Source organism: Plutella xylostella, chromosome 22 (genome assembly GCF_932276165.1).
Source record: "Plutella xylostella chromosome 22, ilPluXylo3.1, whole genome shotgun sequence".
Lineage (NCBI taxonomy): Eukaryota > Metazoa > Arthropoda > Insecta > Lepidoptera > Plutellidae > Plutella > Plutella xylostella.
In genome coordinates this window covers 307,123-379,211 of record NC_064002.1, presented here as the reverse complement: position 1 = coordinate 379,211, position 72,089 = coordinate 307,123, and the positions used below count along the sequence as shown (strand labels likewise).

At 38.1% G+C, this 72,089-nt stretch overlaps 1 long non-coding RNA gene and 1 other non-coding gene across 2 annotated transcripts; one reads left to right on the top strand and one right to left on the bottom strand.

The window, feature by feature from the left end:
- Nucleotides 1-24,586: 24,586 nt before the first annotated feature.
- LOC119694909 lies at nucleotides 24,587-61,652 on the bottom strand. The gene is made up of 3 exons (XR_005255010.2): nucleotides 61,141-61,652; nucleotides 43,061-43,194; nucleotides 24,587-24,712 (listed from the first exon to the last, which is right to left on the bottom strand). It is a non-coding gene; the product is annotated as an uncharacterized LOC119694909 (long non-coding RNA).
- On the top strand, nucleotides 58,521-58,592 carry Trnam-cau. The gene has a single exon. It is a non-coding gene; the product is annotated as a tRNA-Met (tRNA).
- Nucleotides 61,653-72,089: the final 10,437 nt, after the last annotated feature.

Below are 72,089 nucleotides of genomic sequence, written 5' to 3'. Positions count from 1 at the left end.
GATCGAGGCCGACGTTTACAGGATGGTGATGATGATGATTATCTTAATAACATTTCAAAGATAACATTATTTTTTCTGAGATAATTCGTTATAAGTTTTTTTTCAGTTATTGTCAAACTAAACAAACTAAACTTTTATAACTTTAAAAATATTATTATAGCTTCCCCTTAACAAAGTATAACGGGTTTAAGGGGCGGGAGTCGTTTGATACCTTCATGGCGTGAGAAAAAAGGGCAGGTGGAGGTATATTAAAATGTTTCATGTAAATTTCAGTCGTTCGGAGGCTGTACTTTAGGACTTCTGATGTCTGTTAGCAGTTCGTATTCATGGGCCGCGCTTAGTTTTAATATTGGACGTTTTCGTCGTCGGACGAAAATATATCACTGGAACTTTTTGGTAGGTAACTAGTTAAGAGTACTAATATTGTGTACAATGTAGGTATTATTTGTGTATCATCTAAATATTGAAACCGATTTCAATGGGCAAGTAAATGATTTTGAATGAATTTATAGCAATATTTATAAAAAAAAAATACAACCAGTATTTACGTTTTACCAACTATTCATTTGGCCCATACGTTACTATGTACCACACCACAGCCAAATATTTATATATGTATACATAAGTACTTACTGAATCTTACAACACTATTATATTTACCTAGAAGTTTAAAAAGAAACCTAACAAGAGAACAGTGATTAAATTACAAGGTAATATTTAACCGGTGTAGTCTTTATTAAAATGTTTGGTGGTTAATGAAAGCCGGTGATAGCTGGATGCCCTGGGGACAGCCGGCGCAGGGCCGGATCTAGGAACACTATCTTACTGAATATCCCAATGATTATTCAAGTTTTCCGTAATCCTATTTTCCATAGCAGTTACAGTTAGTTCATCAACTGAACTGAACTTCGTATACTTCGCAAGAACTTGTTAAAATTTAATAAAGTTATTAAGTACGACCTACATTATTATTAAGGTGAACTTTAAGAGCCACTTTAGGAACTACAAATCCTCCCACGGAGACATAATTATAATTACTCACTTAATTTTGAAACCTTCACTTAATATTTGAAATTTGACTTGAATCCGGTCCAGTAAAGTTGAAGCCTCAAAGCCCCTGTTTGTTTTGATTGTATTAATTAAAACTAGAATCCTCAAGTTTTATTAAGATTAACACCTCTCTTTTCTTTCATTACGCAAAATATTGCATATTCATGTTTCGCAATTTCCTCGAGGGTCACGCTTTCATGAGGTCCTCTGTTTTTGCTTTAATTTTGAAGGGCCTAAATACTTTCGGAAGGGTTAATTATGCAGATTCGTATTCTAAAGCTTGTAATCTTTGATTTATTTACAAAAAATATTGAGTATCAACCTAATGAAGAATTCAGAGTACTGTTTTTATTTAATTTACTTATATAATTATAATAATATTAGCTAAAGCTACCTATCTAAAGATATAAACACTCCAATTATTCAAATGTGATATTTCCGCCGCACCCCACTCGAGCGAACATGATCATATTCAATGAAAGGAGATGAACACATAAACTCCGCAATAAAACCGTATTACACTTCTTTTGTATCCAATTAAATGCGATACGCACTCGCCCGCTGAGAGAGAAGACGCAGGATGGTGCCTTCGAGGCTTCAGATGGGAATGTAAGTCTTTTTATGCTTCTCAAAATGCGTTGCGATTTTAAAATATAATATAATTGAGCCAAAATTCCAAGACAATCTTTAACCAAAAAGTGAAACTGAGAAAGGTCCCACGTAGATGAAACAAGTTGCCAAACTACCTAATAAACAACTTTAAAATCCCATCCTCACGCCTCATTGAGGAATGTGCGGAATCGCAGGCTGCGACCATAAACAAGCACCACAGAAAAACATATTAAACTTCCAAATATCAAACAAACATTCAGACTGTCCGATTAAAAAATCCAATTTAAAAAACATCTGTCTGCTTCCATCCTGGCTACTTTTATTTTCGCTGACTTTTACCTCCGTATTTCGGGTTAAAGCGGAATGAAAAAAGTGCACACTTAAGGCGCTCAAAAGGAGTCGAGACTGCAAATATCACTCAATGCTTGGGATATTTTTCAAAGCTTTCGTTGCGCGTCCTGTTTTTATCCTACTTGACTCCTAATGTGGTGAATTCATACATGAACAATCGCGATCTGGAGTGTTCTCAGCGAGGGGGGTGGCGGGGTGTGGTGGGAGGGGAGGGGAAGAGGATATTTTCCTTACTTTTATAACATTTTGCTCGGAGGTGGAGAGGTCCGCTCTGTCTTCCCTCCCCACAGTTTTGTTGGCTCGGCGGGCGCAGGGATGCCACAATTATTCTTATATTAATTAAATAATTTATTATATAGATCTACTTCTTCCTAGACTTTTCCTTATTTAGGCTTTGTGCGTCATGTCACGCCATTTTACCGTATCATCTGTCATATCCTCATTCACTCCACACTCTCATGCAGATAAACTTATTATTAAACCAACCTGGAAAAGTTTCAAGAATTACCTAATTTTATTTAATAGAATCACTAACAGAATTTAAAAAAATATTAAAAATCTGAGAAACGCCATACATGAAGAGTAGGTATTTGTTAAAATATGAAACGTTATCGTTAATTACGAACTTTCCTACGAGGTACTTACTGATTTGACATAATATGAACATTGTTACAATTTCCATTGCCTTTCAAATTAGAAAAAAACTGAACAAAATATTGCTTTATAAAACATGAGATGAGCGGCACCCCTGTGTCCCACATTCTGTTGCTACATTGGCGGAGTCGCCGTCCTATTTACGTCAGTACATAACCAGACCCAAGCGCTATGTACTACCTTATGTACTACAATCACCGCCTACACTGTGAACAAAACTGTTTTCAGCGTTTGTTAAGAATGGATTTTGAATTTTATTTTGTTTGGTTACCTTTGAAGAAGACGTGGAAAATTGGCAAAGGAAAGTTTTAATGGCCTTGTCTTTTAAAAAGCATTTGCCGTTAAGTTAAATAAAAACTGAAGTTTCTGCTACGTCAACTTTTTAACTCCCATAGTATTTCGATACTTAAATACTTTATCTGGCAGTATTGGCGATTTAGTAATTCAACGTACTAACATGATTTGAATGCCACATGGACAGAAAGTACCTACCTTTTATACTGTAGTTTAAAAGAAAATTATGCTGAAACAGTACTGAAGTAAAACGGCAACCAAAGACTTTGACATAATCACATGTAATACCCAGAAATCCAACAGCATTTTGAGTTTTGAGTACTTAAAGGTAAATATCCATCAACAGCTTTGACTAAAAACGGGGCAATTCTGAGACAAGAAAACTTGTAGTTTACGACACCGAGAATGGCCCTCTCCGAGCCTCCGCTGCCGCCGCCGCCCCTCATCACGATGCAGTGACCTCCCGAATCACAGTCCACTCCACCCACATTATTATTCCACTTTTATACCTTCTTCCTGGCGTCTACTATACGCTATTAGCGTAATTGCTAGCTCCGCTCCGCTCAGCAACGCTCTGGCGCCTTAGTTTCGAATCCTATCGTGATTACAGCAATCAGAGAGATTGAAATAAAATATTTGTAATTGGATTTTTTTTACCGATGATTTATAAAAAAGTTTCAGTCAGATTCAGCGAAGCTGATGAAGGTAGGTAAAGGTACATAGGACCCAAAACGGTGTAGATCTCAGTTATATCAGAAATTACATGAATAGCACTGAGAATAAAAGAGATAAGATAGAAAAATAAAAATAAGGACCCCCTCTTTGCTGCAGTGATTTACGACGGTTATCTGTGTAAGTGCATTGTTTATGTGATAATTAATTTTGTCTTTGCGGTGTTCAGTCGAGCTGAAATAAATAGTGGTTTATTTGATAGGTTAGTTACATAACAAAAACGTGCGATTTCATTGTGCTCCTGACTGAACTCTGTAAAACTCCATTGAAAGCAAACCATAAATAAAAGAGTAGTGTCCAAACTATTTTTTATTCATTTTATTCCATCAAACTTTCAACAGAATACAGAATCGGATTAGTCAAATCAGACAATAAATCAACGACATCTTATGCTAATGATGACACCAAACAGATTCCTCACAACACATTCATCAATCACGCTTTCCTTCAAAAGAACACATACAACACACACACTTACACAATAAATAACGAGCAGGACTTTTGCAATTTATTCCCCCAATCATTGATACCGAGTGACCGACTCAACTTACTACAAACTAACTCAGAACTAACTCTAACTGACCGAGTGACACAGCAGTTGGTGAATACTCGGAAACGTATTCAAATACAGGGTGCCACTTTTGTTTGACCATTACGATATGTCAATACGATACTGCTCAAATCACGACTCTAATCCACAGTATATTAGAGGCAGGGATAGCATATTGCATTCGACTAGTCAGAGTGGCCCTACAGTCGGTCCTAACCCCTGAAGGTATTCAAATAGTTCAGAAAGAGGAGCAAAAACACCCGCCGTCATTATCATACAGTCCCGCACTTGCTACTCGAGAAAAGGCTGAGTTTTCAGGGATGGAAAAGGTACAAAATGTACCTGACAACTTAATTTTGTACCTTTAGGATTTTCAGTATAATAATAATCTTGCGTTTTTTTTGCCTGAAAAATATACAAATAGACGAGCAGTCTCTGGTCACCAAAACAATAGACTATCGCTCTGAGGAATTTCTGATGTAAAGTATCTCTTTGGTCATGCAGTGAGCCAACGCTGCCTCGCTGATGTCATGGAGACCTTTGGATCGGGTCGGGAAAGTCCCGGGCGGTTTATTTACTTGATAATTAAGGTTTTATAAGGATAATATGTATTTTCTGGATGCAATTCAAATACAGTTGAACAGCTACTATTAATTATAGGTAGAAATTGTACATAATGTTGCGGTCGCTACCATGTCTTTAGTACCTATTTCATGCTGGACAGAAAGTTTCATAGATACCTAAGCTTCATACACCGTTCCACGGACATTTTCCTAGTAGCTATGTTTGACTCACCAAAAAATCGGCTTAGCAGACATTATGAAGAACAAATGTCTGAAGTCCATATAATTACTTCAGGCACAAGGAAAACAAATCCTATTTCATTAAACACACCATTCATCCGTCTCGAATTTGCCGCCATCAATCAATCACGCGCCAGAAGCACATCGTTCGAGTTCCGCCACTCGCCGCGCGATGGCGCTGTTCCCTAATTTATTATGCATACTGATGACTTCGCCTAATGAACGGGGGTCCCTTTTATTTTTGGTCTGTTTCTTGCGAAAATTTGGCAAGCACTGCCGAGATTACGGGAAAGAAAGATAAAGCTGGTGGTTTCGGAATGGCTTTTGGCGTCTTCGGCAATATTGCGAGGGGAATGTGGGCTGTATGACTAAGTAATTAAGCGTTTAGTGAATTCTATTAGCTGATGCTTGTTTGTTATTGTTTGTCCATGTTCAAACTACGTTAGGTTCAATGTCCATTGGTTTAATCTTGAATCTATTTTTTTACGTAAAATAAAAAAGTCACTAAATTCCGATAAAAGCCGGAACATTTCCATCGTTTTCCTCACAAACACCGGGCGGCTATAAAAATAAAAGTCCGGCATGAAAGCAGAGGTTGTTATTGATAGAATTGGAAATGAAAAGGCCGTTACTGTAGGTATTAGCGAGTCCCTTTGACAACCGGCACAGATGATGGCTGTCCAAAGAAAACACATCGATGCCCGAATCCCCGGGGTGAATAAATAATGCTGTGAAAAAACTGACGATCCCGGTTAAGTGTGGTTACTATTTATTTGGAAAATGGTTTTTAGCTTAGGAAGAATAGTAACAAAGATAAATCGATGACCCTTTTTCCATACCATGGGAAACTGTAATTTTGGGAATCTAAACGATATACTACTTTATTACTTAAATTCGCAAAATTTTGGCTTAGGGGCCGTCTCCATCTCCACAGGCGATGAAATTGCGACGATACTGTCGTTGTGCCACGTATTTCTATATACTCCCAAAGAAAATGTCTCCACACGGCGACTTCTCGCCTGTGGAGACGTTACGGCTTCTTAGAGCAGAGAATGTTGCTTGACGGCAGGATGCACAATTTACCAACGCAGGTTGAGATACTCACAGTATCTTCACAATAAGAAATTGAACCTTTATGGTGGTAAATAAACTGATATTCCGAATCAATCGTTGCCCACCGGCCAGTCGATCCATCTCGTTCCAATTTTGAAAAGTAACGTTTCCCCCCGAGGCCGCATTATGCACCCCGCTCCTCCGCCGAAAGGAAAATAAACGGAATTTATAGATCCCACCGCTTCGCAGTTATATTTTATTGTTACGGTCATCTTTTCATTATTTTATTTTTTATCAATACCCCACTTTTGGGCTGCCCGCTCCTTATTGATACAATGGTCAGGGGATCCGATGGGTATTTCAGGTTATTTATTTGAAGTTGAATTTCTTTAATATCAATAAGTGTGGATGGAATATGTTATGGTTATGGCGATTGCTGAGTGGCTTTTGTTTTACTGGAGTCTACGGTATTTTTAGGAGAATATTGAAATTTTATAACCGTCGACGTTGTTACCGGAATGGAATCAATAAACTCACTTAATAAAATGATATCTGCTTTAGGCATACCTATGAAAGTTAGACACTAAAACATCCAGAACGTAAATAGGCAGTAGCCACGTCTTAAAAAAATCTACAATAGGTAAAGACGACGGTAGACAATATTAAAGACAAAAAACAATGAACTTAACATCATGTGTGCATGAATTAAAGATGAAAAACATTCTAGCTTCTGAAACTGACTCCTGCTAAGTTACAGAAGACTTACAGCCATGACATAACAATTATAAGCAATTTGGACAAAAACAAGCAATTGTGAGCGTCGGTGAGTTAGCGCGGCGATCGCTGTATCTGCAAGTTATTACTCGCTAATTAACATACGCCACCCCGGGGCCTGTACAATAAGTAACTTAATCCTATTTCTTATCTTTTACACGCTAATGTTCGGAAATTTGCATTTTGTTACTTACAAAAAGCTTCGGAAGACTTGAGAAGCTCGCTCTCCGTGCGGCGGGGCTGCCAGCTGCGAATATTTAAATTTGGCACACAATTTGGTAAAGGAATGCTAAACGGCAGACGAAATGTTACTTTTACCTATGGTTTTAAAGATCTCACATTTTTTTGGCGTTCTGGTGCCGTCTTTTGTTGTATTTCAAATCTTCCTTCTTAATTAGGTACATTTTCTTCTTATTTGTGAGTAAAAACTGAGCTGGACCCTGTCCATTCCGTAGCTAATGGACTAGCCAATTTATAAAATTTGAAAAATTGGCTTCAGCTGGTGACTATCCTACTCCCTTAAAAATTAAGTGCATTATAATATAGTTAGTCAAATAATTGACCAAACAATTAAAAATAATAATAAATTTAAAATACTACATAGGTACTAGCAAATCGTAATAGCAAGCGATGATAAGCATAGTCCGTTCTGCTAATAAAATATTGATTTATCATTGCAATTATAGCTGCATTTATTTGAAACACGCAAACAGAACCAAATGATCGTGTAATCATAGCAATTTATAAGATTGATGATAATACAAATTGCTACTTAAAAGCACCCAACGAGGTAATCATTTTATACTGACGACTGATATCATCGTATCACATCACTTGGACGATACGGCTGAAATATACGTACAATTACCTACTGGAACATTGGTATAATTATAATCATAAAAAAGTAGATAACATTTATTGAAGAACTGTAATTTCACAGTCTTAATTATATCTCTTTTCTGCAGCGTAACTATCGGTGACAAAACACGTGTGCTAGACTAGCATTTGTCACCGTGATGTTCAGTCTTTCGCTGACTCCTGAGGGTAGGTACGTTATAGCTGTGTGATTCGTCATTCTGAAAAGCTCTTCTCGTGCACCCCGTAAAACATTTTTTTTGCTGTGCTAGTGGAAGTCTAATCCTAATCCTAACTAATATTATAAATGCGAAAGTAACTGTGTCTGTCTGTCTGTCTGTCTGTTACTCTTTCACGCCAAAACTACGGAACGGATTTGAATGAAATTTGGCATACATATAGTCTAGACCCTGAGAAAGAACATAGACAAATTTTTATCCCGGAATTTCCACGAGAAAACTTTTTAAGTTGAAGCGAAGCTCGTGGAAACAGCAAGTTTATTATAAAGTAAAGTAAATATGGAGGCCTAGCCCTCTGTCGGCGAGTAGAAGAACTAGCATCAAACAGAGCATGCAAAATTAAAACGTTGCACCCGTTTAAAATTTAAAATATTCATAAATTATGTGTCCTAAGAATTAAGTAAGTAACTACCTAATTAAAAATATACGTATTCATTAATTATAAACTTTTTTAAGTTTAGCAGACAGGGGGAAAAACGGACGTAAATAATTAGTTACTTAATATAACAGAAAATATTAATAAACTTTTGGTTTGTCCAGCTCTCCCTGCTGTCATTTTTTCCATTTATTAAGTTTCATCGTGATTCCGTAATATATTCCAATTATTCGCCGGAAAATTGAAAAGTTTTGAGGGTTTTGCAAATTGAGATATAGATACGCTGATTTGAATAATGGCAAAGACAATGCGAATATTCAGATTTAAAATTTAAATTACGCTTTTTTGTGTTGCGTTGAAGTTCTGTTGTTGATCGGAGGACAGGTGGATGGAAATTGATGTCCCTTCACTAATAAATTAAGTTTGATTTATGAAATCTTCAGTTCCTGATACCATAGACAAATTCTATGCTGATACTTTAACTACGAAGTGTTATATCTTTTCAGCATACTTGGAGACCTGATGGTCTACTAAGACTTTAAAGACAGCGTAATATTGTATGACGCCATGGTTTCTTACCAGATAAGACCCGTTAACTTCTTCACGGTTGGGCAACAACAGCATTCTTGGAACATCAATTCAAAACAAAACTTTAATACTAACGTAAGTGCAACCTTACCTTAATTGAAATAACATGAAAAAATGCATTAATCGCAAATCACAACCACGAAACTTCGATGCTACTAACTGCCATTTTGATGATGTTATGAAAGTAACTAACAGTCATATCAAACTGATCGGTCGATATTAAACTGATAAATACTTACGTGATGTAAATATGAACACTAAAGCCTAATTGTATAAAAAAGCCTACCTATAGCGGTTTGCTAGCGAAGAATCGTCATGCCAACATTATCGCAACATTATAGGTACCTACCATGCATATTGTCCTTACTTGAATCGCTCATAGCAGTGGGCTGTATGTTTCATCAAAATTAATTCTGTGTCCCAAAACATTCCTTATGTTCAGGGTTAACTGAGGATAATTCACTAACAACATTTAACTTCATACAATATAGGTAGATAGGTACATTAAAAATCTGCCATCACCTATGACAGTTATAAAAGTAGCTCAAAACAGCGTAGGTTTTGAAAACCCCCGCACAATATATCGTATCGTCCCACATCGCCGATGGGTCCCGATAAACTCACGCACAGACAGCACTGTATATATTTGCATTAATTTCATAACCAGTGAACATGGGAATAAAATTAACCACACATGGGTCGCTTTTTTGAGCCGTTGCGTTGTTTTTACTTTTTTTTCCCGCGTTTCGCTTTCCAACGGTCGCGAACCAAATTGGTTCCTTAGGGTTAATGATATCTTCACCCGGCTAATAGGAAGGCAGATTAGGTTAGTGCTAGTAGCAGAATGAGATGGTTGTTGATTCACCATGTACAAACTATTATACCTTGTAACTAATATTTCAGTTGTAGGTAGTACGTAGGTACGTAGCTAAGAACATTATGTAGAAGTTAATGATTTTCAAAGTTAAAACTATCTCAAACATTATCTGCCCCAGTCGAATCTAACGGATCATCCGGCGCTGCACCAAGACTTATAATAGATGAATAAATAAAATTATAGAATTAACCATTGGCATTTTTTGGCTATAAATGAAGGAATCACTTCATCTTTAAAATTATAGTATTACAATGTAAAATATTGAGGCTGTCCTACTCGTACTACGAATATAACTAAGACTTAGTTCAGCTACTCGCTCACAGATGGCGGTAGTAAGAAGCTTTGAAATTAATACGGTACACTTTTATTATTTTTATGTGGGTAGATTGAAATCAATCTACTCCTTTTTGTACGGTAGGTTAATTTTACTTTGACAAGATGTCAGTCGTTGTCAGTCTTCGTTGTGTTGTTCTATTATCGGATTATTTTCGTGAATTTTGGAAATACCGGTTAAAAATAGGCCACTAGGAATTGAGTTTGTGTGATGATGATGATTGATGATTATTTCCTCTAACTCCACGAGGAGCATAGGGCCTCCACAGTTCTTCTCCAGACGTTCCTGTCCTGGGCTCTTTCCTTGGCTTCGTCCAGGAGATTCCGACGGCATTGAGGTCGCTGAGGGTGTTTGTATAATTGTTTAGTACCTATATTATTATTATAAAAAGACTAAGGGCCAGTTTTTTGATCCGTGGTCAACTTTAACCATTAGTCAAGTCACTTGTCAAGTGTGACAGCTGCATACGAATTTTGTTGGTTTTTAACTAATGGTTGCCATTTTTGACCAATGGTTGGGTTAACTAGGGATCAAAAAACTGGCCCTAAGTGAAGTTTGTATACCTAGCATATTTATCTATTTCTTATTTCTAACTTTATAAATGATATCTGTGTTATAGTAGGTATATAGTGATAGCTGCAGCTATTAAGTTTTTATAATTAATTATAAAGAAATATATATTTCATGAGATATTTTTTTTTGCCGGAACAAGCTACAAGCTCGCGGCCAATAGATAGAAAATAAAGTAAGTTCAAGACAATTTTTATTTATATATCTTGTTGTTTTTTTTGTTTTATGTAATGTTGCATATTAAGCTATGTTATATTCTACAATCAAATCGTTAATTGATAGCTCTTAACCTGTGGTGTACCTTCACACAAGCGTGGTTGTCCAGGCACCAGGCAGTTAGAAGCATGCATATGTATGAGTCAACGAAATGCCCATATGCCCGCGCGCCACTGACTCGACGCTCGATGTGGGGACTTACAGTGCCATTACTTGCTATTTTGTTTATGTCCAAATGTAAACTAAATATTATACTACTATATTAGACTACCATACGTAGTCAGTCAATCTTAAAAACCGATGTCTTCCAATAAAATCTAGACAAACATAAAAGAACTGCGCTATCAAATATAAGTAAGGTTTTTGTGATAATTTAGCACCTAAGTTTTGAAAGAGATTTGTAAAAGATATCTAATCATATTTATGTTGAGTACTACAGTTACCTATACATGGTGAAAGTGAAAACACAATGTTAGTATTTCGGTTCCGTTGCATGAGTAATATAACATACCAAACGTAGCTTTTAGAAACGAGCCTCTATATACTACATATTATACACTCACGGGCAATGAAAAGGTTCCACTGATAAAAACACCAAATCACTCCTAAACGGAAAAATCTAGCTTAATGACGCCTTCTGCAACATTGAAGTATATTTAACAGAGCATCAGGATATTACCAACTAAAAACGGTAACATTTTGTTCAAAATTTAAATTAAATTGTTGTTAAAATCGGGGTTATTTGGTGTCGGCATTTCGTGAGTGGAACTATTTCATTGCCCGTGAGTGTAGTAAGGTACGAGTTACATACAATTTCCAAATACGAGTACCTACTCAGAAACCTGTAAGTAGGTCATTGCCTATTCCAGATCAAAGTTACTCTGCGGGAGTTAGCAATACCGCATTCAAATCATAGTCAAGTTTCCATAAGTTTTGCCTAGTCGTAGACACGTACAATATGTTTATAAAGTCCCATTTAGCGGTATTTCCTAATCTACAGCCTACCTGAAACATTCTTTTCAGTTCTGTCAACATTGACGTTATCAAAAAATATTTGTGACCAACAAAATGGGTCCCCAGTAATTAAGTTTTAATAGGCGTAGTATTAAAACAGCGCTAATCTCATAATAGGATCTGCCATGTCCCGCAAAACAAGGGTTATTATGGGCCATTACAAAAATACAACTTTAAGTAAATATATTCCTTGGCGTGGAACGTGGGATTTTTACAATTGATTTATAATATAAACAGAAAGAACAAAATTTACTGAGAAGAACACCATAATAATATATATTATGATAATGGGATGTTAATCAACATTTAAATTCTGTTTCTGATACAAATCACCTATTTATTACAATGTGATCTATTTGCACTTCGTAAATATTATAACTATTAACTCCAATAATCTATTAATTATAATACAGAACAAAAAAAGTTTATCGTTATAGATGTAGAAACCGCTAATATACTAATTATATCTATAAACTTTAATAAGAAACCGTTCCTGCTGAAACATGAAGCCCGCCCTGATAATTTTGTTTGTCACGCGTGATAACGAGGTAATAGGGCCCTCACGTAATGGCGGTAGTGCTATTATATCGTTAGCCCGTGAAATACCACACAGGGTGAGTCCTATATAGGTACCTACAAGTCCTACGCATTAGCTATCCTTACTAATATTATAAATGCGAAAGTAACTGTGTCTGTCTGTTACTCTTTCACGCCAAAACTACTGAACGGATTTGAATGAAATTTGGTATACATATGGTCTAGACCCTGAGAAAGAACATAGGCTACTTTTTATCCCGGAATTCCCACGGGAAAACTTTTTAAGGCGAAGCGAAGCTCGCGGGAACAGCTAGTTCAATATATTTCAGTTGTACGTACATAAATGTTTGTTATATTAAAAGAAACCAAAACTAAATACTTACTTACCTACATATTATGCATGCAGAAAATCTTGTTAAACTTTTACAGTTATCTGTTAATCACTACGCTAATGTTTTAATTAACAATTAAATAGTTTTTTTTGTTAGGAAACAATTAACGTCGTGAGATAGTAATAAATATTTATGACAACTAAAACATGATACTTGTGAAGAAAGTAGAAAAAACCGTTTAGTAGCTCTATGCTTTCTTCTTTGTAATGTAATAGACATTAATATTTATATTCTTAATTAATTGGCTTACTGTAAACATGGTTATTAAAATTATGTGATATGTGATGTTGTTGAGGCTAAGTATGTTTGACGAGATAATCAATTTCGAGATCTTAATTCAATTACAATGATAATCATGCAAATTATTCAGATAACATTGATATTGTATTCTATTCATAATTCATTGAGATTTTCACTTAACTGGATATAAGTATCTAACTATCACTGCTAACATAGGAACAGTTTGTTATTAGTTAGTTGCTTATAACTACTAATTACTAGGAGCGTCTATCAAAAACCAGCTACATCTATATACTTGATATAACCGATATAACTCAACCTGACAGTTGCCAACGAGCCGACATTTTGATAAGCTGAAAGAATGGTTACGCACAAATTGACTGGCAGGTTGCGCTTGCGACGCAGAGCTGGAGGGTTACTCTACACTGACGAAAAACGAACGAACGAGAGCTGTCGTACAATCAGCACATTTAATACAACAAGATAGAGTCGTGGCTCACGCAATGACGCTCCGAAACTTAGGTTTTCGTCATACAGAGTGACTGAACTTGGTTTTTAAACGTTTTTCCACATTGTACCACTTATACCTATGTAACCGGCCTGCCAGTAATATTTATAGTGTAGGTGTGAACGCCGGAGTGACATGCAGACTTGTCGATCGAAAAACTAGTAGCCAATACCAATTATATCCGACCTAGCCGGTTCCGAGCAACGCAATGTGTACGTACACTCACAAACATTCTTTGTTACAGCTATAGTTTTAATATAGTCCCTAAAAGCACTAGATAAGGCTTATCAAGAGTACGAGTAGTATAAGATGTGTTCTTGATTGTATTATGGAGGTATCGACAGCCATGACGGCTGCAGGTTGCGAAGGCACTGTAAAAAGTATAAGCCTAGGCATTTGTAGTGCTATATACGTATTATACATATGTATGTATTTATATAAGTAAGTATAGGGAGAACATATTTCTTTTAAAATTCCGCCCAGAGATTCTCAGTGTAATTCTATGTAAATACATATATATACAAATACATATGTAACTACATGTAAATACATAGAATTACACTGAGAATCCCTGGGCGGTTGAGTAATTCTGATCAAGAAACACTTTGAGTTTTAGACATATTATTATTAGAATGTATTGTTATTATATATTAAGATAATTATTAAGTGACTAAGTTGCACCTCTTGTAGGTTGGCTGGTAGAAAATGCTCTTAGCATTAAGCCCACCTTTTGCACATATATTTTTTTTTATATTTGTGCAATAAAGAATTAAATAATAATAACATACAATACAATAATTAGGGAAAACACTGTAGTGTAGTTTCATATGCAAGTAACGAATTAGCAAGTGAAAACTTTACTTATTTACGAGTCCCTACAGCGCGTCTAGGGTTTGTTTGCCATCATGGAACCGTAACACTATATTAGTCCCCACAAAGGTCTCCGAAACGTTTTTAAAACACTGCACATGTAATTGTAGAGTAGGTAAATAAATTTATATTTTTCAGTTCTCAAAATCGTAAATAAAACTCAGATTAAAAAAAACGCAATGTAGGTAAGTATTAAAATCTATACTATACTTTCCAACATCAACTACTCAATGCATTTGATTCCATACAAAACGTTTTTTTAACGGACCTTCGAAAACGACGCGTATGTTTGTGGTCTAAATGGATGCATGGTTTAAATACATAGATGTCGGGATTGTCTTTTAAGGATGAGAATAGATACCCAGTTGGTTCACTTATCTTATGCGACAAATAGATACAAATAGTACGTGAAATACGACAAATAGACACATTTGTAGCCTACTTCGTACTACTACGAGTACTACTATAGAACCACCAGCCCCGCCGCCGCCGCCGCCGCCGCCGCGCCGCGGGTATAATTACCTGCGGAAGGAAATGCGGTCCCCTCTCGATGGTATTCGAGATACATGCATTTGCATCTATTTACATAAATATGCCGCGGCTGTGACGTCACGCTGGGGTCAACCGTCACAATCGCCTTAAACGGTGTCTTTCACAGATACTACTAGCGTGTTATTATGTGCAGTAAACTAACGTAATCGACGTTAAAAACCGTCGAGAATGACAGGGAAAGAAGTAAAGTTGTGGAAGGATAAAATTATTTTCATTAGGCATGGCTAAGTAAAGTGAACTGATCAAATTCGATCGCTTGAAGTACTGTGGTTGTGAAAAATAGATTCTACTTGCCTCTTCTAGAGTTCAGTAGCGGAACTAAATAATTCAAACGTTTGACTTTAGTTCGTTCTCAATCGAAATTATTGTCAAATTGCTTTTCTGGATCAGACAATTACATTTTCTAATACTGAAAATAAATTAAATACCTACTTGTTTATTGTTTTCTTAAATACATTTAAATACCTATAAGTTTTTAATTTCAATAATGACGCTGCGTTTTGATTGTTGATTGCTAATGTGCCGTGGCAGTAAAGTAGCTGGGCAAATGGCTATTAATTAATTATGATATCCTAATAGCGTCCGAATCTGTCGGCGGGGTGGCCCCCCGGAGCCCACTTCCGGTCCGCGCCAGCGCCATTGGCCACAGTTGGCTAACCGCACTTCCGGTGGTGGCACATTGGGGTAGGGGTAAGAGTTATCACGGCAATAAAGAGTAAATCTTGATCAATTTAAACTAAAAACTTTCACGGTCATATTTTTTTAAATATAGTGTCTGTCCAAAAGTTTATGTTTCATCCAACACCTGTTTAGTTCTGGATATTCTTATATCCCTCTCCCAAAGAGCGCTTTAATCTCTTTTTTCGAACTTCCTCATCCAACCACTACAAGCTGGCTGAATTTTCTATTTAACATTGTCTGCCGATTTTCTTAGTTATCTTATCTAGTTACTTCTTAGCGTGTCGTAGACAAATGTGGCACAGGCAACTTCCACCCATTCACCAAAACTAATCATACCCCCTGCCTACCTACTATATCTCCATATCTCTCCCTGCACTGGCTGCTCGTCGGCAGAAACCTTCGTAAATGATTGTTGCAGTTGCATAAACTAATAGTTATGGAGGTATGTTATCGCCGTGGTTGTTATTTCACGTGCCGCGCGCAAACAGTCCGACTGCCGGAGATATCCACACCGATGGGTATGTGCAGAGGAGGTGATGACGGAGATGTGACAGTCCTTTTATAATGTTAGAGAATAGATATGTTTATGATTTTATTATAATTATTCAGATAACTAAGATCCATTTGTTTATACATTGGGCAGTCAAATCGGTCAACTATATTGTACCAATGATGGTGTTGGCGCTGTCGCGGGTCCTACGCGGTATCTACCGATTGAGGCGATTCTTTTACGCACAATTGCATAAAAGTCGTCTGTATGCGCTTCTGCGAACATCGTTGACGCACCACAGTACCGCGGCAGCCCCAACAGCGTTTAAGCGTTACAGAAGCATGTTTGTCGCTGAAAGAGTGTATTTCATACAATAGATTTCATACGTAGAGGAAAGGTGCTTTCGGTCTCATTTCCAAACTTCCAGCCGTCAGAACATTCTGTTTTATGGTCATGGGACGTCATCGCAGCTGAAAATGATAGTGCTAGTGGTCCTCAAACCACATAAAAAAAATCTTGAATCGATCCCTTTGTCGTATCGAGCGAGGACCTATGGTAGGTCATACATGTTTTGTAGGATTTAATTTAGGATATTTTTTTTATAAATTTCCCTACTAGTAGAACTGTACCCTGCCGTCACATCTGCATCAGCTGCTCTGGCAGGCTCCAGCGGCTATGATTCGGCAGCCTCATGCGATTACGGCGCCACCTGGCGACTTTCCCACAGAATTCATAATTCCGCAGCGCCCGGATTGTCCGGATCGGTTTAATTGTATCTCTCTGTCCGGATTTATTTATCTATGTACAGGCTGTTGCGAAATTGCTAGTGTTATCCGAAATATAGCTACGTAATTCAAAATCTGATATTTACTTTAACTAAATCCATACGAACTTCGGTAAAAAAAACAAGGGTAATATTCATAAAGTTGTTTATAATAATGTAATGAGTTGTCGGTACTTAGCATCAGCATCACCATGTATATTATGCAAGCCGGTTAACAGAGTGATCTATTATTTATGCGGAGAGGGATGTAGTTTTGTAACAGACACTTTTAATTAAAACATTTATCAGTTGGATTTTTTTTATTTTGAACTGATGATTACTGTTTTATAACATTACCACCTTAACCAACCGTTTATACTAGCCCATTCTAATGTCATAAACTAAATATACAAATTATCCTAACCCTAAAAGTAAAAACCTAGAGTACCTATAGGTACTTATTTATACAACATGTATTACAGTACCTACCTATTTGTTTTGGTGCCGAGGATGTGACATAAATATTATTGTGATTTTTTGTCAAATAAAGCTATACATAGATTGATAAGCCGATACAACTCAAAACTTAAAAACATTGAAGTAAGTACCTAGATACTTCCCCTATGTGACACTGTTGCATGTGCACCGTCTTTATCAGTATGTACTTTCAGGTAACAGTAACTGCGGTGACAGTGGCAGGCCCACAGCACGCCCTATCAGTGCCCGGGCGACGATGCGGTTCCCTGCACTTAGATTACACCAAGTTTGTTATATTATATACTTAACAAAGATGTTCAGTCATGGATAAGCACAAGATACTTACAGCCTGGAAACTGATACTCTCAGATCTTTGTCTAATACCTTATTTTCGGGAGTCCATACATATAACCCGATTTCAATAGCAATAAATTGTACCTTATATCCCGTGTGCAATCCGTGGGCCAACAGTTCTGTGCTTTTAGGTATATCCTCCCATAATTTTAGATTTACTGAAAACATACAATGTGACATACTTAGATAAATATGTGTTAGTTAAGACGGTACCTAAGGTGACAATGGGTGACAACCCCTCAGTGCGTGATCACCGCGCGTGACGCGGTTAGTTTCACGCATCGCAGTAGTAGTAAATAGCTCTCGACGTGTGTGCAAGGTATGTGCTGTGCGCCATGCGTGAGGTACCTACGAAGAATATGCGGAGGGTTACTCTATACTGAAGAAAAATTAGTGTACGAGAGCTGTCGTGCAATCGGCACGGTTAATATAACGAGATATAGGTAGTCGTGGATCACGCAGCACCGCTCTGAAACTTAGTTTTACGTCGTATAAAGTGACCCCGTGTCTATTGGGAGTGGAAGGTATTGCTTTGAGCAATAACTTGTACTTCCCATTACGTCTGGAAGAATCACTAACCAGATGGAGAAGGATTATGATCGATGTGTGTGATTGTGGGCATGAGTTTAGTGATGGAAAGGTCTGATTTCTGCAGCGCTATGGATCACGAGTGATTAAACTTCCATGAGTGACTTCTAAAGTTCTCTCTTACGCTCTTAGCTAAAGTGCATGGTAAAATTATGTACTTCTGTATTATGCTAAGTATGATTGCTGTCATTGTCAAATAAAGTTTTATCTTTTATCTTTCTTACATCTCTTTGAGCCTGTTATTTTATGTCCTACTAGTTTATGTTCTAAAAATACTAACCACTAATACCACAATGTATGTATAGATAACAATCTATCTACACTGTCTGTATGTGTGTCTGTCACACCGCTGGGTTCGTTATGTGAACGTGTTATTTTTGTTCATTTCACGGTTGAGGCGATGCGCAAATCGCCGCTCACACAATAGCGGGCGACGCCGCGGGCTCAGCTTGTATGTGGGGAGGGAGCATTCTGCTATATTTTGTTCGTCACAAGAAGTCTATAATAAAAGATTCAGGTTCAGCTTATGTCATCACAATCCAGTATAATCATACTACATAATTTCACACATTCTCAAGTGACTTTCTCAGGTGTAAAATAGACAGAGTGTACATTTAGGTATTATAATAGATTGGTATTTTTCATTTATGTTTAATATAACGAGATACAAGAGTGAACTCTACAACCCCCTTCAGAGTAGGTATCCTTTTGCTAAATTAATGTCGTATGACACCATCTTTTTATATACCTTTCATTTATAAAAATAAATTTATAATTTATCTAACAGTCAACCGAGATCAGGACAGTGGATTTTGGTATTTTCCCAAGAATTTATAAACGGAATTCACATTTGTCCTATTTTATTAAGTTTCAGAATAAAGTGCCAAAAAATTGCAAAATATAATTATATTATGTAGTTTGGTTTGTTAGCTCTAACAACTTGGCATTATTCTTGTGATGGATAAAATAAATTTCAAAAGACACATTACAAAATATACAGGTACAATATCAATGGAACTAAAGTTGCTTAGTGGAATAATGCTCCGTACCTATATCGGGTTCATGCTGATATTGGGGTAACGGTTTGTTAGGTCTCATTACGGTCTATACAAGCATACAGGCTACTTAGTGCAGGATGTCACTGTAGGTACTGCAATAGGTATTATCTGCAGTATGTCTGCGTAATGTGGACTGCAATCACTTATGTGAACCCTTAGCCTTGTGTGTGCCTGAAACACTGATTTTTAGTATCCAAGTGAATAACACTTCAACATTTTTATTTCATATCATATATTTTTAAGACATCATTTTCACATAGGTATTGTTTAAAATGCGAAAATACTTCAGTAAGTCCAGTAACATAATAATAACGCCATAAAATAGATCTAAGTACTTACAAATATTTTATTCAGCTGAAACTTTCAACGTCTTAACTGAAAGAAACCAGGGAACTCGAGTCTCATAATTCTTGTCTAAACTTTGCTGAAAGATTCAGTATTCCAACTTGGGCCTCAACTTTTTACCTTAACTTTAATAAGTATCTTAAGCATGAGCTAAGTTAAAGTTATGGTTGCGTGGAGTTAGGTGGGATTGGTGGTGGAAAAATAAACCTGCATGATTTTGGTGGCTGTAAAAGTATGTACTATAATTTTTGATCATAAATATCCACCCTAAATGAAAAGATTGTTTTGAAGAAAATAGCTTTTACTGATACGACCGACATTTTTGTGACCTACCTATAGATATGTTTGTTTGTATAATGATGTTGTTGTGTGTTTACAAAATTAAGAATATTTTATCTATCTACGGGCCTTCTTTCGTATCAGTGAGAATCCCTACTTATTGTCACCGAAAAATACCGGTTCCCGGTTACCGGTCCCGGGTTCGATTCCCGGCTGGGGCAGATATTTGTTTAAACACAGATATTTGCTCTCGGGTCTTGGATGTGCCCGTAAAATGGCAATAGGCCCGCCCCCTATTACATTGGGACTAACATAACACTCTGGCGAAAAGTGGGTGCAGCAATGCACCTCTGCCTACCCCGCAAGGGAGTACATTACTAGGTACAAGGCGTGAGTGCGTGTTTTTTTTGTTTCTATAATGTAGCATTAGTACCATGTAACACTAAAATAACAACCTGCCACATAAAAAATACCAACTTGCTCAAACAAAAATCTAACTCCCGTTATAACAACTAACGTAATGTAGCATAAACTAAATATTTACATTTAATAACTATATCAAGATCATTACAAGTTTTTTCTAAGCAATAACAATTGAAAAAAAACTAAATCCTATGAGTAATGTTTAATTCATAAAAATGTAAATTGAAACGAAGCCGACGGGAGGCATGTTGTACTAAATGTAATGAAGCAAGGTCGTCCGCATTTCATTCATAGTAGGTATATTGTTACTTTAAATAATTGAAAAATAATTAAAATAAATCTATTATTCTGTTTTAGCACTTCGAAAAAAATAATAACAGTTTATATGACTTTGGTTCTGCTACTCGATACTAGATGGCGCTACATGTTTCAAAAGAAGTTTTCTAATATGAATAAATTTCCTGAATGAAAATGTAGTGATTTTAATGAAATTATAGTACTCTTGAAAATATATAACGCCATGAAATTTAATAAAGAATAAAAAAATAACAGAATAATAACATTGTTTTGAGTTTTATGCGAATGTTATTTTTATTTCTACTTCGTTAGATAATAAGTTATGTTTTTATTTTCTAATTATCATTATTAGGATATTATTAACCATTTTAGTATAAATAACTGTAACTTTAATAAATAATTAATAGTTCAGTCCGTAGTTTTTTACATTTAAGTAAATAAAACGTGCACGTACCCAGTAATTATTACGTAGGTTTATTTATTATAAATCTTGCTTAAACATAAATTTCAATAATAAGTCATAGTTACGATAGTATGCATACCTAAGCACTCTACCAGCTTACACCACTAGTAAATTTTGTTAAGTACCTACTTACATACATCTATGGTTTTATAACAATTACCTATAACTGATAATTTAATCAACTAACAATCTCCAAAAAACAAAGTAAGCTTTAACCGTGAAACCACATTGTATATTTCCTTTCTATTCAAGTAGGTACTTACCAGACTTACCTATTTATTTTCCGTGAAATCTCAACCCTTCGTCTGCCGGCAGTTAACTCTGTTATACGCATATCTGAGGTATTACAATCACTATCAACAGCGATGTCAAATACCTATACATAGAGAACGTATAAAAGGTATTTCCCGTACACGATATACAAGGGTTGTGCGAGTGTGTGCGTGTTTTCCCCGAGAGCTTGCATGTGTGCGTGATGTCTCTGTGTGCGCACGGCCTATGTCTATCCTTCTTGCACATTCTACTACAGTGTCTATACATTATTTGTCTCTATCTAGAGGTGTATTTTGTCGATGTCCACTATTTGCAATGTAATATTTGTTTTAGAGTTTATTTTGCTCCTAAATGCGTGTTTTTGTCTATCTGCATATTCATTGGATTCTAAATAGAAATAATAAATAAACACACGACGACGGTTGATTGGATCCCATTCGTTCGAATTTGAAAGGCATTTTCCTATTTTAGTAATTTTCAGAATAAAATGCTGTACATACTTAGTACATAGTTTACTGTAAACTTCAATGATACATCCAGCGAGTGCTAAGACATTATTTTGAAGACAGTTAAGATATACATAATCAGTACAAATTCTATTATCAACTGATAAAATTCATGAAAACTTTAATCCAGAGCATTGAATCCAACAAAAACCCTCCCTCGACGGTTTAGGCAGTATCTGCAACTCACATCTTCAAGTAATACTTACTTACTTACATCCGAACCCTCCACAAGTCGGCAAACACCGCTCCCATCTTCACGGATTTATCAGCGACACTGTCTCCTATTTCATGTTACCTTTCAATGACCAATCATACAAAATAGATTTACTTAGCAGTTGACAGTCGGGCCGCGGCAGGTGTGGGAGGGGGGCGGCGGGGCGGGGGCGGGCCGCGCATGCGCCGCGTTGCCTAGACGACGGCACGTAGTCATGTCTATGTGTGCGTCGGTATGACCCGGTCGACAAGAGATAGGTGTTAAATAGGGTTGAATAAACTCTGGTGTTTTGGTTTTTTACGGAACTGTGAGATTTTAGGTTTTGCGTTTTGCATGGACATTGGTATAGAAAGTACCTTAGTTATGTTAGTATTGAATCACATAAGTAATGGATGTTGGCATGGTATTATCATCTCTTCTACATTTCATAAAAGCAAACGCACTCTCATCTTAAAAGAGTTTAGTTCCTCCTAGTATTAATATATAATTTAGATTACTGATTTGCGTCGCAAATAGATGGAGTTATACAATACATACAAGGCAACATAGGCCTCACCCAGACCACAATACTAGTTCATTATTGTCATTCCAGCAAAAGATGTCTTATCCACTTACGAATTTGCCAATGCGAACAATTATGGTATTTTGGGAAGATCGGACTATACAGCATCTCTACCAATAGCTATGTTTGATTAACATCACAAACGTAGTATAATCATACCTCATACCTGATTCAATAAGATACATAAGTAACAATAAGAAATCAATCGAACAATAAAACCTGAACTATTCCTCAAAACTTTCCCAATAAAATTGATACGCGACTTTGCAGCCACAGCGAGTCCATAAACAAACTTCTTTGTTATCACAACTCCATACATTATTCAAATAATGTCACATGCTGGTGACGTCACGCGGGCAAGCTCCCCACAGACGTAGAGTACTCTGTGTACTGCATTCCACTCACACACGCGCGCCGCGAGTCTATGTCACACACACACACACACACACACACACACACAGGCGCAAGTCATACGCCCAGCTCTCCAACTATAGGTATTCATATTATACTTAACACTGTCTTGTAAGTGTACTTGAAAATTCCTCGGAGACTGAAAAGGAATTTCACAAGGGCCCCTTTTGAAGGTAAACCTTAGCTGTAAAACTGGGCCTTTTAACCATACCATAGCAACAAAGGCTGTAGGTATCGATAGGTTTGCTTTGTGTTCAGCAATCTTTTGTAGTTTATATCTCGAGGGAGGCTTCATAATCGTAAAACTGAGGGGTCACCTTTGTGTAAGAAGAGGTGCTGAATTTGAACCTCCGTCAGTGGTTATGAAAATTTTATAGGCATTCTAACTACAGCTCCAAAGGTTTGATAGTGTAACTTAGTCTGCCACCACATACATTGTACTTACTTATTTTAAATTAAGTTAAGAGATGACTGAAAGTTCTTAATAAGTCGTAATCCCAGAAATATTGTTAAGCTGTTGAGTTTCAATTACATTCTCTACATAACTTCAGCTATTAATCCTCACTAGGTACTTAAATTTTTCACCTTCCTCCATATCATACACTTTTATAAGCTAAATTTGATCCCAAAACTTAAAATTCAATCATCAAAAAAGTGTTTAAGTATCAAACAAAATAACTCAGAATATAGAATTTCCATATATTCAACTGCCAATACCAACGCAACAACTGCCGCACCCGCCGCGCCGTACCGTAGGCCTCCAAAGACGCGTCCAAAAATCTCCAAATTTTTTTTTTCTAAAAAAGTATTTTATTCCCTGAAAACCGCCAGCGTTGCGAAGGTCACGGCCCCATCGATCCCGGTAGAAAGTGAGTGCTGCCACTACTAACACCGAGCCCGCTGGCTATGCAGGCTGAATTAATCGCGCATATATTTGAATACATTTCCAGCGCAGTTCGGGAGCGGTGTCGTCGCCCTCTTAAGTTTTAGCTGTTTTGTCTGGCGGCCGTGTCTTGTCGGGGGCTCGGCTAGTGGAGACTGGTCGCGGCTCCGGCGCGGCCGGGCGGCTGGCGGGGCCGACGGTGCAGGCTGTGGCCTCGCTGGTGGGTGGATGGATGTGTATGTGGATGGGAGGTTAAGAGCTGGAAATAAAGAGATGCTTGTTTTTGTGGATGGGTGTTTTTAGAGGTTTGAAGTATATAATAAGGTCTCGTACAGATTATTAGATAGTCTTTGAGAATTATTGCATGTGTTTCAGTCAGATTGCTTACATTTAAATGTTTAATAAACGTAATAAATTAGGTACAATATAGGATCAGTGTGTGATGACATGATTTCATTTTGGTATTTTGTTATTTTAAATTTTATTGTTGTATCTTAAATTTCATTGCTTTTCAAAGGTTTTCAGGTAAGTAGGTGTACTAATGTAAGCCTCCAATAATCTTGAGTAAATTTGATCCGAAGCCTCTTTCATCAGCGACGACAACCTGAAAACAGAAAACATTAACGTTAACAAAGCCAAGACACAGAGGGTCGGGACGAAGCCTCCGAATCGTCTCGTCATAATACGAATATTATTAGAAACAAAACACCCTGTTCTGGCGGCACGTCGGGCCCCTATTCTACAGTCGGGGGCCGTGTCGAATGCGTAACGAATCTCTCTCGGTGGAAAGTCGAGCGATTGTCACAAGAGGCCTATTATTATTCCGAGCCCGTCACACGCAGGCAGATGGCCGCACACACTCGTCCGAACATTAGTGAATGTACAGTTTCAGTTACTGGAATTGTGCTTGGGAATCTGGGTTGCGTTATTGCCTATAAGTAACAGTAACGGTTGTTTTGTAAATACCGTTTGGCTTATATGTGAATCTTGATACACAAAATCGATACTGCGAAAGGCTTCCTTACTTGCTATAGTAGGCTATAGTGTATGCTTTGTATTTTACCGATTGGGTTTCAAAATACCCACCAAGGGTCATTTTAATTGAGTTACGTAAGTACTACTTTCTGATCGTCAGTCTATCTACCTATCCTTTACCTATGAAAATGTAAATGACATCATATTATACGATGAAATCTTACTCATACTCATAGCTAAAGCTCAAGAGTCTTTAGCAAACTGAGCACACAACATCCGCGTGTGCACACACGACATCACTCGGCGGCCATTCTCTACGTGCCGAGAACTGGCGGGGACTGGCAAGGACTGGCGATGGCGGGGACGAGCAGAATCGATGCTATCTCCAGAATATTACCGTTCTTGGCGCCACACACCTGGCATTAGGGGAAATTAGGACGCATTAAACGAAAATGCCGACATCGTTGCATGATACTGTTCTGGCAGAAGGAATATTGGGACAAAAAAGCTCCTTAAAGTTATAAATATTGGTACAAATTATATTGGTTAGCTGTTTCCAAGTACATTGGCAGGTACACATGATTTTACTTATGAAAGCCTGGTAGGTTTTGTGATAATTTGCATAAAAGAATTATACAAGTACTTAAACTTTTTTGCATGAAAAGTGGCACGTACCGATAACTATCACAATCACAATATACTTATGAAAACAAAACATATAAACGTCTTAGTACATAGTAACATAAGTATAAATTCTTTACAAAACGATAAAACGTGTACCAAGTGTGATGTGCAATAAGATAGTAGTGAAGCTAGAGCAACTATGTGGAAAATCCTTCAGCGAACACATTTTCAGTCCAGCTGCATACCATTCAGTCGACAACGATTTCACAGCACGCATCTATCTAGGTCAAGACCTAGATTCCACAAAAACATGAGATCAAACCATTTCATTGTGAAATAACTTCGCTATTCTATACTATTGTTGGCATGTCAGAGCTATTAAATATGGGTATAATAAACCCATAGTATTTGTAACTATATTTAAATAATGTGACATACAACGCCTTCGATTTCTTTCGGTATAATGCGATGGGATTTTATGTGTGATCTGATGAACCCAGGTAGGTCAATGACCCCGCATGTATTAGGGAGTTGTGTTGTTTCCAGGACCTTGACAGTGCGCGCCAGGAGATACTTACTATTCTCCTCGCGACCGCTCCACCTTCTTACACGAGGTCAGATATATCTTGTTAAGGGAGAATAATGGTGAGAACGAATCTAAACATTTCATGTGAGTAGGTATTTACGTGTCACATGGCTTCCTATACTCAGCTAAAACTATGGTTTTCATTATCACTAAAATCGAATTCAAAACAACGCCAAAACAATCCAGCACAGAAAAACTTTACACAGTAAAAAGGTTTTCACAAACAAACCTCATTCCGGACCTATTCTGAAACTCCCAACTTACTCAAAATATGCAAAACGCACTTTGAGAGCCCTTGACACCGCCGGAGTACCACCAAACACGAGCGGCTCTGCACTCTGTCGTTCTATTCTGGCCTTTTTCTCTATGACTGTAAGAGCTACAAATTTTTAATGTTTACAGGACTTCATTATACCGAAACAATACGCGCTAAAAGTTGCACCCACACACGCGCAGTTCGTCGACATAGTGTTTACAAACAAGTAATTAGAACGTTGTGCAAGTGTGCGTGTTGGATGTGCGGACAGGGGCCGTGCGTGTGTGTGCGTGTGTGGGCAGGACTCGGGAGAAGGAGTGATGCAGAGTACAGAGAGTACTCAACATTATGAATGTGTGTAGACTTAAACACCAAACACGGCCATTGGAGCGATGAAGTAAATGATTAGAATGAAGGAGAAACCTTTAAAACTGCACTGAGAACTGAAATTTATGAAAAAAATATTTCAAATACTACCAAACAAAATGCAGTTAAGTAGTTTGCAAATATAAATGAAATTTTAAATGAGCTACCCTTAAGTATTTATCATATCAATAATACACCCAAAAACCACACACACACGCACTCACGCCTTGTACTAATGTACTCCCTTGCGGGGTAGGCAGAGGTGCATTGCTGCACCCACTTTTCGCCAGAGTGTTATGTTAGTCCCAATGTAATAGGGGGCGGGCCTATTGCCATTTTTACGGGCACATCCAAGACCTGAGAACAAATATCTGTGTTTATACAAATATCTGCCCCAGCCGGGAATCGAACCCGGGACCATCGGCTCAGTAGTCAGGGTCACTAACCACTACGCCATTCGGTCGTCCCAAAAACCCAAAAACCAGTGATTTCTCAAGTTTGTCTCCGCTCATTCACACTCGGTGTCTGCAAGGAACGTTAAGGCAGTGCGGCCGCATCGCCTCATGTAAAATGCATAAGCTACGGCGACGCACCTCGCCCGAATCCAAGCCGCTGTGTCAAGGTTCCACCACTCTCATATTTAGACACACAATATGTTATGGGATTATCGAGGTGTTATGAAAAAGTGGCAAAGTGAATCATTGATCATTGGATGTATTATCTATGGAAAAGGCAAAAGCAAGGATAGGCAATCTACGTGCAATAAAATTGCCAAAGGTAGGAGGTATGCTATCAAAAATTCTGCGCCGTATGTTAATGTATCTCAAAATCGTTTTGTAAATTCATAATTTAAGAATTGAAAAGTGTCAGGTGATTTAAATGTTCTTAGGATAGGTACTGAAATAGATTTATACACTTTATCAGATAAAAAGTATCAAATGACAATAATTTTCTCGTTTTTATAAGATTATAAGAAGCTGTATTATGTGCTACTAAACAATAATTAGGGACCTATATTCCATTGATAACGACAGGTTATTATCGAGCTTTAGATTAAGAACTTTGTAATCGATAACTTCAAACCAATCTTAGATCTGTTTTTTGCTCGCAATTTCCAATCTAGTACGAAACCTTCATAAAATGGTAACACTGTGGGAGGTTTAATATAGGAGGGAGGGCTGTGAGGGGGGCGGGACGGGGCGGTTAATGAACTTTCAGGATGCACGTTCGCGGACATTCTGAAATAATATTAGTATTGTTCTACCATGGAAACTTGCAAAATTAAATGCTATTTCTCTATGAAATTGTAGAGAAATTATTGCAGTTTCGGTTGTTTATTTGAGTTTCAAATTGTAATTTTAAGGTAGAGCAGATAGAATAGCAATGGCGGAGTCTGAAATACCATTTGTACATTTGAATTTCGACAAAGGTTCCAATTCGTATGTACCTATATTCCGTAAATTGCCATATAATTATTACATACTTGATCAAAAATTCTAACAGTTTCTACACGGTCTGATGGGATATTTTTGTAAGATTTCACCCAACTAACCTGTAGTTCAATCTATAATTAAGCTTCAACGTCCGAAAAACAATATAATTAACATCGGCCCAAAGCAAAGTTTCTCAACTTCAAAAGAAGGTAGAAAAAGTAAGTAGAGAACCGAGTATTCTTCTACAGCGGCGAGACGGCCGCACAATACTCGCCCGGTGACGTTTCAATGGCCACGGATACTTTGAAAATTTGTTTGGCCATCCCCAGCAGAGTGAATCGACTCTTGCGCAGCCATTTTGTCAATACTGTCTGCGAGTGTACTGTTTAATCAGTTCTGCATTCAAGTGTACCGCCTTTGACGAGTAATTGCTGCCGATTGAAATGTTATGCTGCTAAAGAGAGGATAAGTTTATGGCTTTTAAAAAGGCTTTATTGATGCATTGAAAGTATTGAAACTTTTGTGTAGTTCCGTTTAAAGTATTGGCTGTTTCTGACAAATATAATCTTTATTGAGGTTCAATTGCTTTTATTTTATTAACATCAGAACCAATCCAATTATGGTTAATCTTGGTTGCTAGACCTGGTACACTTTTTAGTCTATTACGGCTACAATCATTCAGTGATCCCCAACACTGTAGCCTCCTAGTCGTAGTTGGCACGCTCGCTGCTCGCTCACTATCCGCCGCCCGCTATCTAGATCGCGCTATCGAACTTCCCACTTTCAACCTCCTTAACCTTATCGTGGCTTCCAACGTTCTTACACCACTACTGAACAATATATCTTCAATATTTTTACCTTAGAGTTTGTAAGCTAAAAGTAATTGGATAGTTTCGTTGCGCTTTGCTTTTCCACTTATAATATTGGAATTGATCTCCAAAATCATCGTACTGAAAAATCTTTCCTTGGATTTCTTATTAGTACAGGCTGCAAGCTCTAAATCTGCTCTGTCGTCGTTGTCGTACACATGCCTAACTATTGTAGTGTTTCCTGCAACGATAACTTCGTTGTAGTTAGTGTTTTCTCGTACCCAGTGGCCTGGCGCCGTCGCCCGCACGTTGCAGAATACTAATACGATGTAATCAGGTGTCTGCAGGAATGCGCTACTGATTCAGATAAATCGTCTCTGTTAGGTCGGTGGGGAACTTGTGCCTATGGGCTCTCATTGTTTTCTTGACAAAGCTTTTTATATAGGTATTCTGCATAGGCAAGTATGCTTACTTAAGTATGCTTAAAATACTCTAAACATCAAGGGAATGTTGATATAGCATTGACATTATCCAGCGATCATTAAAACGAAACCGTCTCCAGAGCTGAAGTCGAGGCCTCTACAATGTACCTACTAGAGCACATCTACATCAAGTCAAGCTGTACTCTCAGCAATTAACATGAAAAAGATATCCAAAATCCACGAGTGGTAGAACGTTAACGAACCTAACCATTAAAATAAGAGAGGAATAATAAACGAAGCCTTCGTCTCTGAAAAACAAAGGAAAAAAACAACGCAGATGCATAGAAATATGGCGTCTGTCGCCGACCAATCAAAATTCTTCGCCAATTAAGCGGAGGAGATCGCAGCAAAAGAAAAATTGAAGGAAAACTCAGAGGGTGGCTCGAACACAGAGACAGAGGTTCAACATGCTACCACGAGCTTTATCGATAAGTCACTCAAAGCGTATAACAGAAAATGTTCATGTAATTTTAGTGTCATAAAAAAGTATTGAATAAAATTAGCCCAAATGCCTGGAAAGATAGAGATGAAATATTATTATTTTTTATCAATTTGTAAATTTATGATGAAGACCTGGTTAATACTTAGTCATTGGGACTTATTTTATAACCAACGATATGAGAGAATATACTTAGGAAGATTATTTGAACTTCACTTTACACAAAAAAATCATGTTCAGTATTCTATTTCTCATATTTGCCTACCATGAAATAGACGTTACACGTCTTTATCGATAAAACTGACTAAGATATCCTCACTCTAGCGCTTGTGAGCGCTGCACAGATATGAGAGCTATGGAAATAAAGTTTGTTGCTCGAGCACTGCAGCACGCTCGTAAATGGATTTTATCACTACATACACCGTTCATCTACATTACTTTTATTCACAAGACTACCAGTATTTGCTTACATGAAATCACTACATATTATAACAATTGAATTCCTACATAGATAAGATTATATTTTGGCCTGCCTACATTGGTCTATGCGTCAGTTTTATAATAGTATGCTTAAGGTTAAGCTTCAGTAAAATATCCCTGAAAGGCTGTAACGCAATTTACTTGTATATTGGTAACTTATCCAATATACAGACTTTATGAAACAAGCCATAAGCCTTGTTAAATATTCCAAAACCCAGGATACTGTCATATTGTAAAGAAGACTTCCAAAACTGTTGAAACCTTCACACGAAAGGCTTTACGACACTCTCAATAAAGTCTAAACTCGTCATCGAATAAATTAGCATACATTTCCACCGAAGGTCATACTTCCCGGCTACGTAAACAAACTCTTAACAATATTGAAAGCTATCCCATCTGCCTCTGCGTAGATATACTCTGTATAGAGGGTCCGTCCTTTTCAGTAGGGCCACTTTATAGCCCACTAAAGGAAAAGACTTGCGAAATTATGCGCAAATGTCCTCACGGGTCATTTAGCGTAAACGGACACCGCATCCGATAAAACATCTCCGTCTAAACGATACCGGTTCAGAGATATCTGAAAAGTTCAAGCAACCTTGCCTGAAGGAGGTTTAGCATCTGAAGTTTGATTAATATTAGGCTTCCCTAAGATATGGATGTAAATTTGACTATCCTTAAAAATATGAATATATATATTAAAAATATATATATTATCCTGAATGCGCTATGAAGTGTCTGAGCAGCTACTATACAGCTGGGGGTCCAGCTGCATGGAAGCCGCTGACACCTCTCTTGACCTGAACTTGCGTATTTAGAAGTTGCAAGGCTGCACAGATCTAACAACCGCGTACTAAAACAGAATATCGATTACTTTCGCTACTATAATGTAATCCCCCGCCCACTTTTCGTTTTTTTCGCTCAAGATAATAATATAGTGGTCCTTGTCTGTCGCGTGGAGAGCCGGGGCGGGCGGCGCTCCCGGGGGGGCTCGCGCCGTCTCGCTCGCGCCCCCGCGTCCCGCCGTATGTAAATGATCGTCTCAGCGCGCCTGTGTGCCGCCACCCCTGTCGCCACGCGCACGCACACAGGCGCAGCACTTGTCGATGTTTGAGGTTTACTGCCCTGACAGCTTTTGTCCCATTTTAAATACGAATTCTGAATTTCATGCGATTTCACGTCTGGGACTGGTAGGTAATTTTCATCCGTTTTTCCCCTGTCAGGTCATTTTTCGCGTGAAAACAAAGCATCGGCCGAATGTTGTGGCAGTCGGTTGTACGGTTAGTTGTAGTACTCTCTCGGTACAAATGCAAATCAGTATCGACTATGATGACGAAGATAACGAAGCGGGGACAGTTTGAGCAAAAACGAAGCTCAACTGTCTTTGGTCGTGTGGCTGTAGTTGCGTTGCTTTGATTATAGCCTTAACTGGAGGGTTTAAGGTGGTGATTCCCCCCGAGCCCGGTGGGTTGTTAGGACGTTATGGGGCACGATGACGTCACGTATACGTCGAAAATGACACTTTTACGAGCCATAATTTACATTATTTCGGTGTTAAGCCTCGCGTGCCAGCCGATTGATTCTACGTCAGTTGCTCGTATTTGCTTTTCGTAAATCGAATAGCCTGCTACATAGCTCAGTTATTTTGTAATGGCGGATTTGCGTGTTGTTTTTTTCAGGATTCCTTCCTAAAATATGACATGTCCACTGCGCAGTTAGATGATGTCAGTTCAGGTTGCTGTCCCGATTTTTTTCAGCAAGGTTATTAAACGTTACCTCGTCACTGAATACGATATGAGACGAGAGATGCGTACGGTTATAAGACCAATCAATAATAATAATTGACATGAGTTCATCAAATTGATGAAAAATATCATGAGGTCCTTTAGTTCCCGAAGTTAGTAGAGTTTACTTACGGAACCCATTGTACTCAAGTATAATTTTAAAGGTACAGACATTGTTTAGCAAACTTTTGTACATATTTTCAGTAACGTATGTATCCATTCAGGCTGGTTTGCGTTTGTTTCAGTAATAACGGTTTGCTTACGTCGCTGTTATTCAGCTATTCAAGGGTTGTTATTTGCTATGGTCCTAAGTTTACATTGCTGTAATTTTCATGGTCTGTAAACATCAATTTACAGAATTCATTCATATAATTAATTTAATAGGATCTAGGATTTGTACTGTAGAATGATACTTCTTTTCTTTAGCGTTATTCTGGAGATATTTAGGTAAGTACATCTCTTTAAGTTTAGTCGTAAAGAACACCATATTACCAGTATTTTAGTAACCTCGGACTATGAACCCAGGACCTCCAGCCCTGACCACGGTAAGCCTCACTCAGACGAGTGTAAACTGGAAGGTGCCCAAGATAAGGGCTCGGACACACGCGCACACCCAATTAAGATCTTCATTAGGCGCCTTCCGCGAAGTATGGCGCGTCCGGTGTCCACACGCCTTTATATGGTTGTTTTTTTACCATCTTGAACTCAAGGATAAAAGGTATTTAGTGTTAAAAAAAACTACCGACTGTGTTAAATTTATCTAGACTTTAGGTTATATCTGTGGTATTGAGTTAATGATTCAATTTACGAATCCAGATTAGATTAAGGACTGAGTAACTATCTTCAGGAGAGCTATAAATACTAGAACACATTAACCTAGATTTTCACAAGAAAACCTGGCCACTATCTTAATTGCTCACTTCGTTATAGTGTCACAGACTCAGGAACGTTATTAGCTTATTTCAACATTCTACAGCAATCGCTATTCTTTCAGAATAATATTAAGTTAGAAACTCGTCACATATGATAGCTGCTACCCATGCTTCACAAAATCAAGACTAATTAAGTAATTTATTCTCCCTGAAAGATTTCTGAAAACTTTGTAAAATAATGTTGTCCAACAACTCCAACAAGGCTTCTAGTGTGTTTTTTCACAACCGCTACGTACTTATCTATTCTCTAGTGGTTGTGAAAAATCAGTCGTTGTAAACATCATGTTACATTGAAATAACAACAATATAATGATGATAGCGACATGTTAACATGAAACAATAAGTCTGCAGACTCCTTTAGGCGTGGTTTCCACTGATAGCGCGCAGTGTGCGAGATAGTAAATTCGGGAAAGCTATGAGTTTCGCTGTCTACCTGCCTGGAGGTTGTGTAGGTACCTCCGTGTATTGCTGCCTCTCCGTTTTAAAGGTACTGCCGATGTGAAAATGACTACACTTGGATATTATTATTTTCAGTACCTTGGTGTTTATTGTTTGTAAAGTTACTCATGTTACCTGTAGGTTATTACAGATGTACTAAAGTTACATCAAATGTAATTATATTTAACTAGCTGTTCCCGCGCGCTTCGCTTCGCCTTAAAAAGTTTTCCCGTGGGAATTCCGGGATAAAAAGTAGCCTATGTTATTTCCCAGGGTCTAGACCGTATGTATGTAATTTCAAAGAGTAACAGACAGACAGACAGACCGACAGACAGACAGACAGACACAGTTACTTTCGCATTTATAATATTAGTAAGGATATTAGTAAGGATTACTTACTGACCTGAAGTTATTTGGTTTTTAGCCTATGTCATCATCTTTACCCAAGCTTAACTATGAAATCAGGGTATCAAATAATTACCACCATGACCGAAAATAAACCAAACCACTGTTGTCCTCGAGCGTATCCTCAGTCAGCTTCGTCCTAAATTTATCATATTCCGTCGGCTGTGGCTGGAGCGACAATTGTAATGTAAAACCGACGAGGCACGAGGGTCACTCTACACTGACGGAAAACGAACAAAAGAGAGCTGTCGTGCAATCGGCACGTTTAATACAACGATATAGAGTCGTGGCTCGCGTAGCAGCGCTCCGAAACTTAGTTTTTCGTCATATAGAGTGACCCCCCAGCTCTTCGAAGCTCTGCGCTCCTGGTAGCGAGGTACCTACCTCCTGCCGATTGCTCGCCTATTCTTGTTCAGAACTACTTCAGGTTTACAGACGATGCCGATATTTGGGGTGTTGAACGTCTAAGTTTGATTTTAGAACTGCGAATTCAAAAGTTAAAAATAAAAGTGGCTTTGATAAATTTATTCTAAGTTATGGGATTTTAATATTGAATCACTCTACCGTCGTCGTTTATCAAATATAACTGACCTATCTTCAGGATAAGTATTGAGAGCATAAAGTCATTGAATATGTGCATTTTAAGAGCAACAGAAACAATTTTTCAGTCGCTTGTTTTGCATAATTCAATATGCAACGTGTTTTGTATGAAATCTTGTACAGTGTGCTGCGTAAAAACGCAATAAATGTATGATTTTTATAAAAGCAATGATTTTTGATCGAAAACGCTATTGAATTTATCGTGCAATGGCGGCATTGTCACGAAATTCTGATGTATTTGAGCGTATAGCGCTTCACTTTTGTAGCCAATTGCATAAATCCTACTACTAGGTACTAACTCTACAATACCTAATTAGGTTCGATATTATAAAGTCGAAAGCTTCTTTTGTCATCATGTTTTATTACCGTTACTGATACTTCAGGAAACTCACATATTAAGTAATAATATTTAGGCTAGTTATTGAGTTCGCGTTGACCAGATTGTTCAGATCATTGCGATGCCGCTGGTTCTTGCCACATTTCCCTCATTCCCGTGGCGCGTACATCACTCAGGGTCACTCTATATCAGGTAAAACTAAGTTTCTTAGGGCTGCTGCGCGAGCCACGAATCTATCTCGTTGTACTAAACGTGCCGATTGCACGACAGCTCTCGTTCGTTCGTTTTCCGTCATATAGAGTAACCCTCCAGGCTCGGGCAGGAAACAATGACGCAGCTTGCTAACCAGTCGCAGCTTAGTTTTTTCAAGATAAATTATCAAGCGCTTATATATTTTGGATGTGGTGATGGGTACGTTGTTTATATACGTTATCTATTTCTTCTTTATTTAATTTAAGAACCGGTGTGTCTCAATCCAGTTTTTTCATTTCTTGGTACGACACGACCTTTGCCTATTTACTTAGTAAATTTTATTCAGGTGAAAGCAAATATATTATTGTACATAGTATAGTGGTATTTGAATTTGGTTGCTAGATATTATTTTGTAATCAGATAGTCCAATGTGTAGGTAGGTTTTATTTTGGAATTAACAACTACTGTATATAGCGGGTATGTAATGTATATGGGTGCGGAAAATCCTGTGCCAAGTTGGACGTCAGTCATTGATATGCAAAGACATTCGCGAGATCCTGAAAAGGCAGACCTGTCAGCAGTTGAAATATGTATCCGTGATCGTGATGCCGAGATGACCTTCGCTGTCTTGAAAGATTAGATTGATTTTCAGAACTATTTTTTTATGCTTATTTGAGTCCGTGTTGCCCTATGTTTTTATGGTTTGTTTGACCCCAGAAACCTAGCTTACTCAAATATACACACATTCCACACACACACACACACACACACACACAACACAACACAACACAATCCATCCTAATTAAGTACCTCGCGTTCGTGACTGAGGTCACAACTCTTAGGGCCAGCTGAAAACCAGCGCTGTGGCCTCCTGGGCACAGCACACGCTGAGCTGGTGCCTTTTTGACGCTCTGGACAGCAACCGTGCTTGTTTGTATTATTTTCTGTTTTTTTTCTTTTCATATAAATTATTTGTAGTATTCTTTTTTTTTTTCTTTTTGTTTCTGTTTTTTATTGTTCAGTGTGTCAAATAAATGTTTCTTTCTTTCTTTCTTTCTTTCTTTCTTTCTTTCTTTCTATTTATTTAATGAAATCGTTATTGCTATATTTTACAATTTACATGTGATACAGGTAACATTGCAGATTTACTTGAAATTATTATGATTTGAGAATATATATTTGAATGCCACATCCACATCCTCCTGGCTCCCTGCACAAGACAATGAGCGCGGCCCACACCGCGTCACCACGTAAACCTTTTCGCTTTATTTCGCTGCCCTTCCTTTTGTTTCGAGAGCATTTCTTTATTTTGTTGGTGGATCTTATTATGTCGCTGCTGGCTCGCTCGCTGCTCTTTTTGCTCGCATCGCGGCTACCGGGCTGCGCCAGGAATGAGGTACTACAACTCAACATTCTAAAGTATTGTGTATTTGCGAGAACTTTTTTATTTTCAAAAATGGAATGTCGACCTTTTTTCTCGCTTAACGAGACTCGTATAGTTTTTACGTGTGATGTAACCGGCCAGTATTCCGTATCGTGATAGCATCTCGGTTATAATTGCGGCTTGGCTTATTAAAAGATGATTGAAATTACGGTCTGTCAGTCGTCCAGTGACGGGTCTTTCGGCTTTTTCTTGCAATTTGCCAATATCTAGATGTTATCTTGGACGTTTTAAAACTTCATCATTTGTAGGTACAATCGTATTCGCTGGTGTGGTTAATTAATGAGAGTCGCGTTGTGCCCTAGAGTACACGACTATGGTAGGTGATACAGCAAATTCTGCCCTTACAGAGGCTGCTACTTAAAGGCTAACTGAGATCTCCTTTTAGGGCCGGGGTGGTGTGAAAGCGGCGTGTCTGGGAGCTAATTAAGCGGGACATGCGCGGGCGCTGCGCGTTAATCACCCCCCCTCCTGCGTCCCCCGAGCCCCCCGCGTCCCCCGCTCCGTCCCCCGCACCCCCCGCGCGCGCCAGCACTATCGGAACACCGAGTTGCTTTTAGTGCTGCTTGTCGCGTAATCGCAGGAATGGACTGTGTTCTCGTTAATTAGATCGTTTTTTGGCTCCGGAATCTCGAGGTGTTGATGTATCTCTAAGTGGAAGAGATCGGTTAGAGAATAGAGCTTTTTTAGTGAAAGTTAACAATAAATAACTTAATTAAAGGAAGAAATTGATTGCCTTTAAAAACCATAGGCCCTATGGGTTCAAGGTTCTGTCTCCTTAGATGACACCTTTTCCCAGTTTGCAAAATACAATCTATACGTTTCAGGAAACAAGAATAGAAAGTGCAACCTTCAAAACAGTCAGACTGAAAGGCCCCATTTAAACGTATTCTCCGACCTACTCCATTCCCCGGTGACGCCGGCCACAATTTATTGGTATCAGCGTGCAAAAGGAGCAACCGTCCGCGCCGGGACACGAACCTGCGCCCGATTGATCGCAGACATCAGCTGTCTCCGCCGAGTTACTGCTACAGGCTGAAGCGAAATGTGCAAGACCTCTTGGTCGTTTTGGAGCGCCCGATTTATGTGATGGGCGTTTTTGGTGTGCCATTTTGAGGGTGGGTTGAATGCTGATTTCAAAGTTGCTGGTTGACGGAGTGAAAGGCATGGTGTGGAATGTTGTCCTCTTTTTGCTGGATATTGTGATGGAATCAGAGCTGATGATCTGAAGGCTATATTATATAGTTCCTGCAATAGTGAAAATGGCAAATGAGCAGTATAAAATCAGCCATATATGAATATGTTACTAAATATTTCGCGTATTAAATTACGTTCTTACATACCCAGCTAACAAAATCTCAGTACAGCCAGTCAATTTGACTAAGAGAAAACCAACGATTCAATAACAACCGCTTATCCAAAAAAATATACGAGAAAAACGTCTCGAAGAATTGGCACAAAATAAGGACGGACATAACTCAAGATCATCCTGTATGTGAGTGGCCGGGCACGCAGCCCGCCTAATGATATCGACTGCTCGGCTCTGCGGATCCAGCCAGTAACTAACATATCCGGTGGTAGACAGACGGACGGCAGATTGTATAGCACAACTATAATAATATAAAGGGCCATGGACTCTATTGCTGTTGCGTCCAGATTAATGCTAGGTACATCATAGCGAGCAATGAAAAAGTTCCAGTGATATGATATGACTGTGATATAGCAACTAGGTAAGTGGGTGTAACTTTTTCATTGCTCCCGAGTGTATAAATATGATTATGGTAAAAAAAAACACGCACTCACGCCTTGTAGGTACTAATGTACTCTCTTGCGGGGTAGGCAGAGATGCATTGCTACACCCACTTTTCACCAGAGTGTATGTTATCATCATCATCACGACCCATTACGTCCCCACTGCTGGGGCACGGGTCTCCTTCCAATGAAGGAAGGGTTTTAGGCCTAGTCCACCACGCTGGCCAAGTGCGGGTTGGTGGACCCCAACACAAGCAAGCTTGTGCTGAGAGAGTTGTCGGGTAAGTGGGCAACCCGACTGTCAGATGTTTTTAAGCCGCCCGAAGGCCTCTGACTAGGCTTAACGACTGCTGCCGAAGCAGCAACCGGGACCCACGGCTTAACGTGCCGTCCGAAGCACGGAAGCGTCCAGAAAAGCACCACTTGAAATTGGTCACCCATCCAATGGCTGACCGTGTCAGTTGTTGCTTAACCTCAGCGATCAGTTACGATCACTGAGGCCCGCTCGACTACGGACGCTTCGAGTGTATGTTAGTCCCAATGTAATAGGGGGCGGGCCTATTGCCATTTTACGGGCACATCCAAGACCCGAGAACAAATATCTGTGTTTTAACAAATACCTGCCCCAGCCAGGAATCGAACCCGGGACCATCGGCTCAGTAGTCAGGGTCACTAACCACTACGCCATTCGGTCGTCAGGATTATGGTATTGTATTGTAATATGTAATATATTTTAGTATATCATTAATTCTAGATTGTAACATAACTCACATAAGCTTTAGGTCTTACTTAAATTACTGATAGGTAGATAATCTGATTTATTACTTAATAGTTGAGGAAATTTGTGTTTGTAAACTTACCTATCATTGAAAACTTAAAGATATTATGTACTTTCATTCAACCGATCTCCACCAATGAAATGTTGGCTGGAAGAAAAAGTAAAATTTGTGTTTTTCAGTGCTATAAAGTGTACCTATGTATAAGTAATTCTGTCTCCTTTGGTAAGCACTACGTCAACGCTATCTCTTGGCTGGATTGAGTCCGTCTCAAGACTCACAAGTCACAACTCACCATTAACTACACTAAATAGCCGGGCGTCCACACGGACGCTCACAGATAGACACACGACATGAGAATATTCAACTGTTTTACGAGTAGTACTGGCTTTGCTATAATGAATTAAGTGATCACAGTTAAAAGTGCGTCAATTTATAAATTATGTGCTTTGCCTTATCTACATCCTTACCATCATCGTATGTATACTTATTTGGTGTGTCACTCTCGTGATTAAATTAAGTTAATATATCTAAATTCACCCGAATACTGAGTCTCTTCTAGCGAGAATTTCAGTCCTCATCTGCAAACACTTCTCAAATATTCTAGCTTAAGGCCTGCTCTTTGAAGTGTCTCACCCGCTCGGCCAATCACATGCCAGCTACGTTTGATTGCTTGAGGGACTCTTAATTACCCGATGACCTTTGGCAAAGGCGGTGCCACCCTTAACTGGAATTGGGTTGGATGTCGGTTTTAGGATCCCAAGTGTGAGCAGAGGGATCCAACCGAGTTACTGCAAATGAAAATGTCAATTAAAAACATCTATTAGTTAGATCTATGTATGTTTAAGTCAAGATTGAAACCTATTTGAATTTAATGTGTTTTGATTTTGATAGATATGAGTCACAACACAAATTGTTTCAACAACGTAGCTAGTTATTTTCAAAGGGCAAAACGCAATCTGCGTTTTAATTAGTCGAACAGTTTTACTAAAGTGCCCTATGAAAGAAATTAATATAACGTCCCTAAATTAAACTTAAATCCCCATTCTATCCGCCTATATGTATTTTTTTACCCCGAACACCAACTTTCACGACTACCTACTACCAGCCGAGTCGGTGTGTCTTGGGATCACTTACGGGTGTCTAATCAAAGGGCAGCAGCTATTAGCAGCCCACAAGGCCACTCGGTCCGAGGTTACTCTATACTGACGCAAAACTAACGAACGAGAGCTGTTGTGCAATCGGGATGTTTAACACCACGAGATAGAGTCGAGGCTCATGTAGCAGCGCTACGAAAGTTAGTTTTTCGTCACATAGAGTGACCCCTCAGGGACTCTCGAGGCAATCTTGCCGGGCTGTGATTGGATCGTGAATTTGTCTAATGATGTCTTGGAATAGTTGACCCGCCGCGTAATGCGCTCTCAGAAAGTGAGGTTGGGGTGAAAGGGTGTTTATTTGGGATTCAGAGTCCCCAAGGAAATGGTAATGAATAAATTGCCTCGTTTGTGCAATGGCAGATTGGTCAATGCCTTGAGTGTTTAATGTTTATACAGATTTGTCCATTACAGGAACAATGTCATGACGTCTACGTCTGTTAGAAAACAGAAAACTTTTTTTTTTATACTTAGATGTTTACTCGGAAGTGGCCCTCAGAAGGTCTAAAGTCCAATCCCATATTATTATTGGGTCCTCTTATATGTAAAGAAGAATAGTCGGTATTTGCCTTGACCTCGGCGCGGTAATATAATCCAATTTCCAGCATCCGTACGTACATCCAGATCTATCTTCATTTCCATATCTGCGGGTATGTGTAAACAACCCTTCGGAACGATCTGCCATCGGCCCCCGGGGTTGGACCCGAGCTAAGTATCTTTTACTGGCTGCAAAACGTCTAATTTATTGTCGGGTCTGTCTTGAGATTTGTCCCGGGTTGCGCGGCCTCGTGTGCTAATGTGGGTGAAAGGATAAGGTACTAATGGGGATTAATACTGCGATTATGTGGACGGTAAATAGCTGCATACATATCATAGTCATATTTAATAAAGTACGAGTAAACAATAGTGTATTTATCGAAAGGTTTAGAAAAATATGAATTTTTACTATAAGTAGCTGTTGGCCTCTTGCTTAGCTATGCGTTAATGGGACGATCAGTAGTGAAATTATTTAATCCTAATTAGGTACCATAAAATAAATTTAGGCACCTACATAGGTTAAGCCTAGCGAAGCTATCTATCGTTTGCACATACGTATTATTCTAAATTATCTAGGTAACTTTCAGAATGGACTAGTTTGGGCGGCAACTTCGTATCTTAATTTGTAGCGAGGAACTGTTCGACACACAACAACAACTTACACTATACGTGTTAACTCAGAATTACTAGTAATATTTGCTAGTAGGTAGGTACCTATATTATAAACCATTTAAACGTGTTTAGTACTTTGAAAAATTATTAATTATAAATTACAAAATTATAAATATAGAATTTTGTTCTCCTTAGTGAACCGGTGACAAACATAAGTGACAGTGGTGAAAAGATTAGCCAGTTAGATTATCAGATTCAGATACCTTAAATTATAATTCATAATTATAATAAAAATAAGTTTATGGGGTATACATCACTATATGTAAAGTATAGTTGATGTATGACTAGGCCTTTCATAGCTTGATCTTTCCAATACAAATACCACTATTTTATAAGTTAAAATGAAACACATGAAATCTTGTATGTCCGCACAGAAGGAAGCAAGTGAAACAGTTAGAGGGCAATTATTCTTCCGTTCTTCTCGAAGATTAAGAACGATTGTACTTTATCTCCGAACAGTCGCCGACGAGTTGTGTCGCAGATATGGCGGGCCCTTCTACACTGATCATTTACCCCCAAACTCATACATACACTGTATTAATAATTTTAAGTTTTAAGGACGTGTATACAAACGACTTTGAAACACAGGAATTTAGACTCATTGCATTCACATCACTACACACACACGACATGACAGGTTATTTTTTACATTAAAAAAAAATTAATTATTTATACCTAGCACAAAGACTTATAACATATCCGCGTTAGCCCACCTTGCCTAATGCTAAAAGCACTTTCAGCCAACCAGAACAGTACACACAGCACAACCACCAGGTACAGAAAAACTTGTATTTTATCGTAAGTTTACTGTAGTTATAGGTATAAGTACATGCATAAAGACAATGATATGCTGTTTACACCAGATGGGAACAAACCGTGTTGAAAATTATTACGACAAACTTTGCTTTATTCCTACTCACCCCTAAAGCCTGAAAAGTTATGAGCAGACAATACATTTGAAACCTTATTCCTGTAAGTGCACGGTTAAAATTCCATCGGCATAAAGAAAGGTTGTTAAGGACTTGTGATTAGTGAAAAGCGGGAAACTGAAAATCATTTTGCGAAAGAGACGGATGCACACAGAGCCCGAGCTTTACAGCGGGGCAGAGAGAGATAGACGCGTTCCGAAGTTCCGGATAAAATATGCGGATGAAACGATTTATTACAAAAGCGTTGAGTACTCGAAATTAATTATACTAAGTTTTGCTTTCATTTTGTTCCATTGTTCTTTGGTGTTTGAAGATTTTCCTTGTCTCTACATCAGGGGTTTCATTGTGGGTTTGAATTAAATAAATTTCCCCCGCAGGTATTGTGGACTAATAAAATTCGTGAGCTCTCATGCAATCATTTCAATTACCGAAAATCATTTTGTTTTAAGATCTCAATTAATAAGTCAGTGTTAGTGTGTCGGTAATATTACACAAACAAGGATAGATAAATAAATCACACTGTCTTGCAATTCGCATCAGTACATAGTTCATTTACCTCTAAGACAGTATCGCTTGTTGCGGCGACTTCCGGTTCCGGCAGCGGCGCCACGGTCCACTTCCGGTGTCCGAGGCCGGCGTGACGTCACTTCCGGTGCGCGTGTGACGCACTTCCGCCAGCCTGTCGGCCACCTGCATCATGAAAACGTTTGATCATGTGTTTATTATGTATTCACATATGGTGTATATTTACCTATTACATAATATCTTCATAAACCTATTCTAAGGCAAAGATGACTTAGGTACTTCATTTATAAATGGGTTTGAAAAGCTAGACCAGCGAATCACGCCACATTTAAAAACAGCTAAACCTGTAATTTGAAGTCTAGCTGAAAGAGTTCGACAGATCCTACCAGATGTAATCCAGTCATAATAATGGATACACAAGTTTAGTAAGGAACTGCTGAAAATTGTAGCGAATTCCACGACGTTGCAAGGAAATAACACTTTACATATTCTGTTAAGTATATCAAGGTTGTAAAGTTTCAATCAGCGAATTTAATGCGTTTGTTAAACTTACCTAATCGCTAAGGTATTTTGGCCCCACTAATCACTCTCAATAAAAAAAAAACTACTCTGAAACGGGTAACCGGGGCAGGATCCGCAGGATATCAAAAAAACGTCATCATAGAGACCGCGCGCCGCTATCGGCACATGTAGCCGCAGTCACAATGCGTGTTACCGTTCTGTTTGCGAAAAAAAAACCTCCGGAAAAACACGAATCCAGCTCATGTTAATATTTGAGGTATTTTTATTTGAAATTTCCATTTACACGCGCCCCTCCCCCCTCCGGGCCCCCTCATACATATTCAGTGGATGCACCCCCACACTTTCTCTTGCACGAAGCCGGTGGATGAAAGATTCTATGATTTTTGAATCATCGCGTGTTTTGGTTTGGTCTGTTTATTGTCATGTTCTTTTTAGTTTTGAATACCTATGTATTTTGGTTTGTAATGGTTTTTTGGTAATAGAGAAATCTATTAAGCCTGTAAAGTAAAGTACGCAATATAAGGTTTGTAATAGTATAAACTTGACTCTTACAGGCATAATACGAGATGTTGATGACTCCCTCCGTAAATTTTATGTTAAATGATATCTATTACGCACATAAAAAACTCTCCCCTTCTTTCAGCTGTCCTTTTTCATGACGATCACTACGTCTTAAGAACTTCAATAATATTTTATACCTGTCCATTTTAGCCTAGAAGTTAACGAACCACAACTTGTCATACATCACCATCGTAGTTTATTATAAATCCTGGTTTTCCTTTGTACTAATGGAAAAACAATGTCCACTTCTACAGTTTCAATGAAAAGGTCATTAGCATTAATCAAACTGAATCATATATTATTATATCTAATAACATAAATTAAACCAACACCTAAGTAGTTCTATGAATATTCATAGCTTTAATCGTTCAAATAAACATTACGTTTTTCTCCGCCCATTACCAGCGCAATCGAAATTGTTTCAATGTCATTATTTAGAACAAAATTCATGATTTATTCAAATAAATTCAAATTATACTATAAATCTTATCCTGTTATGTAAAAATGAAAGCGTTAAACTGTAAATAAATTAGCATGGAAACTTTGCATTCAGGATTAAGTATTTCTTTATTTTAAATATCTAGACTACGTATTTTTTTTCAATAGATTTATTTTTATCTATCATTAATAGTTACGCACCCGTTAATAGTGCCAAATTTAAGAGGAGGTTAAAATAAAATCCTAACTTTAACGTAAGTTTAGCATAATAAATAATCTTGAACAGCCGATAAGCACGCTACATGTGCGTTTACAAGTATTGTAATTAGTTCGTAAGCATAATTCGACAAGTATATTAGTGCGACACTTATTATAATTTAATTTATTCATCGTTACACATTTGCCGTATTTAACTTTGTTTTCGTGTCACAGAGTCAAATATTTTGTACGGAGTGACCAATTTACAAGCATTGTTTTGTTAGTGTTTTATTATGTAATCACATGTTTTAAACATTATTGATAGTAAGGTTTTAATCTTAAACGATAAAAAAATCATCCCATGAATATTGTTTTTAAAAAATACATTTAATTAACCACCAATAGCTCATCAAGTTATTACGCCGCCGTAACCAAATTACGTCCCTTTGCATCTAAATCTAATGCACCTCCTCATTATCCAGCGTTGGGGACATCCAGTTCACTGCGACACAGTTGCTTACGAGGGGTCGCTCGGTAACCTAATCTCACTTCTATCTATCAGGGGGTAAGTTATAAATTCGCATATGGGTATTGTGAGTAGTAGGATGAAAGTAAAAGAATGTAATGTGCAACCAAAATGGCTTGTTTTCAGAGCAAGGCGTCGGCGTGTGTGATAGGATTTCGGCATGGCAGTGTGGACTGAGCCACCCCTAGTGTTGGATAACTCAATAACGTGCTTGCCTTTGAGGTGACGAAATCCTAATTAAAGATAAAAAGATAACTTTGAAAGCTCAGAGGGACATCAGATGGTGATTTTTGATTGAGTTGTCAGTTTGTTTTGCAGCTGTGGGAAATTATGACGGGAAAGATTCTCTATCAGTCACATTGAATCATCGTGCAGTGTTGAACGTTGTTCTATGGTTGAACCTAACCGACTGAAGTCGAACATTCTCCTAGTTGGTCTCATAAGTACTCTCAGTGCGGCAGAGTAGACATATATTGTGCCTTTAATTAACAATAAATAATTTAATTACCATGATCATATTTTTATATTGTTGATAGCGGCCATAAAAAGTTTAACAATATTATAACTTTTATTGGTTAATTTCTTTATTTATTAGCTTTGTGTAGGAAGAAACATTTTCTCCAAGCCAAGTTGGTTTAAGGCAATGGACTACAGAAGCGATTACACTCATGTAGAATGAAGAAAAAAAGTTATAGAACTTTTTTCTTTGAAGTTTAACTTGATTGACTACAAAATTTCATGTAAAAGTACTTCTTTTTTAAAGATGCAATTTAATATTGAACTTTAACATCATAAAAATCAATCATCACTAATCAGCCTAAAAATTTTAAACTTTTGCAAGATTTGGTCATCGACCAGCACTTAAGAAGGAATAGCCGACATTAACATCGCATAAAAAACAATCCATCGAGAACAGAAGCAATCGATTTTTACAATCGAATCGAATCGGCTCACTTCAGCTACTGTTCGCTACTGGTTGTAACAAGCAGTACCCACTTCTAACCAGTTTTTTAAACGAACTGTGGTTTACGAGCGGAGCGAATCTCAAGAGCGTCTGCGAAGAATGGGCGTCGTGAGGGCCGGGGCTGTTCTTTGAGGAAGTGTAGTTTTTTGGTCTGCCACTGACACTGGTGTGGATGAGTAATGACATGACGCAGACACAATGTTTCAGCCACCCCCTTGTCATATATTTTTTCAGCTTAGATGTAAAATTTCGTATTTTACTAGTAGCTAGACATAATGTGAGATGATAGATTATTTGCCAAGTATCAATTATTTTATGAAATGGCCCTAAATACAAAGTAATCGGTCTGTAATTTGGTCTTAACAACTTTTTAAAAGACACATAAAGCTCGGGTCCATCTGTCGGCGCGTCACGGCTTTAAAACGAAGTTTGCAGCGCGGTCTCGGGGGGCGAGAACAAATTGAGAAATTAAAACTCCAGGGACACTTCTCCTCGATACTGCTCCCCTGGTACCTGCGTCTGCGAGCTGCATATGCTGGGTAAATAGGGTTTTAGTATAGTTATACCTTAGATGCTATGAAAGTTACCCTGTTATGACTTTCTGATGTTAAGTGCCTAGAAAACTGGACGGGGCAAATAATTTACTAAAATATAACTGAAAATTTACCTCGATATTTATACGAGAATGAAATCTAAGATCATCAAGTTATATTAAATAAAGGTTCTAGAACACTTTCTTTACATGTAGGTATTTTTCTTCAACTGTAGAAAAAATGATTGAGTCATATTCTCTCCCTCTAGCACAGCGATATGCAAACTATCCATCCTTCGGTGTTCGAAAGCTTTTAATCAGCAGGTCCCGTGGGCCTGATCTGACGCCGATATCCACCCCTGTACCCCGTGCCCTGTACCCGGCAGTATCGAGGGTTGAATATATTATGATTACCGACGTGTTACCTACTCTTAAATAAATTTTGAATGGTCCATATTCTAGGTGTTGGATGTAGATGTAGTTGGTAGATTGTAGAGGATTATGTTTCACGTTGTAATTGGACTTGGTTGGATGGCGTTGGATGTGCAAATTGTAGGTGCACTGACACACTAAAAAGAAATGTTTATTTTTTCAGTAAAAAAATAAGGAGAATAAAAAAATACACGGTTTGTTTTTCCTAAAAAAAAACGATAGAAATAAAAGTCAAAATTTCGTAATCGATGCATTTCCCTTTTTATACCCCTTGCGGGTCCGTCAGTGCCCTCGGGATGCTCCGGGACACTTTTTACGCATAGCGCGGGACCCCCGCGTGTTATTCTTTTATATTATTTAAACTGGTCTTTTGCGATGCAAAAATTTTGATTTGCTCTTTCTATACGCGCGTCGGCCCGGAACGGAGTGTAAACACGTTGTTTGATCTGGTTTCTGTGATGGATTCATAGTGGATTGTGAATAAATTAGTATAAGTACTTTATAAACGTTAATAGGCACTTTGTAGATACTTAAACGTTATAAAAAGATAGTACCAGATATAAGCTTCCACGATTTATTTTCTTAATATTTTATCAAGTAAATTGGTGCTTGCAAAGCTTGCAAATGATTTAAATCCGAAATTCAATTTCGTCACCTAACAAAACCACAAACCTTTTCAAAGACAATCAAACATAAATCAAAGAACGTAAAATATTCAAATTCGCAACCCTTCGCAAATAGAGAAAACTTGACTCAATTCATAACTGCATACATTGACAAGACGCAATTAACAGTGAGGAGCGACCCTCGCGGGGGCTCGCTGAACCGACGTGGAAATCCCAAATTGGAAGCCGTGCATAGGTCGTAGGTAAATAGCCATCGTATCAAACTGTGTAATATCTGCTTAGGTAGAACAGTTGGAGGCGAACATGAATATCTTAGAGAGAACACTTTTTAGGGTAGTGGAAACCAGTGATAGAATAATGCACAACGACTGTAATTCATGAAAGGAATTCACTACATTATCTATGTACCTATTGACAAACCTACATAATCGAAATAGTTTTTAAACCTGCCTATCATTATAATCTCTATCACGATACCTTCAGGTAACTTGAGCAAAGAGCACCTTTGATCAAAAGGCTTTATTTTTATTTTATTTATTTATTGTTAAGGAAACATACAGAGCAGATGGATGCATTAAAGTTAATTACATAAGTAGTACTTTTCCAATAAAGTTTCCATTAATATTTAAAGACATTTTAGTTTTAAAAATCCACAAATTGGCTTGTGTGTATTATGAAGTTTTAGCAATGGTCTCTCTGAGCTACCCATCGCTGGCGGTGACAGTAGATACGTAGGTAGGTGGTAGACGGATAAACAGCGGGGAGGGGGCCGAATGATTCGTTAGAAGTCACTCAACCGTTCATTCGTGAACAGACCCGCGCGGGTACATGCCTACCTGTTATGTGTTTTGCTTTAGTAAACATTTGCATATATATCGAAGTTGAAGTGTTTAGGGGTTAACATACTGGAGACAAAGCTGTCGGTGACGGCGGTAATTAAATATTTTGATCTACCGTTTGTTTTCTTTTGGCAAGGCAGTTTTCATCACAGAGGATTTTCACAGAATGTTTTGAGACGCTTCGAAATGTCTACGATACTTTCCACAAATTTATAGAAATCACTGAGGTACCTACCTACTCTACAGTACTGGGCAGAACATCAAAGACAGTTTCTAGCCAATGAAAATGTGGCAGAGTTCGTCCTCCCCCCCCCCCCCGCGCCCGCCGCGACTCACCCCAGAGAAACTTGATCCACCAAGTCTCTTGGTAATTAACTACCGATTTCATTTCTTGATGCATTTTTAAAAGCGTCCGTCGGATTTTTAATGCTCATTTTATGGTGACGGATCGTTTATTAAGTTTTTATGTTGGCGCGCGAAATGACAGATGGGATGTAGCCTGACACCAGATTTGAGGGTTTGCGCTTGACGCCGAGTAAAAGGATACTTTTATGTGGACATTTTGTATTTTTATATTGGCAATGAATCTTGTTGCGGCTGTAATGGAATTGTTAACGGGAATCATCAGCTGTTTTATATTTTTATCATGGCAAGTACCTGCTTCGAGTAAAGTGTAAAATTTTACTTGTTTTATATTAGCTTTTGCGACAGCTTCGATTTGTTTTAAAAGGTATTCCCGTTGGAACTATAGATGCCAGATATGTAAAATAGAGTAGAGAGTATTACTGTTATATTAGTGTTATATTTTTATGGTAAACTTGTCTATCGTATTGGCTTAGCTGTAAGGGTAGACGAAGTTATTGAAATAAATAAATAAATACTATATTGAACACCACATAAATAAGACATTTATACCATGCAATTATTATACGATATAAAATACCTACATAATCAAGAAATACTTGCAACGACAGATAATTATTATATTCTGAATATATTACTCATAAATATAAACAGTAAACATGCAATTTACCACAAAGTTCATGAAACAAACACAGACGGGCAACGCTCTGCGCCGAACACACATATCACCTACAAAATCAAATTTATTACACACCTCCCCACGGACACACGGAAAATTAAAACAGATGATCCGGCGTAACGGCCACGCTCATAATTAAAAAGATAAGGAATATTTTCGTAAGGAAAACCCCTTTTGCCCCCTCCAGAGCTGGCGTAAGGGCCCCCACGAGACCGCGGCCGCTGCGTTCCACTGCTGATTAAGTAAACTAAGATAACACTGGCAACAGAGAACGTCAAAAGTCAACAAGGGCATTTCCACAATGAAATGTTAAGTTGATTTGGCCGTATTCTCAAGGGTTGTTCGAGTATTGTTATCTCTGATAGTTACTGTTTGAGATGATTGGATTGGCTTCCGAGACAAGTGGCTCGGTGTTTGCGCCGATGTTTGTGTTGGGAACGGGCTCGGATCTCTGTTTAATAAAGGCGTTTCAATTTTGCTGCTCCAAGGATCGAGTTGCCACTATCAAGTTTGGGACCCGTCTTTGTTTGAAAGTACTTTATATTGATTACTTTAGATTGATATGAGACTTTAAATGCTAAAAAAACAATAATGGAGCAACCTCAGCGCATCCCACCTCGCCATAATACATGTTAATGTTTTACAAAGTAACTAATTTCTATAGCAACTACTTTATATCTCTGAAAATATTACTAATTTATTTATCCATCCGGTCGACTACCGATATCGATTTGGCATAAACCTACAATGACCTACATACTGAAAAAAACCATCCCCGTATAAAAATCAAAACCTACAGTCCATACGAAACCTCAATCAGCAACAATTAGTCAGCCCGCACTCCCGAAAGTACGACAAACCAAAACACTGGCCGAACAGAAATATAAAAACTACCCTGAAAAATAAAACGCTCCAATTTCATAAGAGCCGGCAGGACGTGACGTCGGGGGGCACCTGTTTAGTATTCCGCGCGAGTGCGGCCCTGTATTGATTGCTGCCCAGCACGGCCCTGGAAGGGAGTCTTTTTCAAAACAATCCCGCACTTGTAATGATTTTTCTGGATACTGATGCTATGCGGAAACTTTGTGTTTTGAATGCAGCTTCTATGGTTGAGTTTGTAGTGCAAGGTTGATGTTCAGTGAAGATCATCAAAGGTTTGAGTTTATGGAAAATCTGCATCTACTGTGTGCGTAGTGGATACTGAGTTGGTTCTATTTTGACGCTCTGGACAGCAACGCCATCATTATTACCTGTTTATATTTATTTTCTACTGTTTTTAAGTATTTATATTGATACTATGTGTCTCGTAATCATATAACGACGCGGGCTCTAGTAGTCTTCTGATGGTGATGTCACTGTGTTGAATAAATGTTTTCTTTCTCCAAGTAAGTTGACCAAGAGTAATTTTATGATGTATTAAACTCATAGTTTAGTACATTACTAAAACATATATTATACTTATGTTGGTGTACATACATTGTATGTTACACATATTATTATCTATGTAAACAGATCTTTTTGTTATAATGAGAAAATGATCTTGATTGAATTTCAGGATACCAATAGTACCCTTAACTACCTACCCAATAGTCTCTCTGTAAGCAATCCGACTTCCATGCACCTACGGTCCAGACCGAGAGCTCTATCCGACCCAATTACAAATTCATATCTCGATCGAGTGAAGCGAACTTGTAAGATATCAGATAATTCAATTGGTCCTCGCGACCCGGCAGTTTGGGGGTAGTGTGGCTAATTGAGAACCGACTCATTATTGTAGTTTGAATCATCTTGGCGGCCATTTTGAAGTGCTTAGGAGTCTTAGGACTGTGATGTGAAATGATTTGGGTTTTAATGTGATATTCCAGACAACAAGGAGATCGCTTTTAGCGATAAGACCTATTGAGTAGAGAAGCGCCTATTGAGTAATTTCGAAAGCATAAAATGATATTATGTGTTCTGAAAAATCAATATAAAGAAGTATATTATTCTATTATAACTATGATCTATCCATGGCTATCCTCTGGACATAGGTACCAACATATTATGGTCGCGCCATCTAATCTATCGAATTGACTAAATTACTTTCATACCAAATACCGTATATAAAATCTAATACGAAGTAATCACCATCACTTTCTTCGGTATTATTTTAAAATAATGTAGGTACACTGGTACATGCAAAGCTACAAAAATATTAAACAGTAAAACTGCAACTATACAACCCCCATGTCCGCGCTCGCTGCACAATGCGAAAAATCGATCCGGAAAGACCACAAAGAAGCAAATGTGGGATTAGCCAGTTATCCCCAATTCCATCTAAATAGTAGCTCTAATCCGTCAGTACAATGGTGACAAAAATAATAAATAAGGCGCTCCGCCCACCGGCAACGTGCCGTCTGGCTCTGTTTCAATATTTTTGTATAGGGCACATTAACTGGGGGCCAAAACGCGGAATAAAACAAACCAGCCATGATATGCGCTGGTGCTATTGTTGCGGGCCGGGCGTGTGATGCTGTGTCTCTCAGTGGCTGAAGAACAATTTCATAAACAAGATATACCTAAGTAATTAACAGAGTTTCCCACATCTAATCAGCCCAACAGCAATGAGCTGCACTACAATATAAACTATGGACTATAAATATAAAGTTTGTAGAAGCATTATTAAATTATTCCATTCTTAATACCAGTGGGAGGATTGCTAAATTTAAAATATTTCCAGACACGTACCGCCATAACACCCTGCGTGAGAATCTCAACAGATAAAAAGAGTCCACTAATTAAACCAAAACTAGAAACGAAAGCCAAAACAACCGGCATTCAACCAGTCGCACCCCAGCTCACGCCTAATCTCGTGACAAAGCAATGGCGGAACATTTAGGCGCGAAAATAATGAAGCACACGTGTCGAGCCGTGGACCGTGGTCCTGGCCCGTGGGCCGCGTGGTCCTGGGAGCCGGGCACAATGGGCCACGTGGCGATCGCTATCGATAAAATGAGATGGCGATTGAGGCGCGAAAACAAAACGCTACTGTTCTCGTAATCGTAAAACAGCGCAATGACAGAGAAATATTGTTTCACATTAATGTACGAGTAGATCTGTAATTCTGTACTGTTCAGATGGGATCTCTGATGGTCTAGATAACTTTGCTAAAAATATAGGGTTCGATGTTAAGGAAGTCTCAGGCAGGATATACTTGGAGAATAAACCTCCATTCAATTTCTATCGTATAGCACTCAATCGCTACATCAGAAATGTTTTACAACCAAAAGAGATTTATTCGAAGACATAAAAGATATGGATCGAAATAAATAAAACGTAAACAATAACACGTCCTACGCTCCGGCAAAACAATGACGAAGTGATGAAATGCAAAAACGAACAGAAAGCCGAGGATGCTGCGCCCAAACATGCTCACATACACGCTCATGACTCGCAAACCCGAGCAATAAAATAATAATTATACACATGTGACTTATTAGCCATACACGAAACCCACCCGACGATAAAAACGATGCATCCACAAATACTATAAAACTACAAAATGTAGCTAACGATACAAACAATAAGGTTCAACTTTCAACCGATGCCGCGAATGGTAAAGACCATTCTGTTGATGCTAAAGAAGTTCACCAGCAATATAACAAAAGATTCAACAATAGAAGTGCGTCGTATCATTTGTTAAACGTCCCTTTTGATGACGACCAACTATTATATGAATGATGCAAGGGAGAGAAAGATACAATAAAAAATAATACTCCGTACTATGACGACGGCAAAAATAATGGCTTTTTAAGAGCCTCGTAAAACAGAGGACTAAGTACTTTTTAAAAAAACAACACGCTAAAAATTATATTTGGTTTAAATTATAAAGGACGACTTAGAAAAAATTCTAGCAGTATGAAAATGTAAATAACTGCAATGAAAATTTAAAAGATACCGCAAAAAGTATATTTAGTTATAATAATATTATATTGAATAAATAACTGCAATATAAAAATAAAAAGCTCTACATTATTATGTAGAAGAAGGAAAAGAGATAGGTTAGAAAGTATAAATAATATACCAATGACAAAGTAATAAGAATATGAGAAATGCTCGTAAAACAATTCGCGGCATCGCCGAAATAATTTATGAAAGTAGAACAAAACTGTCACACGCCAACCCCATTCATGAAGATTTTTTTATCGTTTCTCCTCCGGAACCCGAACGCACTAAATCACATTTTAGTCCCTCCGTAATGAGCTCTCTGTTATAAGACATAAGATCTCATATTCGTTAGCTATTTCATACCGTTACCACTTATAGTTGGAGAATCGTGTACATTTGACTAACGACACCTTAATATGGAGTATTTAGTCAGAAATGTCTGGCTCTCGTTGTGAGGAGGCAATGTATCGGAAAGTTTTAATTTTGGTTTATGGTCCGAGATTAATGTGCCCTCGAGTGCACAACCCTTTGCCATGGGGTGGAGTTTTTGACACACAGCTAATTTCTTACCCGTATGTCGAGCTTGTAGCGTTGACATTTTTAACACTTGTGAGTTTAATCACAATAACAAGATACTGAATACGAATGATTCTGAATTGCAACTTGGGTTGAAGTTAATTTATCAGTTAAATACATTTAATGTACCTATGTAGGTAAATTTGTACAAGTTATAGTTCAGTTATATTATTGTTCTGGTGAGTCAATATGGATATGACTTGTAAATAAGATTTATAATCAATACTACATAATATATATTCGTCAATTCGTGACTACAATAAAGTAAAAATAAACATGCCTATGACTCATGTGTATTTTATGTACTTTTTATGGATAAATAGGTACAATGTCACACTACATGGTAACGTATCGCTGTAACGGATAATTACCACTACTACACTTACTCTGAACGTCTGAACATGGTCAAACATTTTCTTGTCTCAGGCTTTTTAGAACAGTCGCGTTTCAGTCTTAGAACTAACTTTTTACAATGTGAGCTCCAAGCACGACTTGTACTTTAGGAAAACTTCGTAGCTTCTTCTTCTTCTTCTTAAAGTGCCTCTCCACTATTGGAGGTTGGCAGTCAGCTCCGCATACTATTTTCCTTTTGTTGCCAAGTGAAATAGGTCTTCAACACTGGCAGTTCCTGTCCATTCCCTGATGTTTCGGAGCGCGACTTCCTTCTCCTTCCAGCACTTCGTAGCTGTTTTTTTTCAAACGGCTAGAAAAGCTACAGAGAGATGCTGCAGTAAAAGAAATAGCAATCAAACGCCCCTGCTCAGATTAAGCGCACTAATAGTGTGCCCTGCGAGGCACAGCTCGGGGACGAGGCGCCGCGGGGGGCGCTTGTTGCATTTTATTCCAACTCCGCGGGCGCACTCTGATGAAGTCTGCACTTGGCGACAGGATTGGGCCTGGTTTATAACCACTGTAGGGAAAATAGAGGTGCAATAAGTGAGACGTTTGAATTACAACTGCCAAATGAGTGTCTAATTGTCTATCTGTGGTAACTTAGCTCAAAAACGGAAGGAAATCAGAGAAATCAGAGCATTAATCAAATTAGTGTAGATACCTAGTACGTTACTTTTGTTATCCATAAGAGGACACAGAAAATATTTAGTGTCTGTCTTTGAGTTTCTTCAGATTCAGTCTTAACAACGATTTCGTCTCGAAGCCAAGTGTGATATTTAGGTACATTCACGCTAATGCTTATGTCATCAATATTTTTAATGTGATAAAGTTTTGCTTTCTTTTCTTATTTTGCTACACGAGCCAATCTTCAATTCCATACAGGACCATTACAACGGTATTGTCCCAATAAGTGTCGTTCCGATTATTAGCAAATTTACCCTACCAGGGTACCAGGCGATGATACGGCATCTCATTTCCTACCAGGGGAGCATGTTTCCATATTTATAGTTTTATTGAAGCCATTAGCTATTTATGAGAGTGACCACATGTCGGTGTGCGCGAGGAACCATGTGGGGAGGGCGGCACCGTGACAACTCATAAAAAAATACATTTTATTTACAAAATTTATATAAATTTTTCGACAAGAAAGTTTTAAAGTTGAGCCCAACCAAAGTAGAAAGCTGGTGATGCTGATGAGAAATGAAAACTATCAGATTGAAAAACTACGGCAAACCTAGCATTTCAATTACTTATAATAATCCCAATATCACCTGTAACTCCATTGTCGCAAAGCAAAATAATCATTTTCTATTTAATTCTTTATTGTACAAATATTACAAATAAAAGTACAAAGGGTGGACTTAATGCAAAAAGCACTTTCTGCCAATCAACCCGCAGGATAATATACAAATCAATGGAAAGACACACTTAAAAAGTTGGAACTATTTATTTGCAAAAGCTTACAGCTTCTTTAGCTATATATTTGTTGTACCTACCTAGTTCTTTTATAAACAAATTTCAGTCACTATGATGTTTGGGCAGTTCTTCTTTTTAACCTACATAATGGATAAAAAATTATCCCGAATTTGAAAAAAATTACTTTAGCTTTTTGGTGAACTCTAATAATTTTTATGATAGCTACATTTCTATTCTATCGAAAAAGGTGGTTGGCCGCGAAGTTTAAGTATTTTTTCAAGATTTTCAGTACATAATACGTGGATAAGGCAAAGAAAATTACACCTTCGTCACAGAATCTTTTATTTTTTTTTATCGAAATAGTCTTCGTCGATTAAAATGAAACTTTTTTGATACGTTAATAAACAAAATACCATTTTAGAAAACATATGAAGGAATGGATTTTTAGTAATAACAAAATATTTATTAAGTAGTTATTACCACTCTGTCACAATTTCAGCTAAAATGAAGCTTGTTTTTGCTATAAATATTTTTTCGCTACTAATTACAGTCAAAAATTAACAGCATAGACGTTAACATCAATGACTAAATTTAATATGATTTTTCCAAAGTTGCACTATTTATAACAGAACATATAAACGACCAAAAATAAGTTGACTACCAGGAGACACCAATCGTTACAGAGTGGTAAACGATGTGACATAGTTGTTATTCTATTAAATATGCGGCAGCGTTTTGGAATAAAACAGTTTTATTTAAAAATAATAATTTAGTAACTTACTTATAAATCATTATGGTTTCAAGTTAGTCAAAAAAATTACTGGATATATCTTTATTGTTAGTATAACTAATGAAATCACACTTGAGAACCTCTGGAGAATGAAATATCCGTATTTCAGGAACTTAAAGGACAAATTTGTTCCAACTACATAAAATAGTGTTTATCTGCACAAATAATATTTTCGGCAACCTAAAATTTAAGTAACTTAATGGAAAATTACGTAATTTGTTAAAGTTTTAACCAGCCATATTTCGAAAATACAGCAGTGGCTCTTAGAACTTGAAAAAAATACTCTTTCCTTTTTTAATTGCCTTAGAAGCTGGAAGGACTTTAATGTTATCATCAAACATCGGATAAATCATTCTCCACCATATTAAACAGTCTACCACATTCATGGTCTGTTCTTGAGAACAATAGCACGAAATTACCTTTTTCACAAACGAAACTTTTTATTAATGCAGCGCAAGTGTATTGGACGTTCCTTTCGCTTCTTACTTTAACCAAAACGTGTAGTTTCTCTTCAATTTTTCTTTGATGAATTTCCTCAGGTTGGAGTGTTTCGTAAGAATGTGACAGATTTGTCGTGTGACAGAGGGGTAAAATGTGTTGCAAAGTCGATTAGCATTTAAACAGTAACATAAAGTGTAATATTAATATGTTGATTGCAAAGTAATTGTTATTACCAATGAGTAAATAACAAAATAATAATTTAATTGTATTTTATTTTAACAATTACCTACGTGACGAAGCTGTCGCCGAATAAACACACGCACCTCCTGTCACACTTTGCGGGTGGCCGATACGCGGTGTCTAAATATTTCTGAAATAATTAAAAAATATATATTTGGAGTTTAAATAAATTTTTATATTTTATGTCGTCATATATATTTTTTGTAACATTATCGAATATGCGCAGGATGAAGTGGCGGGAGACAGCCAAGATTCGTATGAAATACACCTCTGTCACGCGGATTTACCACTCTGTAACGTAATTTTAAATACAAAAATATAAATTTATATTTTTGTAAACGTGCACAGCCGTTGTGTTTTTAGTACAATGCACGCTGAAATATAAATAAATAAATAAATATTTGAAAAACTCATGATTTTTTCTTCACAACTGATGGAGACTAAGTTATGTAGGTTAAAAAGAAGAACTGCCCGTTTACGAATTGATCAAGCTACTTTCATGCCCATGGCCCATATGCGTCGGTTCTCAACAAATGAAATAGAACGAAGCACCATCCAGCATCATTCAAAGTTATTCACTCGTGACTAACCCTAGCCTCAGGCTACTGATACTCCACTCTATTCATTAAAATTCATTTTTGAGCATCCATTGTAACCTTTCAACGGTGTATTTGAAAACACTTCAGTTAGCACTTGTAATAGTGCCAAAGAGTTTTGATTTGTATTGTATTATTAGTCAAGTTGTGTTAGAATGAATTGTAAGAGTAATACAACACAGTGAGTGAACTATGGATTACCATTGATACTGGTCCTAGGTCCCATTTATAATAGGTATATTCCTGTTATCACTACTGTTTATCTATGCATATTCTAAAGAACTAACTTTTGTTAGTTTCACGCTTAGGTTGCCGTTAGTTTAGAACGTTATCTAATCGTGGTCTATTTTTAAAATGCTTGAAATAGTCTTCAAAAACGGCGTAAGTCACGCTTTCGGCTTATATACTATTATTTCGCCACTTCTGGCACGAAGCAGAGTGGCGCAGTGGAAGCGTGCTGGGCCCATAACCCAGAGGTCCGTGGATCGAAACCACGCTCTGCTAGATCACTTTTTGTTTTTTTTTTGTTTATTGTCATTAGAAAAACGTCTATTTTTTTAAGCTGCTTGAAAATAATAAATAACAAAATACGTCGGATCACCTAACTGGCTTCGACCACGCGTGCGTTTGTTTTATCATGGGATGTTGATAATTTGTAGCACGTGCCTCGGAACGGGCCTATCTCAAATGTTTTTTTAATCGCGCGCCCCCGGCCTCCGTACACAGACTAAAAACTAACATCGGTGTAAATGCAAACCATGTTGTGGAGGGAAAGCGGAATGTACTAACGTTTTAAAATAACACTAAACCAATTGTTTTGGATAGTTAAATAAAACATAAGTACCTAAATGTGAAACTTTTACATCATGATCCTAATTTTCATTCTCAACAATAAATAAATAAAGAAAGTCATGATAATTCATTTATTTGTCTAATACGTCCTAGATTCCTGAAGTAAGTTTGATCTAGATACTATTTATTTTTCGCTTGCGGCATTTTCATGAAGACAGTGGTGCCACCACGTGAAGCTGAAAGCACACTGGTTGTGAGTTTTTCCTGTGTTGTAGGAAAATGGTTTAGTTTATTTTTGATGCGCACACTACCTAGTTAGATCAACGCAAATAACACAACATTTTTTGCAGTTTTACTGCCGCATATAAATTAGTTGGTTTTGTTTTTAGTTAAAACACTGATAGTAGAGCGGTAAATTGCAAAGCTTTGTGGAACTCGCTCAAATAACATAACTACAAATTATGAATGTTGGGTAGCTATTGCAAAAGTAGGTATCATTTATACAGGATGTCCCGTAAATAGTGGACCAGCGGAAAGGGGGTGAAGGTTCTATGGAGAAGAATATATATGTATTTTTTTGCGAATTTCCAAATCTCATAGAACAAACGTTCAGATTGATCCCCTGAGACACCTACCTACATTCCGTTGGTGCACTATTTACGTCAACCTGTAGACTATTTTAACACCTTTAACACTTTGAGTGTCGCTCAGCAATGAATATTGACAGACAGTCGCAGTCGGTCGCTGGTGTGACGTCACTGACAACTTCATTACCTCCCCTCCCCCTCCCCAGCCGCTCATCACGCGCATTATTATGCAAATACGAATTTAAAACCACTTGTTATCTAGTTAGCGACGAAAAATAGTACCTACGTACCCTTCGAAATTGGCCTGCGGCGGCGCGCGGGCCCGGCAGTAATCGATAGAAATTGACAAACGAAGCGTTGGCACGTCAAATTCTAGTTGTAGTGTAACAAAAGATCGTTAGGGTTCCGCGCGAGGGTTCTAATGGGGGCTTGTTATGGTAATGTCGGCCGCGGGCTACGGACCCCGCAAGACCCGCTGCATGCCCTGATCCAGCAGGTTGAGGGCTGACTGACGCGGGATACGCGTGTGTGTGTCGTGGGTGGCAATGGCAAGGTGTGTGAGGTCTTTGGTGGTTGCAGTCAAGATGTTATTAGTAAGAGCTGTCTAGTGTCTAGGCACCCTAGGTACTAAATAGATAAAAAACTAGATCCTTCATACGTACCCTTTAACTTAGCAATTAATATCTAATTTGTAAATTTTTCAATATATATATATAAATTAAATAAGCATTGCATCTTAGCATGCTGTAGGTAAGTATTTCAGAAAATATCAATGGGGGAAAGGGATGGGGGGACTCATTTATTAATAAATAATCAGCAAAAGTTTCCTCAGACTTTCCCAATTAAAAGCCTATGTAATAAATAGACAGAAGTGACGAAAACCAACTAAATAACCATCGCCCTTCCCCAGCTCTCCCCTGCAAAGGGTTGATGTTCCCTAATGACGCACCGCTATGTATAATGTCGGCACATCTATATTAATTTATATTTTAACGGCCACAGTTTATTGCAATCATTTACTTACCGAGTTGGACGGCTTCATTACTTCTGTAAATTACTTTATTAAAGTCTACTTGATATTGTTAGTCTTAAAGTTCGGTGGATTAAAGTAAATTAAGTTTTGGTAAAAATAAATAAAAAATAATTGAGTACATAAATTTTCTTAGAAGGTATATAATTTATCAAAACCATTTAAAACAAAGTTGTAGGTCGGTATTCGGTAAGCAATAGCAGTAAAGTATAAGGTTGCAGACTGGCGGCCCGTCACGTATAGTGTCTGCATGCCATTCCGCACTCCGGGTCTGATGAGGTCACGCTGTCTCTTTCTAAACACAAATACCACGCTTTATTAAATTCCTCAATAGTTATAGCGTGACACGCTTCAACTGCTTAGGCTTAATGTATTTTATATACAACATAACACCTTCGACTCGGACACTGATAAAAATGCTCCCAGCATGTTTGTTGTGGTCGTGCGTGCACTACTACGTAATCCGCCATTTTGTTTCGTATTGACAATCGACGTGACGTCACAAATGTGCGCGGCTGGTAATCAATAACTAGGTTTTTCCTCTACTATGTTAGTCTATCATAAAAATATACCCGTATAGCAGCCGTTTTATAAAAGTAACTAAAAAGCTATCTTTAAGGAAATATTATTATTGTTTACTTACCGTACTTATCTCCATTATTTGGTAGCCATCATGTCTTCTCCCTCCCACGATCTTCTATCTCTGTCATGTTTTGACAGATTGAAACGCCACGTGGTATGTCACTTTTCAGGCTGTAATCGTTTCAGCGTGTCGTTTCCGTGACGATTTCCAACGAACGCGGGATTTTCCGACCACTAATATTGTCAGTTCAGTAAAAGTCAGCGACAACACACAATGACGACCTCCTTTGGTCATAGACCTGGCTGAAAACAAACACGGGAACATTTTGGCGGTAACAGGTTTTTAAATTTAGAATTTTAACTTTTTCACGGCGTGAAAGCGTTCAGGAGCAGCGAGTTGGCTGAAAGACGTGGCCGTACTGGCTGAATGCGGCTTACTCTCGCTCGTTCAACTAAATTTTCAATTCAAACAGGGCCTTTATAAGGGTAGTGACGCTGTACAGAATTTACATATCGACGTAATAAACCAGCCGGGTGTCTGATTTGAATTCGGAAGGCATTTCGGTGAGAGCTTTTTGCATTGCGATAAAACTTGGAACTTATTCAGTAGGTCAAAAAAACTATGTGAACATTATAATTACAGAAACAAATATTTACATAGCTGTTGATAATATTATTTCAATTAATTAAAGCTAAAGCTAGCAACTGTACACACGAATAAGGCGATCATACCTGCTTCATAAATAATAATAAGAACTGCATGCTCTTCAAATAAAGCGATTAAAATGAAGTCGGCAGATGCACGTCACAACACTTCATTTGTTTCTTTCCATTGCCGAAGTGACGTGGATTAGCGGCCAGCCTTGCTGCAGTCGGCTTATAGCACTTCCGGAGCCGCGTGAGGTGTGAGATGTGTGCCACCCGCATCTCAAACAGCTACACGATGGCTTAAAAAGAAATTATATCATGAGAATTGATTTCAGCGAAGTTTGCATAGCTCACTGTTTGCGAATCATTGTTTGTTAAATTGTAAAAATAAATTTAATGTAGTAAGTACTTATATTATTATGCATTCCAGAAAATGAGCTAGTGTTTTCTTTGGTAGAGCAGAAGAAATATTTTCGGTAGTAAAAACCAGTGAACAAGAGAACTCATTTCATTACTAGTAAATCGCGTTTATAGATAATTCAATTAGACATTGATATGCATACTTAACACGATATAACATTAAATAATTAATTATACATCCGACCAAAGAAATTACACATATAAACAATATGTAAATAGCATAGTATAACGATAACTCTAATAAAACATTTAGCGAATAAATAAAAATCAATCATTTGGCGAGCGTGTAGACGCGAGTGATAACGTGTGATTACGGCTCATTACCATAGTGCTGGTTATTCAATGAGATATTGTAATCATTTAATTATGCCTTCGCAAACCTACTTACCTACTTGGATAATATTATGTTCTTTAGTAACAACGACAAGTTATGAGTACGTTGTTTTGCTTTATAATCGATTGAATTTTGGTTAAAAACCAAAATGATTTGAATGCCGGAATATTGAATGATAATGTCTGGTTTATGCTATTTTCATCTCCACACATTAGGTGTTCAGAATCAATTCCATGAAATTCAGAGTGAACCTACACAGTATCGCTACCTAATTTTATACTTAGGTTACGACTACGAGTAGGATACAACCTTAAAATAGTGTGCAAAAGAAAAAAGTTTCGAAATTAGAATCCCAATTCAAAATGCAAAGTGAACAAATGAGCACGGACAAGACAGTCGCGATCAGAGGCCTCGGTTTGCGGCTAATATCGATTTTCTACCCCAAGTTTGTTGACAAAGGCAGGTTCTTAGCCAAATGAGATGCACCCCAAAGAATATTATGGGCAGACATCGCTTCACTATCGGTGGCTATAGATGTAGCGGCTGTAGGATACGCGGACCCATGCATTGGGTTTTTATTGATTTGCCTAAACCTGGGGGTAGTTTTCCTTTTGCATCTTCGGTGTAAATTAGTTTGTACGAAGAAGAATTGGCAAGAAAGGACTACAATACCTATACTGCCCACGGCTTAGCCTCGAAGGGGTAGTTAGAGGTGATTCGCAATTCGCAAGCAAGCCATCCGTTTTATTCACTGAATTTAAATACTTACGAGATAAGTCGCGAGCCGTATCGCTGTTTTGGAATGAACTACCTCATACCTATTTATAATAATTGTGTGGAATAGCTGATGTATGTGGCCTACATGTATAAATTGTGGCCTTTCCCAAGGAGCGCCACAAGACTCGGTCCCCGGCCATTCACATTAGACAGATATTGCACCTTAGACAGATAGCTGGTAAGCTTTACCAGGTGCAACGTACCGGAGGGCGTTTCGCACAAATTCAATTCATTCGTACTAAAATATATACATATAAGTAAGGAATTTTCACTTTATCGTTGATGTCCACATTTTAGACAGATACGAGTGCACGTACTCATAGACACTCAGAAGCGGAAGTGACCCTTTGATGGCGCCCCACGCCCGAGCCGTAATACTTTAAAATAATGCTTCTGTTTGATCCGCGGATGCAAAGCACTTCCCTGTGATGCAAATTCGCAAACATAAACAAGGGTGTGTCCATAATGCTCTTAATGCTGCAAACGGCATTAATATTTGAAAATAAACTAGATAAAAATATTCAAATCTCTAAGCTGTTTGGCGAAGCTCCCTTATCTGGGAATGGGCGGGATGTGTAGTCTTGGAGCGAAGGATTGCTGTTGTATGCACAGTTATGACTATAAAGCACTTGTCTCGTTATTCGATAGGTACCGGTCGAACATTTTTAATATTGTAGATCGAAATCAATGTGTGCCTAGAGTATAGATCTAATGATCACTACGGCCCATTTGCAGTATCTTGCAGCATTACTTTGATAAGTGAAGAAATTTTAGAAATTATAGAAAATAGCTGTTCCCGTGAGTTTCGCTTCGCATTAAAAAGTTTTCCCGTGGGATTTCCGGGATAAAAAGTACCCTATGTTCTTTCTCAGGGTCTTGTATACCAAATTTCATTCAAATACGTTTAGTAGTTTTGGCGTGAAAGAGTAAAAGAAAGACAGACATACAGACAGACAGACACATTTACTTTCGCATTTATAATATTAGTTAGGATGTTTATGATTTGCAATAAAATAAAAATGAAACATTACGATCCACTGATTCAGTTTATGATTCACAACCAGTGACATCAAAAAAATAAACTCCAACAGAACAGCCACAAACAAAAGTCGCGGCGTCAACGGGCAGTGGCGATTAAAATCTATTACGTGGCTCCACGGCGAGGGGACAGCTCGTTAATATTCACGGCACGCACGAATTATGTACGCAAACGACTAATCTTTTTATCGACTCGTCTCGTCATGCGCGGACAATGCCAGCTTATCGATAGTCGATAGTCTGACTCCGGCGCAACACTGCGTGCTGGTGCGTGTGGTATTTGCGCAAGTTGTGGTGTCAACTATGCACGTTTTTGTCCAAACTGTAGGCTTAAATTTTTGGATTGATTCATCATTAACCTGTAGACATTCGCTGATGGACATAGGCGTCTTCCATGGTCTCTCTGTCCTAGGAGTTCATTATACAGCATTTTATCCCACCACCGATCATCCGTTCTATCGCCGATTATACCTATCGTCGGCCCACCGCCACTTTAGCATGTTGAGTAGCTAAGTAGGTATATACGTTAGTTCTCTGAAATAGCCATTTTAGTTATTGATTGAGAGGTTATTTAATTGAATAGACTCTATCAGTTACAAAATCTGAACTGCTTGTGTGAAGCGCCACAAACTATGGTGCACCTTACTTCATGCCCCGCGTGTCCCTACGCCTGTACGCGGGAAGAGCTCATGACCGCTACCAATGGTGCAGTATCAGTGGCCCAGTTCTGGGCATGTATTGTTTAGCGACTTTGTTGGTTTGTCGTCGACACGATAAGAAGAAGATCGATAGAAAATTTACATAACCAATTAGGTAAGTATGTAGTTACACATATAACACAAACTGCGACAAGCCAGCCCCGACTGGGGCCGTGTATAGGTAAATGCCGTACTCGACGCTGAGTTTACGAGATTAATCGAGTTTTGAGTTCTACACCAAGTTATTCTATTCGGAGCAGTCGGGAGAACTTTGGAGGCTTTTACACGTTGCGTGTTTTACTCGAGTCAACCGATAAGAGAAAGTCGATACGTAGTCACAGTAAAGTTGGCCGCAATAAAGAGGGAACAGTAGATTTATTTAGTTTAGTAGATAATGATATAATTTTGGGATCAACTTAGTGTTAAACTAAAGACTCAATTAACCTAAGTAGTTTGATATTTCAGCCCATAAAAATATGATAAATAATGTTAAGGAGGTGTTTACTTTATAAAAAGCAAATTCATGTTTTTCTCTGAATAACTATTGGCGACCTATCGTCGCAAGTCGTTGTCTGTAAAAGGCATCGAATCCAAAACTTCGGTACATGTATTACGGAGCACCTATATTATTTGTGCAGCTCCCGCCCGGCATATTTACTTGTACCGGCTCCGCTGCGGCACGTTATCGCACTAAATCCTCTAAGACTCGGATTTAAATTGGGATTCTGTACGCCGTTATTATTGTATAGAGATGTTTTACAGCCTCGCCGTAATGAGGCGGTAATGAATTGGGTATTCGAACTCATTGTTGCTAGTTAGATTTAGAGCTCGGAAGGTGAAGGACCATTTGTTCACGGTTAAAGATTGGTATTATTATGTAAATAATAGTTACAATAATAGAATAACTTTATTGATGACTTGAAACGATGTTTCAATAAGCTTTCTTGCGTTAAGTCTCTATATAGTCCCTCTTGGTTGGAGTGCATTACTATGTGTATGTAATTGACTTATATAACGTAATAGAATATAACTGGAGACATTTACTAAGCTAGGCCTAAAAAACCCAAAAAAATAAGGTGCGTTGGAAGGAGATCCATGCCCCAGCAGTGGGGACGTGATGGGTCGTGATGATGAACATTCAATAAATAAGACAGCACAAGTACCAAACTAACTAAGTAGTCGAACATTTTTCCCACATATCAACAAACACATGACAAAACAAAAGTTTTCCCCTCTACAACGCGTGGACATTGGCCGGGCGGGCGGCGCGGGCGGCCTGGGCGGCTAGGGCGGGGGCGGGCGGGACATACGAGTGCTTGCGGAAGCGGGCAACAGAGCCGGCCCTTCCTGCCCCGAGATGATACATTATGTGTATCATGTGTATGATGTTCTTATATTATGTCTCATAGATATATAGATAGATGAATAGAAAGATCACTCTTATTTGTACTGTAAAGAGCAAACCAAGAGTTATACCTATAAAATAATACAAAATGTATAAGGTACTAACATAAATTAAAATAAGTAATCTAGAAGTACTTAGGTAAATAATTATTCTGCGTTTCTGGCAGTGCTAACAGAAATATTTGATAAAATAGTATTGATAATATAGTATCTACCACAAATGTGCTTAGTGAATACACCAACCTCTACCCAAATTTCGGAAAACCCACTATCCTACATGTCAGCCCTAAAACAATAATGTTCCTCAGAAACAAATGGCGGACATTAGTATAAATCAGTGGGCAGCGTCCGCCGCCACGTAACAAGTGTCCGCGGAGGCTTCCTGTCGAATTCTATTAGCCGCCGTAATGTATCGACTGCCTCCAGCTTCCGGGGGCACACTGTAGCTAAAGGAAAAGGAAAAGGCGACGTTTTGGAGCGCCCAGAGGTGATTAGGGCTCTATCTCATTGAGTTACATTTAGCGATTGCATGACAACGTTTGTTTGTTTTTTTGTAAAAGTAGAGTAACCCTAAAGGCATCTGCGGTGCAGGGGCTGCGGCTGCGGTGGCCACAAGGTTGACGTCGGGATTTTTATTGGTTTGACGACAAATACAAACGTTCTTATACCGTAAAAATTAAAGGCTGATTAGGATGCAATTATCTTTTTCAGGGTTACACTTTTTTTTTCGTTTTGGAGTTAACACATCAGATTACTCATTATTGTTAATATTTCAGGCATCACCATGTTTTCAGTATTTATTTTAAATCTAACGTGATATAACCTCACATAGTTACAACGAAGCCTTTTGGGACCCAACAAAACTGCAGTAAGACGTGGGCCGTCCGCAACTAGCGTAAGGGCAATTCATCAAGCGTGCGGAGGGGACTTTACATCCGGATCCGGCCCGGACGGTCCGGCGTCCGGCGCCCGGGAGACATCGGCCGCGGTCGAGACTAATCATCTGTGGACGCCGCGGTTTGTGGCGGAGAGGACAATAGCGGGCTGTTTATTTATAAAATAACTCTGGGAAACTGGGAATATAAAGATTCGTACTCGTATGCAATTTAGTCTAGCTAGGGTAATTTAGTTTCAAGTAGGTAAGTACCTATTATTTTACTTATTAGTCGCTCTTACAGGTGTGTAATGGTTCATCATCATCATTAGTAAATTGACTTATGGACTGTCAGCCGAAAGGATATTTCACTATATTTCTTGGATGAAAGATTATTTGCGCTAACAATTTTTGGGTCAATCTATACATACCTCTTTATAAGATTGCTTATTATAGGCAGTAAAAAATTATGCTTATACCCAACATTTATAGTTTTAAATGCCAACAACTAATCGCATAAAGACTTCCACCACTTGTTTACGCAGCCCAAACTTTTCCTTCTTGATCCTGAGCTATTAAATAAGTGTCACACAGGCAATCCTCTTACTCCACTGCCACTATTCAAACATATCTCCGCAGCGATCGCCTACCCTCATCGCAGGGCAAAGGAAAGCCACTCAAGAATCCATTACTAGACAGATTCACCTCTCGGAGTTGTGCCCTCCGACGAGCAAACACTTCGCCAGTAGCCAACTATCGCGCAATCTTGCTGCCCTCGCGTGATCGCGGTTCGTTACCCACTTGGCTGTAAAGTTTTGTACCTACTTGGATATACTCAAATACTAGGGGCCTTACCACAAAAACTTAAACAGTATTTAACAGATGTTTAGCGCTGTCAAACGCCTACAAAATCTGTCAAATCTTGTTTTAAACACCTTGTTAAACAGTGTTTAAAGTGTCTTTGTTGTAGGTATCTATTTCCTTTTCCGTCGCGATAGTAAAGAAATATTAGTTCAGAACCGTGTTACCCAAACATGATTTGATTGTTCTCGTCTATTTCTACCTTCTTTCAATGATCACCGGCCACTCCTTCAGCAGATTTTATCACGTTAGCAATATAAAAACTCGCCCCTAAAAACTTCCTTCTACTTCATTTCTTTCTTCCTCAAGTGGATTTAACTTAACATGTAAACTTTGCTACCCATTCTCAAATATAATAAATGTGTCAGATCCGGAATCAAACTCTCGAGTCCAATGAATCCCGCACCGACTGGCTACACAGTGAAACAATCTTGAAGCGATGCCCTAAGGCGGGTTCACACGAACATCAGCTAATATAGATTGATAAGTCGCCCTCGGTGACGCGGTGTAATCGCCCGCTGATAGACGAGAGGCTGAGCACGGGGATTGCACTTTTACGCGCTCATTTGGCCAGTTTATCGTTTCGGTTCGTATATAGGTAGGTAGGTACTTACACCTTTTATACGTATAAGTTTTGGGGAGTTTAACAGTTTTTTGTTGCAGTTGCTGAGCTGAATAGTTATTGAGCTGAACTTCAGAAGGTAAGTACCTAAATTAACATTTTAATTAGCGACATCCTGAAACTACTACATATCGTATATTTAATTCACAAAGGTAGGTACCTAATGTGAAATAGTAACGTCGTTAAACGTCGATTTTTTTCTACATATCAATAACCTCTCTCATTTCCCAATCGCCTGACCTTCCTCACTCCACCCCGACATCCCCTCATGACGTGGAACTGCCGGAGCATGTACCTACTCCTCGCTATCAGCCGGGACATCTCTCCCGGACGCACTCTTTCTGAACACTATTTTTATCCCTTTACTGCCCTTTAAGATCAGCGGAGCACGGGGGATGTCTTAACAGTTATAGTGAGAGCTTTGTCTTACTTGATAGTGGGATGATGTTGAAGTTGTTATGGTGGAATAAGTGCGAGACCCCATTGCTGCTTCACCGCGCTGTGCTGTTTTCCATATTGCAGCAATGGGTCCTTGCCTTAATGATGTATAACAGTCGATGATACGAAATAGCCTATAGTTTTATTAACTGATTCTGTGTGACATAATGTATTCTTTCATGACAATGATAAACTGTTCATCATCACAATCCATGCTGGGGCACGGATCTCCTTCAAATGAAGGAAGGATTTAGGTCTGGTCCTGTACCTAAGTACTAACTGTTAGTGATGATAAATGTATAGATAGGACAATCAAACAACCCAAATTCGTGAACCGCATCGACCACACCACCGATATAAATTAAACGCCAATTACTAGAGGAAATAGACCGCGACGGTTATCAATCATTTTGATCACTTTTGACAAAACCCATTCGAAATGCTTTACTAAACATCGTTATTAACTAAATTATCACCTGAGTGCAGAGGGGAACGAATGTTAAAAGTTACGATGGTCGGTTATGAAATTTAATGTTAGTCATGGTTAATTTTGGTTTATTTAATGGGAAATTAGCTCTTCCGTTAGATCATTTCAGTCACCGATACAGCTAATAAATATGTTGAAAAAAAATTGCAAGCTAAGTAAATTACTATGGTTTTCCCTTCAAAATAACTGTTATAATATAAAGACTCAAATGCAATTAGTTAAAAAGATCCACTCACAAAATGTCGACACCAAATAATGATCCCAACTTTTTAAATCATTTCATTTAGAATTTGATCAAGACTTATCCGTTTTGTAGAGTGGAGTAATTTGGTGCTATTGTCACTGGAACTTTTTAATTGCTCGTGCGTGAATGATAACATAATATCCCAGGGGATTACCAAGACAAGTAATTTTATTATCTTCTCTTATAGATAATATGTACTCCTCTGATCGAGGCAACCAGGATGCCTTCGAATCACACCCCAGAGGGTGCCCTTTCGGCTAACTAGCCACTGACAATTTTTTTCAAAATTATGTTTATCTTATAAATGTAAAACTTAGTGTTTTTGTCTATGTGTCTACGGTCTGCTGTTCACTAATTGGACACAAAACCACTCGTCACGGTATAAAATAATTCCCTTTTTCACCACCAGGGGAAATTTACGGTAGTGGTCATACTAATTATTTATTTGAGCTGATGTGTGAATGTAGTGTAAAACTTTTATAGGAAATCTGCATGCTTTGTTTAGTAACACAATAGAACGAGGTAAATTATAGGGTTATCGTTGGAATTTTTGTTTGGCGTGAAATGCATCAATCACTGCTATTGAATCGTAATGTGAGGTGCGTTTGTGTGAACATGTTGATAAGTCGTATGGATATAGTTGTTTAGTTTTATTATGCTATATTTGGCCGAAAACTTTAATATTATTTTATGTGGGTAGAAATCAATCCACTCTTTTTTATAAAGTACCTAGGTTATTTTTGACAAGATGTCAGTCGTTATCAGTCTTCGTCGGATTGTTTTGACATTGTAGTCGTATTTTTCGGATTCAGTGAATTTGAGAAATATCGGTTAAATATCCCTAGGTGTCATTAGGTATTAGATTTGTTAAATATTATATTTATACACAGACAAGTGAGTTTTGTGAGTGAACATCAAAATTCTTTCGGATTTCATCTTCATGGGGGCCCCCACGATGAGTCCTGGAACTTCTATGTGAGTACAACCTAGGTAAGTATATCATATTTATAAATTTGTTTCTTGATTTATAACATACGAAATACCACCGAATAAAACGTACTATACGCCTAGGTATTCTCCCTGTGTAATCTACACAGCTTTAACAACTCCATTTTTGTAAGTGGGCGCAGAATCGTGTTTAACAAAATAATTACCAAACACAATACTGACTCTTCGATAAATTAATTCCACGAACAATACAAAAGAATGCATCAAACCTAGTACAGTCGGCTCGAGGCAGATCTGCACGTTGCCCTTAATACTACGCCGATTATGAAAGCATGCGCAAAGCAAGGCTATCAGTATTGCCTTGTAGCTGGCAGTACTCGCCGGCTATTGTCACCCCGAACATTAAACAGTGCCAATTGTTCGCTTCAGCTGAGATGCCGATGCCTTATAAAACTGTAGAGTACAAAAACACCGACTTTTGTCTCGGGCGGCTCTTTCAGTCATTATGGCGGCACGTGGGCGCGAATACATAATGTTTTATTATTAGAAGTTACAGCTTCACGGTGTTAACTGATTATTTTGTTTCTGTTCCGAGAAGCGGTTATCTGGCAGATATTGTGATATTGTTCGATGATAGACGCGAGTGTGCCAGCTACAGAGAATGCGTTGCGACATGAGGACTGTGCAAAATGCGAGTTTGTGGGCTACGAAGGAGTTTTGAGAAGGCAACTTGTACTTATTACTATAAATTAATAACCGCGTTTTTTATAGTAATAAGTACAAGTTGCCTTATATTTACTTACATATTATTATCCATAGCCATACGCCATACCTACTCATACCATAGGATATCAGTAAAAATCGTTGTTCAAGCATCACTCGCTGATGGCCGATACTGACCTAGGTCACTCAATTTGTATGTATAATTACTAACCATGGAAGTTCAGAATAAAATTATTCTGATATCCATTTATAAACTAATTATACTCACTCGCGTTCAAGTACCTACTCCCTGCTGTAACAAGCAAAGCGTAATAAACACGAAAGATAATAAATTTTAAATTAGAAATGAGCTATTAGCCGGTGCATCGGATCGTAAAGATTAGTTGACAATTTGACATCAATCACGGGCGGAGCCGCGCGCAAACCATAGTGCGCTGCGCAGGCGCATGGCTGGCCACATTATGCTACTTATCTAGTTGAAAACTTATCTGTTT